Source organism: Lycium ferocissimum, chromosome 12 (genome assembly GCF_029784015.1).
Source record: "Lycium ferocissimum isolate CSIRO_LF1 chromosome 12, AGI_CSIRO_Lferr_CH_V1, whole genome shotgun sequence".
Classification (NCBI taxonomy): domain Eukaryota; kingdom Viridiplantae; phylum Streptophyta; class Magnoliopsida; order Solanales; family Solanaceae; genus Lycium; species Lycium ferocissimum.
The window spans coordinates 20241916-20307518 of record NC_081353.1 but is presented as its reverse complement, the minus strand read 5'-3'; the positions used below and the strand labels follow the sequence as shown (position 1 = coordinate 20307518).

Below are 65603 nucleotides of genomic sequence, written 5' to 3'. Positions count from 1 at the left end.
CCCAAATTTAACTACCCCGTCCTATTTTATCTACCCCCGGGGCTCAAACAAACAATTGGGGCGGGGGTTTGTGAAAAGATGCAAAGAGATTCAACTTCATAGATAACAATGAAGTTGGAAATCCTAATTCGTCACATGAAGCATCTCACTCAGGCAAATCAACTGCTACTTATTAACACTTCAAATAGAGAACATCCTAAAGGAGCTTTACAGTTCATCTTGTTAAAGTATGGATAGGAACTAAGAAAATAAATTTAACTCCTTCATGCTCAAGTTCTAACGAACAACCTTTAGGGAAAACAAACAGGGACTACCACCTTAACCTCATGCTCACCATATCAAACTAGTACTTCCTTGGATACTTAAGCACAAACCATTATTCTTACCACAGTACAAACTGGATATGTTTTCTCTATGTTACAATTCCAGCCCTCCATATTACTATGTCATTACTAAATTGCATTAAACAATCTTGTGTTATAATCAGGAGCAAACAGAAATCAATCACAGACTTAACCACTAGTCATGCCTGACCTAACAACAAACACTTAAACAAGCTCAAAATATCCTACTAACTAATTGTCCAGATTTATACGACGATATGCAACTTAAACCAACTAGCATGATTAACTCATACATTTGAAATAACTGAAGCCAATCTATCACACATAATATATGTAATTACGCAAGCGGAGCCAAACTCGATGCTTCAATCATCGCACAAGACTAATTAGGTTCGGATTAATATCAACATACCAACAGGCCCATCAAATTAATCTAACTAATCAACACATTCTAAACCTAACAAAGATTAAGAAAGCGTAGATTAAGTATAAATAAAAGGGAAAAAAGGAAATTACCTTCTTGGTCGCGAAGTGAGGCGCGGGCTTTCGATCTAACGAAACACCAAGCAAATCCGAATTTTATGCATTTCGGATTCGAACAAATATCAAGGACAAAATGACACGAGTTTAATATTTTTGACTCGATATTAAAACAAGATTGAGATTGCTAAAAAAGACTGATATTTTAGTGCATTCTAGGCGACTAAAACTTATATTTCTTAGGGGGGGGGGGGATTTTTATGGCTTCCGAACTCTCTTTTTTGGTGGGATTTCCTCGGCTAAAAACCCCCCGTTGACCACAATGACTATTTATAAGAATCGACTAGGGTTTTCTTAAGATTTGAAAATTTGGGCGGGATAAAAGTTTTGAAATCTAGTCAAACTGTCTGAAATTTGAACGTTGAAGGAGTTTTGGACGGACATGGTCAGATCTGTGCCCGAAGCAGAATTGAAGAATGGCAAAAAGGTCGAAAAACAAGAGAAAAGCGATGTGTTGCTATCCCTTCTAATGAAAAAAACCGAGCTTTTTCCCGAAATGAACATGCATTTTCTGACCTTGACTAAAGGAAGGGGAAGGGTTAATTGAAATGGAGAGGAGGAGAGAGGGCAGGGCGTATTGCATGAGAATGGGTCTGTTAGGTTCTGCCATGTTGAAAGGAGCCGTAGCAGCCGTATGAAAATGGAAAGGAGAAGATGATGAAGTGAAAGGGAGAGGAGAGAGCAGAAAGAAGGGCAAGGGAGAAAGGAAGGGGAGAAGGGAGAGAGAACAGGGGGGTGGGGCGGCGATCTGAAGAATAGAGTTTCATCCTTTGTTAAAAAGGAAATGGGCCAATCGGGTCGGGTATTATTTAAGTTGGGCTGGTCCGTTTGGGTAATTATTTGGGCTGAATTGGCTGAAAGTGTGGGTTGGGCGGATGAAAATATTGGGCTGGTTTTTTATGAATTGGTCCAAAAATAGTATGAATTGATTAGGCTACTACATTTAAATAAAAGACCTATTTAAACAACTCTATACTAAAGTGTGTTAAAATATAAAATGTACAATTATTAATGCTCAGATAATAAAATTATATGCCGTCGTAATAGCCGTGTAATAACATTTCGAAAATCCACAGTAAATAAACACTATTATTTAATTATGCGAAGATAAATGCGATGTGTGTGCATAAGCGGCAAAAATCCGAAATGATTATGATGCGGATTACGATAATACCGGTAATAATGATAAAATAATAATAATAGTAATAATGATGATAATAATAATAATAATAATAAAAACTGGTGAAAAATGGAGTAGTGAAACGCCGATATTAATAAAGGCTAATAATTATAGTAAAATATAATTAATTTTTTAAAATGTCAAAAATACTAGAAATGTAAATAAATATTTAGGGAAGGCGGGACAAAATTGGGTGTCAACAATATAGTATAGACATAGAGTCACTTTCTTCTTTGTGCATAAGGTGTTTTACTCATCAAATAACCCCGTACCTCTCATCATAACCTAATTAGTCACACATTACATATGATCGCTCATTACTTATGATACAATTCAAAACCTCAATCATCTCATAATAATATCTATTAACATTCTCGTATAGTACTAGAATATCCACAAGGTATGATGCTCTCTCATACTCTGCTCATCAGGTTACTATTACTAGTGGACGTTCTTTTTATTTGCCTCACTTCTACCTTTCCTTCTCTATCTTTAACATGTTCTTCTTTTTCTGATCATACACATCACACATACTGGACACTCGTCACTTGTCGTTCCTTTGTTTTGTTGATCAACCTTATCTCATTTCCATTATCATAACCTTGTTCTCCTCCTTTCCATACGTCTCGCTTTCCTTCATATCAATAATAGCAAACTCGTATTATGTAACCATTCTTGGTAATTAACCTGAGCTATAATGCAGAACGTAGCTATACTCATAAGTTCAACAACTACCAAGCAGAGGGCTTTAGTATACATATTACTTTCCATCTATAAGGTCTATAGGGCTAGCCCATAATAACTTAAAAACTCCCCTCCCCTTAATCATCGGGTGAAATCTAACTTGTCAATCTATATCGGTACTACAAACACATGCATATACGTATACATATCAAGTTCATCCCATAACTCCATCTTTTGAAGACATATAAGGGTTGGTCAACTTTTTTTTTGATTTGTAAACTTCTTCTGGGTACTTATCTCTTTAATTCTCTTCGATACACAAAATTTCTTTCAACTCCAAGCACATCATTTCCGCTTCACATTCTCGTATCCTATCCTCTCCCAACTACCATAGTATCTCATTATTCCCATTTTCGATCTAATGATTACCTATTAAACCTGTTCCATAACTGACTGTCAATTCCACCTCTAATTACTTCACTACTGTACCGTTTCTTTCTTCTCATAATAATCTCACTTAAAGGTTTCCACAATCTCCCTTAAATCCTCGAGAAATTTTGGCAGAGTTTCCTCTATAATTATAACAATTCCAAACCTACACACAACCCAGAAAATACATCTCATGCCTTAGAAGACTACATATAAAAACACATATTATAAACATCCCAACCACACTGGGCTGATTACTAATAAAGAATGCAATAGAATGAGGCTCATCTCGTAAATCGTATCTAAACACCCCCTTTCTAGAATTCCATTTGTCCCCACTAAACATTTTATCAATCAACTCCCTTCATGGAGGTTTACGTACTTGTAAATCATGTTTTCCCCTTATCTTCTTCGTTCTTTAACACCCTCGCCAAGTGAATGCGGATTTATTACTACAATTAATACTCATATTACATAACTTACCTGTAATATTCCAAAATGACTGAATGATAAACTTTACTTCCTTATATAAACACTGATGTCCTGAAGTACCAACAACGGAAACCCTTACCTTGGACCCACTCGAGAACTCTGATCCGGTACAATTCAGTCCAATAGGAGTTGGGGGAGTTCTTTATCTTGTTACTCTTTCATAGGTTGTTCTGTGACACCCACACCGTCTACAAATGTACCAATTATACTGACTCTCCTAGACGTACCACTGTTCTCATTTGACCCTCGTTCTGCGGACAACGTCACTCTGGGATTACATAAATGGTCATCTCCCAATACTTGTCTATCTTTTACCTGTTCAGTAGGTTCCTCCTGGATCTATGACGAATATTTATTTATGGAGGACGTGACTTTCGATGGATCTGTCTTGATAAAGGGCACATATTTCGATGGGTCGGTATCATAAGAATGGCTGACTCTTGAAGCCCTTGGATTATCAGCCTTCTTTCCCATAGAAGCCATCTCACAACTACAAAACTATCAAGGTTAGGGTTGGAAATATTATATTCGGTGACTTAGCTCTATCTCACAATCTAAGATAGAAAGGAAGGTAACCATCCTAAATGCCTTACAACCTCCTGTTTATAAGTCTGGCACGCAACACACCCATAAACAAGACCCTACTAGACATAGCTTGTAGACAACCCTAGGACAGAACTGCTCTGATACCACTTTTGTAACGACCCAAACTGGAAGGCCATGATGGGCACCTGACCGTACTAGTCAAGCATCATCTGACATACATCTGTGACATCAACATAAACATAGGTAGGCTAGTAGGGCTATCAGATGATACTTAATAGACTCATAAGGAAAACGTGTCTGTATTAAATTGTCTGAAAGACTCATCTATATGGATATGCCGAACATACTATATGAGCTAACAAAGCTATCATGATCATCTGTGTGGCAATATATGAAATGACAGGACTGAACATTATCTAACTGTACAAGCCTCTCTTCGGAAAACATAACATCGTGGCCGAGAAAACATAACATAACGTGGACTCCCCGAGACAAGGCAACAATCTTAACGCCGACACCTACTAGATAGATCACAATCATGCGGGCATGAAACGACCCCCCCCCCCCCCCCCACGGCATCTCCGATGAATAATGTACCGAGTATGTAAGGTATAAGAACATTAATACATAAGAAATATAAGAGACATTTGACATCTAATCTAAATATCTAAAGATAGATCACCAACTTGTCCGAAAGTGCCTCCGAGGGCGTATGATACGCATAGGTCATAATATGACACGTCGCTGCGGCATGAACGCACTTCCCCCCCCCCGAGGAACGTACGACCCAATCCCCCGAGGAACATACCCCCGATCCATATATCATCATCATCACCGTGTAGGCTTGATCATAGGTAATGCGGGAGTATCCCTTTCCTATACATCATATACATATAATATACACGTATATAACGCCTTGTAAGGTAAAAATAAGAACATAAATAAGATGAATACAGAAGAAATATAAAGAGACATTAGATAAATATCTTTGAGCTAACATCATCAACAGCTAATCTAAATATCTAGGAATAATCATCCGAACATCAAAGACTAGAACATCCGTAGTAATATCGAAGTCTATTCAACTCATTCGTTCAAATATGAGGATCATGCCAAAATGAAAAAGTGCCTCGGGGTCGCTCAACTACCAAGGGCGTATTTGCTCCATGATCTATATCTAACAACAATAGGTCATAATTATACAAACGATTCTCTTAATGTGGAACGAAAATTTAACTTATCCTCCATATCCGTTCTTCTCATTTTCCCAGGAACATATATCAACAAAAACCCAATCCATATATACATATAAGACACCATGCCGAGGAACATACGATTATCAAATACACTTCTCCAATTTGATCCTTTAAAATATATCATCATCATCAACAATTTACTTAAGTACTCCAACAATTTCTAGCCACAACATAATGGCCCCGCACAACAATGCGTATATAACGCAATGAATTTCGTATCCCTTCGGTTCTTTCCGGTTTTTCTCATACATCGGTTTGGCTATCGGTTCGGTACATATAATAAACACCGAACCAAACTATATAACGTTCTTTCGGTTTTCGGTTTTTTCATCGCTCGGTTTCGGTTTTTTCAATTGTGCATATGTAAAAATAAATGCAATGCATAAATAAGATGAATAACTAGAATTCTCGGATTTTTTAACAAAATACCATTTCAAGTCAAGTTTACCATAGATAAATATCTTTGAGTGTGCATTTTAACATCATCAACATACCTAATTTTAAACAACAACGATCGTGAATGCTCTTTAAAGAAGCAACAACCGAATAACACATTCAAAAAAAGATTATCCTAGAAAAAAAGAATCCATCAAAAAAGATTAGAGTAAGCCACAAATTGGCTCAAAATAAGAGTAGAGTAATATCGAATTCTTTGTCTCACAACATCATACGTTGATTTGTTCTCTTCATGAGGATCTATTGTAAAAATGAAAGATAACATACAACATGGATAGATCACTATCACATTGCTACACAGGGGTGTGTGTGTTTTCTGATATATACCAACTCAACCTCCTCCTATTTTTTTAACTAATTCAATACACTTCCTTTAGTATATATTTGCTCCAACTTTCCAATCAATATATATATATATATATATATATATATATATATATATAATTATACAAGACGTATTCTCTTAATCGTATAACGAAAATTGTTCTTAACTTATCTTTTCATTTGGCAATAAACTTGCAAAAAGATAGCAAAGACTCCGGATTCAAGAGTTTTCTCATTTCCCATGTGAAAGTTAACCATTTAATATCAACAAATTCACAACCACCCATTTAATTACAACAAATTCACAACCACCACATATCATACATCAATAACAAGACATCAACCAGTGTATCGAAGTCGAAAAAGTGAGAGAGACATTTCGCAACTTGGAAGAGAAGTCGCCGCCGAGCTTGGAAGAAAGCCGCCGAGCTTGGAACGATTATCAGCTTGGAAGACAAACTTCTCCAAGCTTTTTTTTTTTTTTTTTTTTTTTCTTTCCTTTAAAATACATATCAATGACAAAAGATGAAAAGAACAATTTATTTTCTTTGGGCTTAAATTAAGTTGACTATTAATAATCCAACAATTTTTAAACCGAAACAAAACCCGAATACTAAGCCTCGAACACCGAACCGAATCCCGAAATTTTGAAAAGTGAAACCGAACCCGAACCGAAAACGAAAACAACACCGAAAAACCGAATAACTTATCCGATTTCCGCAATGAATTTCGTAGTTCCCATCTCACAATTTAGCTATGATCGGGATGAATTTACAAATACCTAGGAGAGAATAGTTCTTACCTTATATGCCAAGAAATGATCTTCTTCCACCTTGCTTCCCTTCAAAGAAAGCCCGAATTCAACAACGCGGCAAAAGCGGAATAACGAGATCGAAGTAGTGAGCAAAACCTGAATATCTTTAATGAGACATACATGTCTTCCTTAAAATTTATCATCACCTTGCTCAATATTGACTTCATAAAATGTTGCTGCTTGCCAAATAAAAAGAACCCACGTTGCTATTTCCAAAATTATTTGCTATGTCCCTATAATTATCAAGAGAGAGGATACTCCGTAATACCTCTAATGCTCCGCGGAAAATGTCTTACTGTCCATTTCTTCTCTTTAAATTTCTAACATAAGTGAAAATTCCATAAGACTTCTCCTACTAATTTCGTGGGGTCCACTTATATAGATAACCATTTCTATAAGTGCTTTCAACAAAAAGGTGCCAGCATATGTAATAGAATGCATAGTCATAATATGCTATCTCCATTTTGGACACGTGGAAAGCCTCTTTGTGCCACTTATTCATTACTCCATAATTAACTTAATATTTTTTATCCCTACTACACTTAAATAATACCCATCTTTTAGCACACTTCATATACTCATCATCACAACCATGTAATATAACACTAGTCCATAGCCTCACTTTCCACACATAAAATATTATTTTCAATCATCGTCGTCACACTTTTTCGTCTTAAATCATTTCGAGACTTAATTCCTTATATACACCGAGTTTTTGATATTCATGCTTGAATATGACCAAATTCTCCAGGCTTGGGTAAATTTGCTTATGTTGGACGGTTCAATTTCCTAGTCCAAAATTTGCGATATTATAGCTTGGACCGCATTCAAATAAATTTCGAACCTCGACAAAACTTATTTTCTTAGATTTGTTTAACTTCTAATCCTTACGATACATCTATACCATCACTCTAACCACTCATAAGCTTGGGGGATAACATCGGTTCCGTTAATAATGTCATTTAATTTGCACACTTTCCAACACATGAACACAGGGATGTAACACACACACAAAGGAAAGAACGAGGGACAAGTTTGAGAGTCTGAGTCGTAGGTGTGCCTTCTTGGTATCCCTAAGGACAGAAGGGTTAGAGATTGTATGATTTAGAGAATGATGAATATTTAGTCCCAAGAGATGTGGACTTCTATGAGACTAAGTTTCCCTTTATTGTAGGATCAGGTAACTTGGTCGACAACATAAAAGTGATCCAGGACAAAACAGAGGAAGAAAGAAACCAACATAACTTCAAAAAAGATTAGACTGATAATGTGGCTACGAACGAAATTCAAATGGACGAAGTACGGACACAGGCTATTCAACCTACGGATCAGCCGGAGTTAGATTAGACAAAGTGGGTCTAGATAGAGAAAACATGGAGGAACTCTAAACGGAAGGTGTCCGGGCCAACGAAATGTCACTAGAAGAACAATTGCACCGGGTTAAACATCAGAAACATGAATCGATTCGGTTCTGCGACTAGGTCACTGAAACATTCTGGAAAGAAAGTCAATCAATGCGTCCTCCCGATCGACAACAACCCTCAGATGTGCCTTATCCTTTATATCACTATATATCTAGTGATAAATTTTCCTCGCAACACAAAAGCTTCCTTGCAGTAATCACCACAAGAACCAAGCCAAAAACCTTCTCGAAGGTAATGAAAAAAGAACATTGGAGAAAAGCCATGCATCAAGAGATCCACGCATAGGAGGGAAATGGAATGTGGACATAAGAAACATTGCCGCAGGATTAGAAAGCGCTCAGATATCGATGGGTGTAGTAGATCAATTAAAACTCTGACGGCACAATCGAGTGATATAAAACTCGGTTGGTCATTTTTTAAATAAACAATAGGAAGGAATTGACTACAATGAAACGTTTCCTTTGGTTGCTAAGGTAGTAATCGTTCGAACCTTCCTGGCAGTTGCGGCTTCGCGAAATTGGGAGTTGCATCAAATGGATGTTCCTAATGCCTTCTTGCACAATGACCTTACGGAGCAAGTTTATATGAAATTGCCACCGGGATTTCGTGTTCTTGGTCTTGGCCAAGTATGTCGCCTCCGAAAATATTTGTATGGTTTGAAACAAGCCCTATGGTGCGGGTTTGCGAATCTGTCAAGTGCTTTGATGAAATATGACTTCAAACAGTCATACTCAGATTATTCTCTCTTCACGATGCACCGAGGAGGTATGCAACTTAACTTCTTAGACTACGTGGATGACTTGATTATATCCGGAAATGACTATAGTAACATTGAACGGTTTATAGACTGTTTCTGTGCATGTTTTCACATGAAGGGTTTGGGCCCTCTGAAGTATTTTATAGGAGTTGAAGTTGCATGTGGACCAACTGGGTTATTTCTCTGTCAACAAAAATATGCCTTGGATATTATATCTAAGTCCGCATTACTGGGAGCTAAACTAATCAATACTCCCATGGAACAGTATCACTGTTTGGCATTGGCCGAAGGAGCCAATTTGGGAGATCCGGAACCATACCAACGTATTGTCGATAGATTGATACACCTCAGTTTTATGCAACGTGAGCTATTGTATTGCGTGCATGTTTTGTCCCAATTCATGCAGAACTCGAAGTAAACATACTGGAACGTAGCTCTCCATGTGATGCGCTACTTGAAGAAGAACCCAAAACAAGACATTGTGATAAGAAAATATTGTGATCTCCAGTTGTATGGATGGTGTGATTTGGACTGGGCTGGATGTTCATTGACTCGAAAATCACTTACAGTTGGTTTATCTCTCTCAGAAATTCGCATGCATTATGGAAAATGAAGAAGCAACACATTATCTTTCGCTCGTCGGCAGAGCCAGAATACCTATTAATGGAAATGAGAGTATGGCACAACCCAAACCGGAGGGCCGAAACGGGCACCCAGACCTTACTTACTGAGCACCACCATAATGTGCATTAATGACCATACTAATATACATAAGTGGGCCAGGAGGGCCTTAATAATAATAATCTAATGAATCCTCAGAAACAGCTCAACAATGAAAGACTCAAACTGATACATATATACAGCTACATATGAGGGTACGGGCCAACAAGGCCGTACAAAACATCTATATGCATGGCATCTGTCTATAAGCCTGTAAAGGGCACATAAATGTCAAAAGGTTGGGACAGGACCCCGTCATACCCATAAACATGCATACATACTCATACTGACCCAAAACGGCAACTCAGAGCAAGTGGAGTGCAACCACACTTTTTGCTGAGCTGGTAGCCTATTGGAAGGGCTATCAAGCTATCTATTAGGACCTGCAGGCATGAAACACAGCGTCCCTTGGAAAAAGGGACGTCAGTACGAATAATGTACAAAGTATGTAGGGCAGATAACAACATAAGAATAGACATCAATGTAATAGAGGAATAAAAAACTCAACCTTGGCTCTGTATTGTCACTGAGGGCCATAATGTGCATAAATATAATATATACGTGCATATAGTACCATCATTATATAATATATACACGCATATAGCACCATCAAGCCTCTGCGGGCATCATCATAATATCCACCTGATTAGGGGCGCGTCTATAGTGCCGTCGTACCATATATCTGCGTATATAATGCCATTGGAGCCACATATTGACTTATAATATCATAGTATATTATGAGCCATAAAGAAACATCATGAACTTATCGGCGTGATGTAAGGTCGTTGCACCTCTGATTAACAATATGTAACTAACATCATCAACATGTCTTGCATTTAAGGATTAATGAGCAGTATAACCAAAATCAATACCACTATATAGAGGACAAGAACATAAGCTTCTAGCATTTCTAAGAATGGAGTTGTTATGAATATTGATCCTTTACATTTCTTTTCGTTACGTATCATGCCAAAAAATAAAAGAAAATGCCTTAACATACTTTTATCGTTTACTTAACGATTAAATGTGTATCTTTCTGAAGACTTCAATCTATATTAAGACAAGAAACTTGTAGTTAATGCCATAGAAGGACTTACAAACATGTTTCTAAGCTAGTAGGTCACGTATAGAAAATCGGACATCATTTTCCCTATAGTTGTCACTTTCTCCAATTCCAAACAACAACAACAACAACCAGACAATACCAATAACAACATGGTTTAGCTACACTTATCAATAATTAGTATACAACATCATCAACAACACTTTTATTCAACCCGACGAGCGGCAAGCTCGGATTGGAACTCATTTAATACCCCACACCCTACTTTATCTTAACTTCAACATAACAACTCTTGAAACCTAATTTTTGACCTCCCACAATTTATTTTAATTACCCAGAGTCCTTGAATATTAAACGGAGTGAAATATGCATTTTCTACAAGTTAAAATAATTTTATAAAATTATTTAGATAATGTTTTGCCATTTCATTTGGCAAAATAGCTTCTATAATACTATAAATCATTTGGAAATTAATTTACATATTTTACAAAATTTATGAGATATTTGCTCAAATTAATCAAGGGAATAATTTAAAAACAATTATTTATTTAATTGTTTAAATTATTAGAAATCAATTAACAAGCATTTTACTCTGTTTAATTTAAAAAATCTGACTAATTAAATAGGATTTATCCCACTTCCCTAATCTTTTAATTTTTGCATGAAGTAGCTCTGTGTTTAATTGTAATTTTTCTCAAAGTGGCTATAATTGAAATGGGTCAAGTTATGACTTAAAGACAATTAATGCCATGATTGAAACTTTGCCAAAACTAGCCGTCTTTGTTTTTAACTTAGCTAATTAGACTAAATTAGTTTAATTTTGGCTATAATTGAAATGAAATTAATGACTTTTCTTTAAATTTTTTTATTTAATTCAAAATTGCATTTTCCCCGCTCATATACGTATATACGCGTGTATACATGTGTATATACAATACTACATGTATACACTTGTATACATGAGTAGGCCCAACTCCCTTTTAAATTTAAGTCGGCCGGGTCGTTGCCCAATGGCCATGACTCGGGCCAATGTCAAGACTAAAGGGGGTTATACCCCTCTTTTCCCATTCAGTTGATACCATTAGTGCAAAGAAAGGGTTTAGAGAAACCCTTAGCCATCGCTCCTCTATTCTCTCTCCTCGTGGTCATCAGCCTGAAAATGGCAAAGGGTCCAATTGCTTTCGCTTTATGTAGTTGTTGCTCGGCTATTTCGGGTAAAGCAATTAATGCTTTACCCTTTCTCCGTCGATACACTACCAAACGAGGTATTACTTTGCTTTTTTCTTTATTCTTTTACAAACTAATGGTCAAATAAGACCGGAACTAATGGTCAAATAAGACCGAACTCTTAATGGGTTTTGCTGTATTTGTTTTTGAATCCACGAATTTCATTGGATATGGGTGATTTGAGGGGAAACCAAGAGGGTTCCCCCCCCCCCCCCCAATTTGATTATCCCACATTAAGGAAAAGGTTTCAAATTTAGGATTATATATAAAGAACCCCACTCTTACCATTTAGACTGAGCTGGAAATCAAATACCATCATATATTCATAAAAAGTCTGAAAATACCTAGGTTTTAGCAATTTTCTTTGAAACCTTTAATTTTTTCAAAATAGTTAAGTTTTAAACTCATTTGTTTCTCATTTGTGGCTGAGCTTGAGGTGAAAGGAAGATAAAGAGGTCTCCAATTTCAAACTCGACCAAGACTGCGCGCAGAAAAGATGATTTTCTCTCCTTTTGTTTATTTTCTAGCATTTCTTATTTGCCTACATGTTTATGTGTTATTTGTGTTCTTAGTTTATTTTTAGTCTTGCATAGTTAGCTATGTATGTGCAGTTTTAGTACTTTCTTTAAACAGGTTAATATAGTTTAGATTAGTTCAGTATGATTAGCTAATCTGTGTTATTGTTTATCAAATAATATGCCTATATACTCTGTTTGACTCAGTTATCTTGCTTAATCATGTGGTTAGCTTAGATTTGAAGTTGTTAATCATGCTTGATTTTAGTTAACCACAGGATTAGTTCAGATTTGTAGTTGTCTATGATGCTTAATCTTACTTAGTCAATATGTAGTTTGCACAAACATGTTTTATATGCTTAATCCTGTTCATTCCAGTGGTAATGGAGGTCTTGTAACTACTTGATTATGATCCCCAACGTAAGTCATGTTAGTCTGATTTATAGATTTAGATATGTTTGTGTTTAGCTTTATATGTGTTAACTTAACATGTATTTAGACAACTTTGCAACCTCTGAAGTATGTTTAATTTAGCAGAGGACTTCCTCATGTTTTCAGTTTGTATTTCTAGATGTCATTACTCTATTTTGCTCAATCTTATGCCTTTGAAATATTGGTGTTAGTTTGGTTATGAATCTGTATCTCACTTGTTGGGTGGTTAGTATGCTCCTGTGGTTTGTTTGAAAATGTTTTCAGTGTCCCTAAGTCTATGTATGTTATAGCATTGGTTAAAAAAAAAAAATAGCTTCAAGTAACCTAAACTCAGTATGATCCCCTTTTGAATGCCCTGATTATCTGCTTATAGGATTTGTGATGGTTAATCTGTTTAATTAAAATTTGGACTCTGATGCCTTTGATTGGAGAAGCTGACATATCTGCTTGATCTGTATCAGATAGGCCATGATAAGATAATTACTTGTGCTTGAGTGTAGTATAATCCTTCTTGAATCTAAAGATACCTATTTGGTTTTCTAAGTGTCTGTTGCTACAGTGTCTGAGTAATCATGTGCTCTTATTTGTCTGACACTGCCATTAGTATGCTTAAAGTCTATTTAGACCCCGTTCTACTCAAAATGTTTAAAATATTCTTTCAATCCCTTGAGAGTTCATAGGAGGTTTTGACTTGATGAAAAATGTTGAAATAGGTTTCAAAATTATTTGGTTGAGGTTTACATGTAAAAAGAATTTGAAAAATGCTTTTGTTGGAATTGAACATGATTTCTCAAAACTTGTGTCTTATCTGTGTTAACATAGTAGCTGCTTCAAGTGGTTTAACATAGAGTTAACATGCCTGGGTCTCTCATTTGAACATCCTTTATTTTTTTTTTATAACTTGAAGCCTTCTATGTCTTATCATATACCAGTAATGGTCTGGGAGGTCTAGGTCAAGTTCATGCGTGCTTGGTATAAATTGTTTTGCACCTGTTAAGGATGTTTTCATAACCCACTTGAAGTGAAAAATGTGATTTATATGTAAAAATGATTTGTTGTGTTCTTTCTTTCCCTCTTTTGTGTGTCTATGTTTTCCCTGATATTGACCTAGGTATGTTGTTGTGTGCCATTATGATCAATTATGCCTACCTGTGTATGTGTCTATCAAGCTCAGTCTATTTGCTTGTTTTAAGGCCTTTTTCATGATAGTATATGCTCTGTTTATGTGGAGTTGATCTTATTTAAGGGAGTGCTCACATTTTGGTTTAAGAGAAAATAATGTAAAAGGGCATAGGAGTCTAAAATAGTGTCTTGTCTTCATTAGCATGTCATAACAAAGTTATATTCAACCTGTTTCACCCATGTGGTCATGTCAAAAGGTTAACATGTTGAACTGATCATTCAGTCTTAAACATAGGCCTGCTTGTCTAAAATGCTTGATCATTTGTCTATATGTGAGGTTTGTTGTATGGCTAAAATATGAGCATGCTATGTTTGAATCCTGTCTACGTATATTCTCCTCTAACATAACATATTTCATGATTACTTTAGTTTTTGCCTTAACTAGGGTTGTTTACATGATAATATACATGAGATATACAAGGTGTATATAGCCCGTATACACTCTGATGCATACAAGAATGTATACTTTGTATATCATTTAGGACTGATAGGTGCTTTGTGGCGTGTGCATTGTGATAAAACTTTGGGCTTATTCCTTTATTTGTTTGTCTTGATTGGGCCTTCGCTTGTATATGATTCTGAATTTGGGCCCTCAACTCTTGCTCGCCTATTTTGCTAAGTGTGTGCATATATGTCTACATAATGGGATTGTGTTCCTCATCAAGTTCTTGATAATTAATTTTCCAAGCCATAGATATTCTCTAATCCATTTCCTTTTCTCTTCCCCTTTGTGTGCATGGGACTTCATCTCGGGCCATTTGGGTTGTTGCATTTCTCACATAAACCTATTGGGCTGAGGCCTAACATCTCTTCTTCATCGAGTCCGAAAGCAATATATGAAAGGGGAAGCTAATATTGCATGAAGGCCCAGCTATGGATAAAAATAGATAATTGGTGGGCTCAGGTAGGCCTACCAGTCTAACTTTTCTCCTTTATTTCTTTTTCAAATCTTTATATGTATATATGTGCTTGTAAAGGCATGAAAAATATTGAAACCCCTTATGCATGTGTAGAACTTAGGAAAATGCGGTAGTATCATTAGGTAAGTAGCCTAAAACTATTTCCAATTTGACTAAATCCTAACTTTGCATGAAAACAAGTATTAAAACTTGGATTTTTCTCTCAAGTTCGAACCTATTTTATGTTGAGTAAATTAAGCAATTGTTAAAACTGGAATAGAATCTCAATTTTTGGGCCCTAAGCCCACAACTGACCTCTTTTCAAATCTCAAAGGATGAGGATGTATATTTTGGAATTTAATGAATATGAACTAAAAAATGGATTCAAAACTGTTTTGGATTGCAAAAAAATGAAGAAAACGTTTTTTTTTCCAGAATTTTGGGCTGGATTATGACTCAAAGAGATAAAAACTGAAAAATGTTCTGGACTCTCACTTGGCTAAATTTCGGAAATTTTTCGGAGTAGAAACCAAAGCATTTTTGGGCGATAAGCCCAACTTAAAGGACAAAAATCAAGGAAAAATATATTTGGACCAAGTTTGAAGTAAGATGGAATTTGGACTAGACTATGAGTTGGCCCATATGAGCTTCAGATAAATAGAATTTGGATTCAATAAAAACTAGCATTTTCTTATGTACATATATGTATAAAATAGGAGATATACTCTATATTTTCTTATATATATGTATAAAACCTATAAGGACTAAACTCATATCATTAGGACCAAAATAGTAGCGACTCTACTCAGGAGAAATCCGGCGGTGTGTCTTAGTCCGAAATTGAGGTGAGCTGGATGCTTATATGGATTTTTGAAACGTAAAACCCCCTTTTATAAGAGGACTTTTTGCCAAATTTTTCCTTGAAATTATGATATGAATGAAATGACATGTTTGTGGAAAACTAAACACTTTTAAGCAAATAAATGTTGTTAATCACACATTGAAGCTCGTAGGTCAACCGTATTCTATGGATCTTTAATACTAGGGTGCGTAAAACCTTTCCCTAGGGGAACACCAGAACTCTTACCTCGAATTTTGGTCCAAAAGATTTTTTTTCTTATTTGGAAAAAATCTTTAAATCCAGTTTTCCTAGTTTTCCATAAATAAATTAGGTGGCGACTCTGAAACAATACTAAAATCCAATTAGAGTACCAATAACCTCGTAGTAACTTTTATGCCTTAACCTGCTTAAAAGTGAACCGTAACAACATAACTAATAATATCAAAAAACCTATTCATATAATTTTCAGCCTTATATTTATCTTCAATAACAACATTAACAGCCCAACAAGAGCTAACAACATCCTGAACCCCGTTTTAGTGTTGTATGGCTTCCTTTTTTTTTAGCTTACAATACCATCAACTTAACCAATAAATAGATAATCATAACAACAATAACCAAAACACAATCAAGTTATTTTCCATCATTTCCAGCCACAAGAAGTCACATACATCACTCTAAAACAATCTAACAAGAGACAATAACATCTCATGCCATTTCCAATATTATCTTGTAGTGTTTCATCCAAACAACTTAACCAACATTAAATTAATCTTGAGCACAACCAACAAGATGATAAACTTACCTTGGTCAATAGATGCAACTTGAAATTCCACCTTGGTTCAGCTCACAACCACCCTTATTCACATCACAACACCATAGATGAAATATTCTTTACTAGTACTGGCTTTTGATGTTGAGAATGAATGTAATCTCTTGGGTTTCACCATAAACCCTTATGGAACTGTTAGGAAAGCTTGAGAGAGAGTGGAGTTGTATGGTCAAAAAATGACCAAAAATAAGTCCCAAAATGTATTTAAAACAAGTCCTAGTCAGCCACCGTCTCAAAGTTCGGCCAAGCATGTACAAGCCGTACTTTTCCATGTACGGTTCGTGTCTCTACCGTATCTCAGGTCTTCATTGCACCGCTTTCTTAAGAAGTACATAACTTTTGTGCATAGCTCTGATTGACGAACGGTTTAGGGCGTTGGAAACTAGACTCGATGAACTAAATTTAGATAGTTAATGCATCCCATAACTCCTCATTTACTTGGAGATACACCCATGGAAATTTGGGCCAAATTCTGTCGTTACTTCTAACCAATGCAGGATTTTGACGAAACTTAAACATCTAACCTCCACGAAACTTGCTTAACACTTGTTAAACATGGTTTAAGAACTTTTAATCTTAAAGACAATCTTGTTCTTCGAGCTTACATCAATTAACTTACGACACAACTTAGCGTTCGAAAGTACGAGGTGTAACATACTCCCCCTTAAGAACATTTGTCCTCGAATGTTAGGGCATATAGGGCATAACTATTCTTAGCGAGTCTTGGGAGAATTTCAACAGAGTCTCTCTTATAATTATGACTATCCAAAACCTGTTGGCAAGTATAAAAGTCCCAATCTTGCCTTATAAGGCTATATAACATAACATATCAAGTCATTTCATCTCATATAATAACAAGCATAATTACTTTGTCAAGAAACTTACCTCGATCGAAGATGATATCCCGAAAACTTGGGCCTCGTTTCTTCTTTTGCCTCCTACACAATCTTTTTCACGTTCTTGATACCATAGAACTCCTCCTTAATATTATACACTTATAGGTTGTTCATCGCTACTAGAATTTCCTCATACGACCGTCCCAATATTACTTGTATATCATCTAGTGTATTTCCTCATTATCGAAATGTTGCTACTGGGATCCTATTTTCGAGGATAATCTCCATTTAATCTCTTTTCTTCTGAGTGATTTGGTGTGGCTTGTATACATATATACACACACACACACCATGCTAAGCCCATAGAAACCCCAATTTGGAACATTAACACAGATGTAAGCATAAGGCATGAGAATGAATGCATAATACTCAACCATGGAATAAATCGACGAACCAGTTCAATTAGCATAGAGAGTCTATGACACCCTTTACTTCCAGATATAGCAAATACACCTTACAACTAAGTCTTGTGTCACGAAAGTGCTCCATTTTCTCACTAATCATTATAAGTACCAAATCATAATTCGATATCAATATACATGTGAAATGAGAATGTATGCCATCATAACTTTGTGTCCTTCATGCACACTATTCCTCAAGAAGACTTGCTTATTAACTCAAAGTCTTTCTTAAATCTCATTATCGTGTGTCGGTGCTTAGATCGTAATGCTGACTTTCCATAGTCTGATAAATTAATTCGGGTCTGCACAAACTATCCCGTGATCTTCATGATCTTTCTGCATGCATAGGTAGTACGAGAGTTTTAACTTGGTAGGCAATAAATGACCCTTTTCATGTCCTCGTGAGATCTGGGATTCCTACCGATCGTCCAGCATATACATTTTACTTAACCATCCATCTGAAAAGTTGTATTACAAGTAATCTGTTGCATACAAGTTTTCTTGAGAGGGTGGGGGGGGGGGGGTGGGGGGGTGGGGGGGGTCTCCGTAACTGGGAACTTTTAGTAGACGTAATTAAGGCAAAACATTATATATCTGAAGCGCTTTCAATATGTTATTATTTCGTACAACCTTTAGTAACTTGTCCAGTGTAATTAGGCGGGCTGTTGTTGAGCTATTTATAGCCACCTCTGTAGGATCGGACTTGCCACATTCATAACAATTTCCCATTCATCGATCCTTGCCTTTATATCGTGATCATTATATTCAACATCAATCTACCATTATCTTGATGCTTTACAACCTTCGTTTCTGTATCGTCTTATCAATATAATTCTTTGTTATCATGGTATATCTTTGACGTTCCGAGATGAAGGGAATAAAGTGAACAATGGATCTCTGTGCTATTCTTATCTCACCTTTTTTTTTCATACTTGAAACTCATTAACGACCCTGATATCTCTAAGACCTCTTCCTATTGAATTCAAGTTCGTAACTCTCCTTTTATCGAACACTCCTTCGATCGTTTCTTAAAATGGGATTTTTTGTCGGTATTCTTTTATCTCTAATTATAAGAAGTGATCCTGCTATATCCTGAGTTACCATACTCTTGTTTACTGAGCTTCTCCGGTAGATTTCTAGTTGAGCTTTCAGTAACCCTCCTTCCTGTCTGGGCTTGCTGGTTTGTCAATCAATTGCGACTTCTATGAGTAAATGAATTCACTATGATATCCACTCTATCTTATTCGCCTTAGTTTAAGACAATTGTCCACGTGCCGTCAAAAGCCAATGGTTGCTTACTTAGACTTACCCTATCATATTTTGCTTCCAACTCTTCAGTATTTCTTATACATGAATTCTGGTTATTGTCTTTTGACTTCTGCCTTCATATTACCATACGTGTTCATCACATACCGTCATAGATTATTCTGGGTTACAGAAGAACTGTCGTACATCATCCTACTTTTCTACTAACTCTTTCTACATCCATCCTTTTCTTATTGTCAATCCCAAATCTTTATCCTCAATGGTGACGTTGTTTCCATTTTGATGATTTTCTCTTCTTTAAGCTTTCCTTGAACTATGGTACTAACTCCTCATCATTGCTGCCATCTCGACTATCCCTCGAGGTTGTGATTTCATGGTGGTAAGACTAATTCGAAAGGACTACACCATTTGGGTATTCCTATAGTCTGTCTTTAATTTCAAGTGCAATCATTATTAGGTCCTTCTCCAGTTCTTCATTAATTGATCTATTATTTTGTCTTCATCTTTCAATCTCAAGCAATTTTCCTTTGGATTCATACCTCCCCGACTTTAGCCTATTATTCAGGTTGGCATTCCCCTGTATAAAGTGTCTGACCACACCTGTCATCAATTCGTCTCTTTTCATGTTCGTTGTACCCATGTGTTGCTTTAAAGTTGCTTCTAATCCCTTTATGCAACGGTCTTTCCATCCTTTTGTCGTTAAACAAGGTGCGTTTTTGACCTAGTACTTTATCATCTCATTTCCCCCCTTAGGGAAGTGGTTCAATGCTCCACGTTTAAAATTTTACTCGTCTTCCTGTTTTCCATAGGTCCATATTCTTGGTAGCTTACGATTGATCTAAGGGTATTCTTTCGTCTTCTGAGACAATCTATCAAGGTTCCTATACACACACACAGAGGGTCATATATCCTTACTGGCATACTGGTCCTTAATGACCTTAACTTTTCGTCAAAGAGATATTTGTAAATTTCTCCCAGGGTTCTCATTCTAATAATCATCTTCCTCCATCTACTCGTCCACTCATCCAATCACTATAATATAAGTTGGTGCAACAGTCCTTTAACTTTCTAGACGGTATCTTAGTTCAAGTTTATCCTAAGTCATCCTCCAATGTTGGTGTCTCTCGATTACATGATTAAATCAACCTTCTGGTAGTCTTCGTTAAGATCATTAATTCACCCTTGATGGAAAACGTAGCTTACATCACTTCGTAGCCTCAAACTTATTTCTTACCTCTTCTTACCTCCAAATCTTATTGCACTTCTATACTTTAACTTACGTTTTCTAATGATCTTCCCATTTCATACTTACCGTCTTACTCAGTTTTATCTCAACCCTTTGATCTTTATCTTGTTCAGAATTAACCTTTGCAAAACATCTTCTTGCTATTAACTTTCTTTACTCCAATCGGCCTTATCCTTTAATCGCTTGATATTGCGCAACTTATTTGTTGACCCCATGGTCGTAGAACTTCTTTGAAGATATCCTTCATATCCCGATCTTATCATCTACCTTCAATACCTTAACATATACTACAACTTATTCATAAGGATCGACAACTGTCCCTTTGAGCTTCCCCGCGCATTCAGCTCACATTCGGTCAATATTGTTAACCTAAGCATCATAAAAGGAAAACTAGACTGCATATCCCTTATAACATCGATAAAAGTTCATACCTTATTACCTAAATAATACATGAGTATAACCCTGAATATTATTCGAACAAAAAAAATTCTGCCTTGATCCTTATCTTACACTTGTAAATTATTTCCACTGGAATACCTTAACTCCTTGATAATGCAATAAAATTCAAACTCTCCAATTAAAATACCAGTAGTATAGAAAATGCAGCACTTATCACTAACTAATAAAATCAGGATATCATAAAAAAAGTATTTTACATAGCTGTACTAAAAAAGTAAATTCACATAGCACTAGAGCCGACGCTCCATCGTCACTCCTATCTTGGTGTAACACCCTGTAAATCTGAGTTAGGTGTGAATGTGTAAGAACTAGTATTGATATTATATTTTAGCTATATGAATCCATTCGGGATGAATTCGGGTGATAAACTATCGTTTTCAAGTCTAACCAAAAAGTGGAGTTCTTAAGGGCTTCTAAATTCGTCTAAATCTGAGACAGTCTGCACTTATGGCCAGTTTTGGGGTATTTATGTTGGTAATTTGAGAAAACTTATAAAATTAAAGTTGTAGGCCTCTGAAATACCTTTCGAACCATATAAAGTAGGGCTCAAACGGATCTACTTACAGGGATTTATGATCATTTTACTGAGCAAATGTCGATTGTCCGAAAAAAATGTGTTGGGCGCGTGTGGCGGACCCAACATGGAAAAACACAGCTGCAGACCAAAAAAAAAAAAAAAAAACATGATCAGGTGCTGAACCCGTGACGCGTACTCAGCACGGAGCGGGGAATATTTTCTGGTTACGAATTTTCTTTAAGTCCTACTTTGTTGTGTTATTTCCCACTTCGTTTCAAATCAATATTTCTGAGGAAAAGAACAATAGAAAAGGCTCTCTAACCCTAAGGTGAGTTCTCACTCAATATTGATCATTCCCACACCATATTCATCCGCTCTTGATAGCAAATCATCTCTCTAAAACCCTAAGTTCTTGTATTCTCAAGAAGAAAAAGATAGGGGCGTGTGGAATTCATCTAAGAGGTAAAGTTTTTGAATTTTCCTAGTATTAATAAAGTAATGGGCTAGATTAGAAGTTCTACAAGGTTGGAATCCGTTAGTGATTCATGAAAGGGTTTAAGAACCCGTTTATAAGGCTTACGAAAAAACCCTAGTTTTCAAAATTCCAAGAAAACTTCAAGAAACTATTCAAGTTCTAATCTTTATCATCTAAAACCATTGTAGTGCGATTATTGAATCTTGGAAAGTGCGTTTAAATGGGATTTGATGTATGTCTATATTTTAAAAATCGTCTTTTCAAGTATGTCTAGATTTTCCCAAAAATCTTTCTTGAAGTATGTCTACTTTTCAAAACCCTTCTTTGAAGTATTTTATCTTGCTTGAAACATGTGGATGATTGTTTGTGACTTGAAATATTCCTTTGGAATATGAAAATGATTACAACTCTTGTTTGGTGGAAGTTCTTTTGGAATAAAAGATGATTTGTTTTAGACAAAATGTCATGCGTGTGTGGGTCAATTGACCCACATCGAACCTTATACGAACTATACTACTTTGTGAAACTCATTTTTTTCCCATTATTGGATGATTGAACTCATTTTTCTAAAGGTTGGACCTTAAACTTGTTTTGTTGTTGAATGGATTTCTTGAACTTGAAAATTGAATAAGAGATTTGCATAAGATTCTAAATCAGCTATGACTTGAAATGCCTCTATTTTGAGATGATGACTTGAGAGGTGAGATTCGGCTCTAATCCATGATTTATGATTCGGTAATATGCCATGATTTATATTTTGTTGTGTTTGGGCCTGTATGGGCAAGCTGTGCTAGTCCAGAGGATGATTAGCCATTATGGATCCTAACGCATCGATACGAGTATTGTTGTGTCAGTCTAGAGGACGATTGACCTCCGTTGCTTCCTAGCCCGGAGTATCTATTGCTGTGTCAGTCCGTGACGATTGACCTCCGAGGCATGTCACCCGGTGTATTTGTTGTTGTGCTAGTCCAGAGGACGATTAGCCTCCATTGGAGTATCTATTGTTGTACTAGTCCAGAGGACGATTAGCCTCCGTGGTTTTCTAACCCGGAGTATCGATTGATTGATTTGCCTGCGAGTGGCTTATTTCATACTTTGATTAGCCAGTGAGTGGCTTGTTTCGTAGCTTGTTGCCTATGAGTGGCTTGTGGTGATATTGAATTCGTAAGTGAAATACTTGGCCTGGTAAATAGTAAGGAGTTAAGGTAATGTGTCCTTCGTTGTTGGATTCTCTGATGACTCTTTAATGTTACTGACTTACTTTATTCCTGGGTTTGAACTGTGATTTTCATTGATATCATTTTATTGATTTTATTCATCCTATCTTGTTTTGTTAACTATTGCCCCTTAGACACTCACTGAGTACTCAGTACTCTGGCATACCATTGTTATTTTTTATGGTATGTTAGGTAACGAAGAAGAGCAGGTTCTTGATACTCAAAATGCTTAGGAAGGACTTGTTGTTGCTGCTGACTTGGTGAGCCCACATGTTCATTCTTGGGACACCCCTTATCATATTTATTTACCATTCTAGTTTTTTCCGGGTTGCGTCCCGATATGTCAGACAATCACTCTTTTATTTTAGAAGCTCCGTAGTACACATTCTTGTGGGTAGTTGTTGAGTTTTGTTTAACTCTTGGGCGTTTGTCACTTTTTGATTAAGTTTTATAATATTAAAGACTTCCGTTGATTTAATCCATATATCATGATTTGATTGTATTCATTCTATAAGCGTTGGAATGGAGATGAATATTTGTGAGACTCAGTGTTATTATTACATCTTTTAGGTTCTTCCGATGTTGTTCATGACGTTGGATGCCGGTCACGTCTAGGGTGGGTTTTGGGGCGTGACACTTGGCCTTTACGTTTAAGCATTGGATAAGACCGCAACTTGTGGCTCTTCTTTGCCACACCAAAAGTAAACCCCATGCCTACACAACATTGGTCGGTATGCATCCGACCTCACTGAATGAGACACTGGCTAGGATAGTCCCACTCTACCTGTACTAACATGATACTGTCATACCGATGTCTGTGAATCTTGCCTCGGCCTCAGCCAAGAGCTCTCACCACTCGCATATTGTTGCATAAATCTAGTCTGCTGTAACCTACCACTGCCCGACAATCCTCTCGAATTGTTATCATCTCCTAAAAATATAAACAGCTCTCGCTCTGTTGATTCCTAGGTTGTGAACTGCTTGACCCTTCAAAGGTTCTATCACTATCAAGGGCACTAGGGTGACGCCTAGCTTGAGAGGCAACCAGCGCGTCGTACCTGTGCATCGCTCTCTCTCGCATCCCCGATCGGATAGGTACAGGGCCGGTGGTGGAACTGGGAGAGCTAATGATGCTGGAGATTCCCTCAGCTCCTCTAATACTGGTGGAACCGGGGCTATCTGAGGAAATGACTCACTCTGGGCCTTAGACGGATCTATCTCAATAGAGGGAGAATGTCTCATATCCTCCCCCACTCCTTCCTTAACATCCCGGCTAGCTGTATCTCTTCTGAACGAAGACATCTCTGCAGGACCTACATCAACGCATACGTTAGACTCGATTTTCTACTACTAAGCTCTATCGCATGATCTAGAAAATGAAAGAAAGCTAACCATCCTAAATGCCCCGCAGCCTCCTATTTATAAGTGTGACACGCAACACATCTATAAATAAGACTACCAAAATCGGCTTGTAGATATCCCTAGGAAAGACCTGCTCTGATACAAAGTTTGCCATGACCAAAACCAGAGGGCCGCAACGGCTACCCGGACCTTACTTGCCGAGCACCACCATAATGTACGTCAATAACCATTATAACATACATAAGTAGGACAAGAGGCCGTCATAATAATAATCTAATGAATCCTGAGAAATAACTCAACAATGAAAGACTCAAACCGATACATATACACATCTATACATGAGGGTACGGGCCGTACAAAACATCTATATGCATGACATCTGTCTACAAGCCTCTAAAGGGTAGATAAACGTCAAAAGGTCAGGTTAGGTCCCCGATACCCATACACATACATGCATACTCATATTGACCCAAAACGACAACTCCGGAGCAAGTGGAGTCCAACCACACTTTCTGCTGAGCTGGTAGCCTTTTGGAAGGACCGTCAACCTATCTATCAAGACCTGTGGGAATGAAACACATCATCTCTAGGAAAAAGGTACGTCAGTACAAATAATGTACCAAGTATGTAGGGCAGATAACAACATAAGAAGAGACATCAATGTAATAGAAATAAGAAACTCAGCTTTGGCTTTGTGTTGCCACTAAGGTCCATGATGTGCATGAATACAGTATATACGTGCATATAGCACCATCATTATATAATATATGCGCGCATATAGAGCTATCAAGCCTCTGTGGGCATCATCATCATAAAATCCACCTAATTAGGGGTGCGTCTATAGCGACGTCGTACCATATATATGTGTATATAATGCCATTGGAGTCACACATGGACTCATAATATATATATATATATATATGTATATGTGTATATATATGTGTGTGTGTGTGTGTGTGTGTGTGTGAGCCATAAAGAAATATCATGAACTTATCAAAGTGACGTAAGGTCATTGTACCTCCGATTAACATTATGGAACTAACATCATCAATATGTCTTGCATTTAAGAATCAATGAGCAGTTTAACCAGAATCAGTACCCTTTATATAGAGGACAAGAACATAACCTTCTAGCGTTTCTAAGAATAGAGCCATTATGAATATCGCTCGTTTACATTTCGTTTCGTTAGGAATCATGCCAAAAGAATAAAATAAAGTGCCTTAACATATCTTTGTTGTTTTCTTGACGATTCAACATATATATTCCCGAAGACTTCAATCTACATTAAGATAGCAAGACTTCAAACATGTTTCTAAGCTAGTAGGTCACTTATAGAAAATTGGACAGCATTTCCCCTATGACTGTCACTTTCTCCAATTCTAAACAACATTAACAACAACCAGACAATACCAATAACAAAATGCTTTAGCTACACTTATCAATAATCAGTATACAATATCATCAACACTTTTATTCAACACGACGAGCGGCAAGCTGGAATTGGAACCCATTTAAACCCCCACACCCTACTTTGTCTTAACTTCAACATAACTGTGGACACCTAATTTTTGACCTTCAATAATTTTATTTAATTGCACAGAGTTCTTGGGACTCAAACGGAGTGAAATATATATTTTATAAACAAAAATGATTTTTACAAAATTATTTCGATAATATTTTGCCATTTCATTTGGCAAAATGAGTGCGAGTATATATTGTAAGTCATTTAAAAGTAATTTACATATTTTTACTATTAATATAGAATATTTGTTAAGGTTAATCAGAAAAATAACTCAAAACAATTATTGAGTTAATTGTTTAAATTATCAAGTGTCAAATTGATAAATGTTTTACTCCTTTTAATTCACAAAATTTGGTTAATTAAATAAATTATCATTTTACCTCTCAATTTCAATTTTGCATAATCATAACTTGCATTTGCAATTTAAAATTAATCATGATTAATTAGGTGCTGAATTGTGGTTATGTTTGAAAATTGCCTTTTATTTGATTTGTTGCCGTTACAATTGAAATAATCAATTGTTAGTTAATTACGTTCATGATTGAAATAGCCAATTTCGTGGGTTTAAGTTAATTAAGTTTATATTTGCAATTTAAATTCTTTTACACATTTGGCCGTATCTCAGAAAATGATTAATTAATTAATTAATATTAAGTCTACTATAATTGAAAATTTTTAATTGTCATTGCTTCCAATTTGGACCATTTCATAAACTTGCGTTTTTTCCTCTCTATATATACACGTGTGTATACAGGGTGTACACATATATAGTCGTATACCGCATATACACATGTAAAATCGGTCCAAGCCCTCCTCCCCTTAAGTTTTCTGGCCATGCCCAGTCCAAAAGGAGCTTACCCAGCCCAATCACGCATATAAGCGTGAATTCAACCCAAACAGACCTCATTTGGTCTGATTATGGAAAAGGGTATGAAGCCCTAAGTAGCCACCACAATTTTCTCTTTGCTTCGATTAGCAAAGGCCAAGAATGGCAACAGATTCACACGCTTTTGCTTTGCGCAGACCTTGCATGGCCAAATGCAGTAACACATTAATTTAAACCACCTCTTTCGACTGTGTTTCAACCAAAACAAGGTAAAACCCTTCCCTTCTTCTACTTTTTCTGATTTCACGGTCAATGTGAGTACAAATCCATTACTCAACCAATTTGAATTCTTGGTTCCCATTGGTTCATCAAAACCAACGGGATTCACCAAGAACCCTTCAAATCCGACCCTTCATGTAGTTTTGTTATTTAAATCGTGACCATCGAGTGTTGATGGGAAGGGATTATTCCAATAATTCATTTAAGTCCCACATTGACTAAGTTGGGGTTTCATCTCAGTTTGGGATTCTATAAAAATAACCCCAATTCACAACACAGACAAGTCTCAATTCAAGAAAAACACCTAATTTAACTAGGAATTTAGCAGTTTGCTGAAACCTTTAACTAATTAGGTTCAAAGTCTAAAATTTATTTTCTTCTGTGGCTGAGCATCGATGGTGGAGGGATTAAGTCTTCCAAATCCATTTTCGACTACGGTGCGCGCAAATATGAGGTAAATACTTCTCTTTTATTTTTCCTTCTTTCTTATGTTTAGTATATTTATTAAGAAAGGTTAGGTGTTTATTTTAATTATATGTTTAGTATGTGCCTGCTGATATTTGTGCCTAATTAGTCTAGTTTGATTTTAGATTGTAGTTTAGTTTCAGTGTATTATGGTCTAGTTAATCTCCCATAGTATAAATCAGTAGCCCCTGTAGACTAATTTTTGTATGTGGAACATATCTAAGGTAGTTTTCCTCTATGTTTATGAAGTTTGACTGAAGTAAATGTGACATGAATCTTATTTGTCATGCATATATTGACTCACCTATGTGATTAAAAGGGTAACTGTACTTGTTTAGACTACATTTATGCACATAATCACATGTAATAGACCTGTTAACCCATTTTTTATATGTAGTGTGTGTCACTGTTGGATTTGGGGAGTGATATTGGCTTGTTTAAATGGAATACTTATTTGGTCATAAAATTTTGCTATTGTAAGCCTGCCTAGATCAATCATGCTTATCCAGTGTTTGGTTTTAGATGATTTCAGCCTAATCTGGTTTAAGTGTAGTCTGTTATGTCTGTCTATTTTTACTTCAATCATATGATGGTTCATGTACTCTCTAGTAGTTTTGTAATCCATGATTAAGTGTGTTTAGATTGACTATCTACAAAAAAATGGTTGTTTGAATGCACATGTATGTTTTGTTGAAGTCTTTGAGCATGTTGTTCAGATCCATATGGGATTTAGTCAAACATATAGGCTTGAACTCTTCTTTTAGAGGCTGTTTAGTCTAGTTTAGTTATTGTGTCAACTAAGCATATGCTAAGTCCATTCTTTGCGTTCTTTGGAATGATTACTGATCTTGTCTAGTCCCTATATTGTCTGACTTTTCATATAGGGATATTTGTTGGTCCAGTGCTGTGGTTAGAGTTTGTTTTATACTTAATCATGTTTATTCTTGTGGTTATGGATCTGTTTAACCTACCTGGGCCTATTATATACCTATCTTAACTTATTCCTATTTGACACGAGTTATAGTTGCATGCTTTGATATTTGTTTAGCTCAGTCCACACTCATTATATAATCACTTCAATTGATTTTACACTGGAATAACTTGGACATGATTTTGAAATGCCTTTCTAGTTTGTGTGTCCTATTAGTTGCCTGTCCCTAGGTCCACTTGGCTCCCCTATTCCTGAATGTCCATAAATTGTTGTTAGAGGGATTTAGTAAGGATGTTATGATGTTTAGGGTTAGCATGCCCCCAAGATCCTGTGTTGTCTGTTTATGTTTGAAAGCTGACCTGTATACTATATTGTGATCTCTGCCCTGACCATATGTGTCTTTCATTTATTTTGACTGATGTGTGTTTTGTTTTGAGTAGTCTTGTATGATTGAGTCTCGTGAGGGCTCAACCTACTTTGAATAGATGTTGAATGAATGACATGATTTAGACATGTTGACTAGTTGCCTCAACTGTTTGAGTCTTATACACCTGTGAAGGACATGCAAGTCCATTAACCTACTTGAATATCACTTTGTGCATAACTTAGAATGTTCATTACCTCCTAACATTATACCCCCATCCCCTTTTTGTTATTCCTCTCTGGTTTCTTTCTTATTGATTATATTGGATCAAATCATGTTAATCACGTTATGTAAACAGATGGCTTTTACTGCATTCATCTTAGGATAACATGAACATGCTAGTTGAGGTCTGGAACTACAAAATGTGTATAATGCTACTGAACATTAACCAAAAACTTGCTAGAGACATGCCATATATGAGAGGCTACTGTATGCCATTGCTATGTATGTAGAATAGTTTGAAATGCCTTTTTTCAACGAATATGTGGGTCAAATATATGACATACCCACCATGATATATACATGTCATTTGTATTTGGTGCAGTATTCCCTTGCTTTACCCTTCCCTTTTTCTTTATTCTATGCTACTGTTAATGTTGGTATATACAAGATATATGATAAGTTGATATTTTACCAACTTATCTCTTCTTTAAGCATAGACTTTTGCTATGTTTGATTGAGAAAATAGTGCATTTAATGTCGTTTACTCCTATTTTAAAGGTTTATGTGATTTAGAAGTGATCGGAAAAGAAATCAAGTGAAACAAATCAAAAGAGGCCAAATTGAAGAAAACAAAAAAAGTGGCTAAAAGTGCAAAAATGGTCAGATCTGTAAATCTGAAAAGCGGGGCTGTTTTGGACATATTTTTTATTGAAAAATTGTGCAACTATAAAAAGAAGACTTAGAAGTGAAATCATATTCATCTTTGGCCATTCTTTCAAGTGGGGGAACAAGAAACTACACCTAGGGTTTGAAGATTTAGAGCATTCAATGAGAATTTCTTAACTCATTTCTTCAACTCTTGCTTTTATTGTATATCTAAGTGTGTAGCATTTTATTTCATCACTTTAATCTTGTTTATGCGAACATTCATATGTTAAAGTTTGGATTGAATCTCTTGTTCTGCTTATGTATTAAACAATTTTTATTTCTAATGAAGTATGTTAATGTTTCTCTATTTACTCTTCAAGCTTTAATGTCATTTATTGGTTGCAAATATTAAGAGTGCCATTTTACCTTGGCTTTGCTTGGAAAAGAAAGTAAGGGTTAGGAAAAGAGTAAATAGCAAGAATTTGGGGCTCTAAACATCATCTAATAACTTGAGCTCAGAAGAGGATAGTTAACTTGAGGTTAAATTGATTGTGCTTAATATCACACTATAAGGCTTGGAAAAACTTAGAGTGAAATTCATTGATTTGGTTGGAAGACTTTCAATGAGCTTTTAGAAATCGTTATTTATTGACATAAACTCGCTTTTAGTTGTAAAATTGTAAAATACATTGGATCGTTACTTGAGAGTAATTTCTCTTGCTTTCCTTTGCTTGTGAGGCCATTGATCACTCTACCGGCTTTCTAGTTAGTTTTTAAATAAATAAAAAATCAAAAATTGGAAAAGTGTTTGGCTTAGCGTAGTTGGTGATAAATCTTTTACTTTCACAATCGCCTTTATATTGGTCGTTGTGGATTCGACCTCGACTAATAGTTGGGTAAATTATATTACGATGACCGTGTACACTTTCTCTTTGAAGAGTGGATTTGGACGTTATCCATATACAAGATATATACGGCCTGTATATACTTCAGTATATATAGGAGGGTATATCATGTATATCGATACGTTATTCGTTGTGATTTTGACTTAAGTATTTGCTGTGATGGTTTTTGGGCTTGTTTTCCCTTGTTTGTCCTTCCCTTATCACTAAAATGGGCCTATCTCCTTTAGACATTCTCAGATTGGGCTTGTTTCTTTATGACTCGTATTTGGGCTTGTTTTTCCTTAAACCCTTGTCTATTTTGGAACTTTGATTTTGTTTATTTATTTTGTTGAGTATGGTGAATGCATATGATATATGTATGCATGTTTCTATACACGGTAATATTTCCTCTTTGAGCTTGTTGTTATTATTCGTTAAGCATAGGTGCCATCTAACCACAATTTTCTTTTTCTGTTCTCCCCTTTGCATGGAACCATCGACGTGGGCTACTTGGGGCCGATCTCCTTTCGAAAACTCCGTTAGCCGCAGGCCCAACTTCTTCCCTTGATCTAGTGGGATGAGCCAAAAGTAGTTAAAGGCCCGTACCATGGGTGAAAATAGTCAACTGGTGAGCTTAGGTAGGCCCACCAGCCTAACCCCCTTTCATTTTGACTTCATACATGTTTGTATGTATTTGTGTGGATACTTGTAAATATTGAAAACCAAATGTGTTAGGAAATTAGGAAATTCGTATAGTTGCTAAAAAATTTCTCAAAATGACTTTCAAAAATTCCACGGCCTATTGTAATCACATGTAATTGGTAAATTTTAGACTTTTACGAAGTGTTTTAAGTGATGAAATCTGAAAACTAATAGCATAACAAGTTTGAGGGACTTGGACAAAAAATGAACGTTTTTGTGCCATAAGCCCCTTTTAAGGAAACAAAACGGTTTTTGTTGGACATGGACTCAAACAAATTTTTTGAGCTTTCATTCATTAGCAAACTTGGGCTGATTTGGACGAGAATAGGACAAAACAGATTTCTAAAAATATAAGTATAATATGGACTTTCAAACTTATAACTTAAAGGTTATTTTCAAACTTTTGGGCCAAAAGCTCAAACCTTATACAAATAAAAAAAGAGGAGATATATTTAGATCTTGGTTCAAAGTAAGATAGCTTTGGAAGAATATGGTTGACCATAAAATAGGCCAAAACAAAATAAATAAACTTTCTGTTTATAGGACTATATGAAACCTATTCTATTTTCACAAAGGGCTATATACCTCATTCATATTTCATATATATATATATATATATATATATATATAAGGACAAAAATTATGATATTGGACCAAGCTAGAGAGGGAACTCTACTTAAGAGAAAATCTTAAGTGTGTTTTGGTCCGAGAATGGAGTGATTTCAATCCTCTTACAACATTTTTGAAAAAGGGAAACCAACTCTTCTCCTAAAAAATATATATTCTGTCAAAGAGATGGAGTTATGATATTGACATGACAACTTTTTCAAGAAAGAAGACATTTTAGCAATTAATCACGAAGCTTGTAGGTCAATCCTATTCGACGAATCCTTAATACTAGGGAGCTTAAAACCTTCCCAAGGGGATCACCAGAACCCTTACCTCGAACTCTGGTTTAAAAAGGATTTTTCTCTTGTTTGATTAAACCCTTTTAACTTAGTTTTCCTAATTCCCCTTATAAATTAGGTGGCGACTCTAAAAAATATAAAATCCAAATAGGGTCCATAACCTCTTAGTAGCTTTTATGCCTCGCGTAAAAGTGAACTGTAATAGATGGCGCCTTTGCTAGGGACTTTCTAGGTTCTAACCGTTAGAGTTTCAATATAATGTGATTTAACTGTGATTATATGCTTACTTGTTTATTTTCTTGTAAATATAAATTGTCATGTGTTCATATCATAAACTCTGCCACCTTTGGCAAAATGCATGGTTTCAAAGGGGACATGCGGGCTTGCGGTCTAGCCTTCACTAAAAAATTGAAACACCATTTCTTTGGAACACATTGAACACGGAGTGGGTACGCGGTCGTCCAATAGCTGACAATGATTCACCCCGATAGTCCACTCAGTTTCCTGTCAATTTGAAAAAGCTTTCCCTAGCATTTGACTAGGATAAAGCCAAGCCAAATCCCGTAGACTAGCGCATGATGCCTAGAGGGATTTTGAATATTTTAGTCGTATCTAACACCCATTAAGGATACTATCGTGTGTCAAGACGGTCTGTAACCCGAAAGACATTGCATCCCACTATGTGCTAATTGAAAATACTTTGTGTACCTATGTGCTAAACCATTGTCCATAGGGGTGGGAAATTGACCGTGCTTTTGTTTTATAGATGAATACAAATTTGAAATTCGACATGGTTCTCGAGGCACCAGATGTTCTGAAAATTTGGTGGGGTTGGATGAATACCGAGGAACAAAATAAAGTGACCAAGTGTTTAGGAAACCTACCCTCTTTGTTAGTCATGGACTGGTGTAGAGTTGATCAAGCAATCACCAGTTATCGGGGACCGAGATAGAATGGTATTCAGATTCGGGGATTATATAGAGATGACCTCGACTTTGGATGAGCTTCGGTATGTGATATACAACGCTGAACTAGCCTAAGAAGAAGAAATAAACCCGACCAAAACCTCCTTATCCCATATAAGCCTACCCCTAATCAAATCCTAGAAATGTTGTCCTTATCCCATGCCAACTGAATATTTGGTCCAACCGCAGCCTTTTGAGAGTTACACAAATAGTTTGGGACCCAACAAGGATTTTTAGAACACCTACAGAGTTTAAATCCTTTGCCGAGTGGGAAGCCACCCAACCTTTGGCCTTTGCTATTTGCTTACTAGGACTCATGGTACTCCTCAAAGATAGAAATCAAATCATAGACACATGAGTCACTTCGATCACCCATGCTATCTTCCACGGCATAACCACAAATGGGAAAACCAAATACTTTGATCTAATCCTTATCATCCTTACCGACATGAATCGAGCCTTAAGAATATGCCGAAATCATTATCATTACTTCTAAGGGTGTAACCTACTCCTACAATGGTGGATCATTAAGCACTTGAGCTAGGTCGGGGGTACCCAATATTTGAGCAAGTAAACGGGGAAGAATGACCTTTATGCTCACTATCCAAACATAGGACAACAAAGAAAGGAAAGTTGGGAATTCTTCTTCTTTAGGCTCAAAGAGCGTAGCATACAATGGATGTTCGCTTATTTCATATCGGATTCAGCTGTCATCAAGGGGAAAAAGTGTCCATTCATACCACTTATGGGAATTCAAGAGATTCGCCCTTATGTGCCTGCCTGATTATTGAGACAGTTTGATAGGACCCAAATCATACCCCACGTAGGAAACATGGGGAAGTTCATAGTTAACTACGAAGAAGACAAAATCCAAAAGGGTAGAGACATAGTTCGAGAATGGAATGGTCGCATTTTGTGGAGTCCGGAGACTTTAGCTCAAGATAGGTTCAACCCGGGTTGTGATGAGAATTATAGAGATTGGTTGAGGGCCCACTTACAAGGCACCCTATCTCCCGGTCCTATCCTTTATCATTGCGTCCAAGACAGGTCTTCAAAAGTCGAAATCAAGGCCCGTTTGATCCAAAGGCGAGCCTATGATAGGGATGTAAAATACTTGGAGAAGATTGAGTATGATTAACCCATCATAGATAGCTTGAGACAAGAGTTAGACTTCAAACATGATTGCTTATTGGATCTTGATGATCGAATGAAGAAAACAATGGATGACACCGCATCGATGACCTTCACAGACAAGGGGTTTTCGATGGATGTCATGCTGACATCGACTCATCTCCACATCCAGACCTCCTTTCGAAGGGCCAAGAGGGCAAGGATCGAGAGAGCTTCGTCATCATCCACTGGAGGACATTTCTGCTAATTTTTACTTTATGCTTTATGATCCTTTATAATCCCTTAGGAGAAAATATTATTAATGAAATTATTATTTATGGGGCAATGGTTCAATGTAAATAGCACAGCACCCGGTGCTAACCCACCCGGGCACCTCTTATTGTACATTCATATTCACATCTAGGTGAGCCACATGGCCTACTCATGATTTCTATACATCAACAATACTAATCACATCGGGCAACGACACATTTATATCATCATCAACAACAATGCCCATATCCATATACACAAGCCGACGAGGCTAACAAAATAATATACAAAATATGAGCCGACAAGGCTACAAGACATCTAACCATACACAACTGTCTACGAGCCTCTAAGAGAGTATGTAACATCATATAGATGGGACAGGACCCCGCCATGCCCATATATATGTACACAAAAGAATAATACCAACAATTGAGCTCCTCTATGCAGTCCCTAAACAAGTAATCTATGGATCAAGTCGATCTCCCTGTCCACCTGCGGGCATGACGCAGCGTCCACAAATAAAAGGACGTCAGTACGAATAATGTACTAAGTATGTAAAGCACAATCAATAACATAATGAAAGCATAAGAAGTAACATAAGATAAATGAGTCATAAAATGGAAGAGCTATGTATACCTCTAGCGACGTTCGTCATATTTACTTACCCTCTTTCTAATGGGAAACTTCCATTTCATACATTCATACATTTAGAAGTATCATACCCGACCATAGAGGTTCGGTGTCTTACATACCCGACCATGATAAGGTTCGGTGTTATACATACCTGGCCCTACCAAGGCTCAGTGTTATCCGTACCCAACTGTAGTGGTGTGCGCGCGATAGGTATCATACCCGGCCATAGAAGCTCGGTGTTACATAATAGCCATACATACTTATACACGTATACATACTAGTCCATAAGTATCATCATCATCATCATCATCGTTTTCGTTACATCTTTCCTTAGAGGATCAACTATCATATAAAGGAGGCAACGACATCGTGAAAATATTGAGAATCATGTGCTTTAGTAATGCTAGGGATGGAGTCATTTGGAAAACATTTTGGAACCCATGAGAAGGTATATAGCAAAGGAATCATGCCTTAATGAAAGAAGGGTTAGCCTTACATACCTCGTCGTCTTCTTAACTATTTAACGTTCACCGTCGAAGCTTGAGAAATCTACATTTAGAAGGATTCATACCATAGTTAAGCCTTAATGATACTCTTAAACCCAAACTAGAATAATTCATGATCTAACGAAAATTGGGCAGCATTTCCCCTATTTCATCGACTTCCACTATATTACAATACAACTCCCAAACATCCATAATAACATCCACAATATCATAATCAAGTAATCACATTACATTAAGCGTTCAATATTCACTCTCATATTCAACTCATACTAGCAACTTCATACCAATTTTTGCACATTTTCATACAACGCTTCCTCATCACCATTATTACCTTTATAACAAGATTATATCCATATCATACTAAGAATCATGACTTAAGTTAGCTTACTACTCAAAACATCATAAAACTACATTTAGACTCATTTTCTACTTTCTCCTTCTACCCAAGTTTTTACAACCAATCATTCTTAATAACATGAAATAAGCATGAAAACTAACCTTTTTATCCCATAGGAACAAGATTTTGAGTAGCTATCAACTTGTGCAAAAACCCTGGCTTCATTACCCAAGAATTTCTTGAAATCTATCAACCCTAGGAAGCCTTCTAACACATGAACACTTCGATTCTTGATATTTGATCTTTGTAATCTCTTGGGTTTGAGTGAAATATGTTTGGAGAAGGGTTTTGGGAGCTTTGGAGACTTGGAGAGAAATGTGGGAAATGAAATAAAAGAACAAGGGTCGTCCTATGTATATAAAAAAAAATCTGACCCGACCCGATTATACGGCCAATTATACGGGCCGTATAATTTATACGGTCCATATAATTGGACCGTATAATCCCACCAGGGATCACCCCTTCTCTCGGAAGCAATCTACGGACCATTATACGGGCCGTATAAATTATACGGTCCGTACAAATGGTCGTACAACTGGGAATTTCCGAATTTCATTCTCGTCGACTCGTTTGACTTCCAATCCTCGTGGAACCTTCTTGGCACTTATATAACACTTCATTAACCATACAATAGGCCCTATAGCAGCCCTTCAAGATATTTCTAAATAAATATTAGCTCAATTATAGCGAAAACCTTTCCGAACACGACTTACATTTCACTTCCTTCAACAAACTAAACTTCACATATTCATATGACTTCAAAATCTTATAGTATGCACCTTAAGCTATCTAATACTTTCCTTAATCTCGTAAGGGTTTCATAATCACCTTAAGCTCATGTTAGCCTACTCACAAGGCAACAAATCTGAAATTTTCGAGATGTAACATTCTTCCCCCCTTAGGAACATTCGTCCTCGAATGTTAGGTTCTTGGGGATTCTATAAAAATTTCGCCAGAGTTTCCCCTGTAAAATGGCACTACCATCCTGTCACAGCAACCCAAAATACACCGCCTCACAGGGCTACAACAACAACATCAATAACCATGGCCACACACGACCAGGAAAACATCAAGGAAAGCACTACATACCTGAGGACAATGGCGTCTCTGCCTGAGTCTCCTCTGGAGGTGGAAATAAATGCGGGTACCGGAACTTCATGTCTTCTTCTGCTTCCCAAGTCATTTCCTCTCTATTATTATTTCTCCATAAAACTTTAACCGAAGCTACATCTTTGGTTCTGAGTCTCCATACTTGCCTATCTAGAATGGCAATGGGAACTTCTTCGTAGGATAATTGCTCGGTGACTTGAACATCATCTACCGGTACAACTCTAGAAGGATCTCCAATGCACTTACGAAGCATCGATACATGGAAAACTGGGTGAACTGACTCCAAATCAGGAGGTAGATCTAATTCGTAAGCCACTTGGCCTACCTTGCGTACAATCTCATAAGGTCCAATATACCGAGGACTAAGCTTGCCCTTTTTGCCAAATCTCATAACGCCCTTCATTGGCGACACCTTCAAGAATACCCAATCTTTCACTTGGAACTCTAAGTCCCTTCGACGATTATCTGCATAGGACTTCTGACGACTCTGAGCTGTTAATAATCGATCTTGTATAAGCTTGACTTTCTCTATAGCTTGCTGGACCAAGTCTGGCCCTATCAATTTGGTCTCTCCTACTTCGAACCACCCAATTGGAGATCTACACTTGCGCCCATATAAAGCCTCATACGGGCCATTTGGATGCTAGAATGATAATTGTTGTTGTAAGCAAATTCAATAAGCGGTAAGTGATCATCCCAACTACCTCCAAAATCCAATATACATGCCCGTAGCATATCCTCAAGGGTCTGAATGGTACGTTCAGCTTGTCCATCAGTCTGCGGGTGAAATGTTGTGCTAAGACTCACCTGAGTCCCCAAACCTTCTTGGAAAGTTTTCCAGAAATTGGCTGTGAATTGAGTCCCTCTATCGGAGATAATAGATACTGGAACACCGTGAAGTCGCACTATCTCTTTAACATAAAGCTTTGCATAATCTTCTACTACATATGTAGTTCTGACCGGTAAGAAATGAGCTGACTTCGTGAGTCTATCTACAATCACCCATATAGAATCATACTTACGTCGAGAACGGGGTAAGCCTGCAATGAAATCCATGTTAATTACTTCCCATTTCCAAGTCGGAATTTCTATAGCTTGTAACAATCCACCGGGCTTTTGGTGTTCAATTTTCACTTGTTGACAATTAGGACATTGGGCTACAAATTCCGCTATATCTTTCTTCATCCCATTCCACCAATATATAGATTTAAGATCATGATACATTTTCGTTGCTCCGGAGTGAACGGAATAACGGGAACAATGGGCTTCTTTCAAAATTTATTGACGTAACCCTGCAACATCGGGAACACACAACCTGCCTCGACATCGGAGAACTCCATCTCCCGAAATCTCAAAGGATGACTTCTTCTTCTGAGGGAGTGTATTTCTGTAATGAACTAGCATGGGATCCTCGTACTGGCGCTCTTTCACTTCAACCACTAGTGACGAGACCGCTGAATTCTGAATGGTAGCTCCCATATTGCCTGAGTCCACTACCCGAACTCCTAGGCTAGCTAATTGCTGGAGCTCACGAGCTAACTCTCTTTTCTCTGGCTGAACATCGCATAAACTTCCCATGGATCTACGACTAAGAGCATCAGCCACAACATTTGCTTTTCCGGGATGATATAGGATGTTAACATCATAATCTTTCAACAACTCCAACCATCGCCTTTGCCGTAAATTCAATTCCTTTTGCTTGAAAATATGGAGGCTCTTATGGTCTATATAAATGTCAACATGGACACCATACAAATAATGTCTCCACATCTTCAATGCATGAATCACCGCAGCAAATTCAAGATCATGGGTCGGATAATTTTTCTCATGTTTGCGCAACTGCCTTGAGGCGTAGGCAATCACCTTACCATGCTGCATCAATACACATCCTAATCCAACGCCCGAAGCATCACAATAGACAACATAGCCTTCTGGTCCTTCTGGAAGTGTCAGGACTGGGGCAGAAGTTAATCTATTCTTTAGCTCTTGGAAACTACGTTCACAAGCATCCGTCCATTGAAATTTAGCTGATTTCTGGGTCAACTTCGTGAGTGGTGCAGAGATAGAAGAAAAGCCTTCTACAAACCTCCTGTAATAACCTGCTAAGCCCAGAAAACTACGAACCTCCGTAGGTGTTGTAGGCCTTGGCCAAGTCTTCACGGCCTCAATCTTTTGGGTATCTACCCGAATACCATCGGCTGAAATAACATGCCCCAAAAAGGTCACCGAATTCAACAAAAATTCACACTTAGAAAATTTGCTGAATAACTCTCGAGTCTGGAGAACTTTAAGGACGGTGCGCAAATGATCCGAATGTTCTAATTCGGATCGAGAATATACTAGGATATCATCAATGAACACGATCACAAATAAATCTAGAAAAGGCCTGAACACATTGTTCATCAAATCCATAAATACTGCCGGCGCATTAGTTAGCCCAAATGACATTACCCAAAACTCAAAATGGTCATATCTTATTCTGAAAGTCGTCTTAGGAATATCCTTCTCCCTAACTCTCACCTGATGATACCCGGATCTCAAATCTATTTTTGAAAACCATTTGGCACCCTGCAATTGATCAAATAAATCGTCAATCCTTGGGAGCGGATATTTATTCTTGATTGTCACTTTATTCAGTTGCCTATAGTCAATGCACATTCGCAAGGAGCCATCTTTCTTCCTCACAAACAACACGGGTGCTCCCCACGGGGAAGAACTAGGCCTAATAAAACCTTTTTCAAGCAAGTCCTTCAATTGCTCCTTCAACTCTTTTAACTCTGCGGGAGCCATTCTATAAGGAGGAATGGATATGGGTTTTGTATCCGGTAGCACATCAATAGCAAAGTCAATCTCCCGCTCTGGGGGAAGGCTTGGGAGCTCATCCGGGAATACATCCGGAAACTCATTCACCACGGGGACAGACTGAAGAGTTGACGATTCGGCTTCTACATCTTGAACCCGAACTAGATGGTAAATACACCCTTTAGCAATCATTTTCCTTGCCTTGAGATAGGAAATAAACCTACCTCTCGGGGACGCTGTATTTCCCTTCCATTCTAAAACTGGTTCTCCCGAAAACTGAAAGCGAACCATTTTCATTCTACAATCAACATTGGCGTAGCAAGAAGCCAACCAATCCATGCCCATGATAACATCAAAGTCCACCATTTTTAACTCATGTAAATCAACCATAGTACGATGGTCACAAATCACAACTACACAATTTTTATATACTCGACTAGCTATTACCGGTTCACCAACGGGTGTCGATACCTCGAAAGGTTTGATTGACTCCGGTTTGACCCCAAATCGACCCGCAATATATGGAGTAACATATGACAGTGTGGAGCCCGGATCTATCAATGCATATACATCATGAGAAAGTACCGACAATATACCTGTGACGACATCAGGGGAAGACTCAAGATCCTGCCGTCCAGCCAAAGCATATATATAGTGCTGAGGACCACTAGAACTAGGAGCTCTCCCTTTACCTCTACCATGGCTGACTGGCGCCTGTGAACCTTGCCCCATAGGGCGTATAGATGATGAAGACCCGACTGCCGATCCTGAAGGCTGGACCCTACCCCTACCACCAATCGAGAGGCAATCACACATGATATGGCCTGGCCGACCACATGTATAGCAAACCTCTGAGCCTAGTCGACATTGGCCCCAATGTAACTTCCCGCACTGGGAACATCGTGGCACGGGTGGCCTTGCCTGACCCGAATCGCCTCTGAAATGAGAACCTGAAGCCCTAAAACTCTGACTCGGCCCGGAGTGAGTAGATCTATCAAATCTCTGGCCCGTAAACCGTGGAGGCGCACTAGTCATAGAATGGCCTGAATGCCTAGAAAACTGTTGTCTTTGCCCTCCTTTGAATTCACTAATCAGACCCGAAGATCTAGCCCTCTTGCTATACCCTCTGTCATGCTCACGCTCACTTTTTTGCTGTTGTTGGCTTTCCTCTAAATTCTGGGCATGGGCTTGAATGCGTGAAATATCCATGTTGTCCTGAAGGGATGCAGTCAAGCATTTATCCATCAAATGTGGCCCCAAGCCACTCACAAATCGGTGCACTCGATCACCCATATCCGCTACCATGGCCGGAGCATACCTAGCCAAAGAATTGAAGCGGAGACTATACTCTAAAGCACTCATGCTTCCTTGTTTTTTAATTCAAGAACTTATCGGCCCTAGCCCGGCGAACCTCTGTAGGCAAGTAATGTCGGAGGAAGGCATCCACAAATTCTTGCCATACCGGGGGAGGTGCATTGACTCCCCTTGAAGCCATCCAAACCGTATACCAATGAACCGCGACATCCCGCAACCTATAGGATGCTAACTCTACCAATTCAACGTCTAAAGCATGCATTAAACGAAGTGTCCTTAACATCCCATCAATAAAGCTCTGTGGGTCCTCATCCGACTTTGACCCGAAGAATTCTGGTGGGTTTAAGCAAATAAAATCACGGGCTCTTGCACTAACAACCCTATCACCTTGACCTGTACTTTGCCGCTGGGTCTGAGCGGCAACCAACTGAGTTAGTAAATGAATGGCCTCTTTCATATCTTGGCCCGAAGCATCTGTTGGAGGAGCTAGGGCTGAGGCTCATTCATGCTCCTCAGAAATAGGCAATGAGCGAGAGGGCTGAGATTGAGCCGCATTCTGGGACTCACCCTCCTCTATAACCGTTGGCGGTACTCTTTCGGCCCGCTTTTCTGCCACTGTCTTGCCCTTTTGGGCTGCCGTAGCTTTCCTCTTTACAGGCATTTCTGAAATACATAATACATGGTTAAGGAAAGAGAAATCCTTATATCATGGCTCTATCGCACGATCAAAGAAGAAAGAAGGTCATTCATTCCTAAAAATGCCCGCAGCCTCCTGTTTATAAGCGTGGCGCGCAACACACCCATAAACAAGACTCTACTGGACACGGCTCATAGACACACCCTAGGACAGAACTGCTCTAATACCACTTTTGTCACGACCTATATATATATATATATATATATATGTATATATACCCACCCGGGCACCTCTTATCGTACATTCATATTCACATATAGGTGAGCCACATGGCCTACTCATAATTTCTATACATCAACAATACTAATCACATCGGGCAACGACACATTTATATCATTATCGACAACAATGTCGTTATCCATATACACTAGCCGATGAGGCTAACAAAATAATATACAAAATATGGGCTGACAAGGCTACAAGACATCTAACCGTACACAACTGTCTACGAGCATCTAAGAAGAGTATGTAACATTATATAGACGGGACAGGACCCCGCCATGCCCATATGTATGTACACAAAACAATAATACAACAGCTGCAGCTCCGAATGAAATGGAGCTCCACTATGCAGTCCCTAAACAAGTAATCTATGAATCAAGTCGGTCTCCCTGTACACCTGCGGTCATGACGCAGCGTCCACAAACAAAAGGACGTCAGTGCGAATATTGTACTGAGTATGTAAAGCATAATCAATAACATAATAAAAGTATAAGAAGTAACATAAGATAGATCAGTCATGAAATGGAAGAGCTAGGTATACCTCTAGCGACGTTCGTCATATTTACTTACCCTCTTTCTAATGGGAAACACCCATTTCATACATTCATACATTTAGAAGTATCATACCCGATCATAGAGGTTCGGTGGCTTACATACCCGACCATGATAAGGTTCGGTGTTATACATACCTGGCCCTACCAAGGCTCAGTGTTATCCGTACCCAACTGCAGTGGTGTGCGCGCGATAGGTATCATACCCGGCCATAGAAGCTCGGTGTTACATAATAGCCATACATACTTATACATAATAGTACCTAAGTATCATCCACTACATCGTTTTCGTTACATCTTTCCTTAGAGGATCAACTGTCATAAAAAGGGGGGCAATGGCATCGTGAAAATATTGAGAGTCATGTACTTTAGTAATGCTAAGGATGGAGTCATTTGGAAACATTTTGGAACCCATGAGAAGGTATATAGCAAAGGAAGGATGCCTTAATGAAAGAAGGGTTAGCCTTACATACCTCGTCGTCTTCTTAACTATTTAACGTTCACCGTCGAGCTTGGGAAATCTACATTTAGAAGGATTCGTACCATAGTTAAGCCTTAAGGATACTCTTAAACCCAAACTAGAACAATTCATGATCTAACGAAAATTGGGCAGCATTTCCCCTATTTCATCGACTTCCACTATATTACAATACAACCCCCAAACATCCACAATATCATAATCAAGTAATCACATTACATTAAGCCTTTAATATTCACTCTCATATTCAACTCGTACTAGCAACTTCATACCAATTTTTGCACATTTTCATGCAATGCTTCCTCATCACCATTATTACCTTCCATAATAAGATTATATCCATATCATACTAAGAATCACAACTTAAGTTAGCTTACTATTCAAAAACATCATAAAAACTACATTTAGACTTCATTTTCTACTTTCTTCTTCTACCCAACTTTTGCTAGAACCAAGCATTCTTAATAACATGAAATAAGCATGAAAACTAAAAATTTTATCCCATAGGAACAAGCTTTGGAGCAGCTATCAACTCGTGCAAAAACCTTTGCTACAATGCCCAAGTATATCTTGAAATTTACCAACCCTAGAAAGCCTTCTAACACATGAACACTTTGTTTCTTGCTATTTAATCTTTGTAATCTCTTGGGTTTGGGTGAAATATGTTTGGAGAAGGGTTTTGGAGCTTTGGATAGCTTTGAAGAAATGTGGGAAATGGAAAAGGAGCAAGGGTCGGCCTTGTATATAAAAGAAAATCTGACCTGACCTGATTATACGGCCAATTATACGGGCCATATAATTTATACGGTCCGTATAAATGGGACCGTATAATCTCACCAGGGGACACCCTTCTCTGGAAGGAATCTACGGACCATTATACGGGCCGTATAATTTATATGGTTCGTACAAATGGCCGTACAACTGGGAAATCCGAATTTCATTCTCGTCGACTGGTTTGTCCCAATCCTCGTGGAACCTTCTTGGCACTTATATAACACTTCATTAACCATACAATAGGTCCTATAGCAGCCCTTCAAAATATTTCTAAATAAATACTAGCTCAATTATCGTGAAAACCATTCCGAACACGACTTATATTTCACTTCCTTCTACAAACTAAACTTCACTTATCTGTATGACTTCAAAATCTTATAGTATACACCTTAAGCTGTCTAATACTTTCCTTAATCTCATAAGGGTTTCATAATCACCTTAAGCTCACGTTAGCCTACTCACAAGGCAACAAATTCGAAATTTGTGAGATATAACAGGAATGTTATCAAGAGAGCCCGTCAGACAAGTCCAAAGGAGTGGAACAAATCTACGTGCCTTTGATGGTCAAAAAATCAAGACTCTCGAGGAAGAAGATGAGGATCCTAAGGACGAATTAGAGCTGCAAGAGCAAACCTGGCCATCTAAAGAGGCCATCACCGCCTCCTCTGCAGCCCAAGATGAGAACAACAACGTGACCCAAGGACTCATTCGTCCACCATCGCCTACTTGGTGGGCAATTGCTTTTAAAGCCATGTTCTTACCGTGTCGCGCCAAAGCATATGTGATGCGAAGAAATCTTCGAGAAGATGAAAATTATAGGTGCTACATGTGCTAGCTATGAGAAGCTACCACCTTGCGCTCCAATCTATGCGCACAAGAGGTGCCCGTTCCACAAAAATTAACCCTACCACACTGCAGACGAGTGCTTGGCCCTGAGAAGAAGGATTGTGAGAATGATTTATGACATGACAATCCACAAATTATGGGGACCGCAATCTTTATTGGTCCAGGACATAATCAATCCAATTGAAGGAATCACTTTGGACATCCACATTTGGCGTTACAATTTCACTATCTTTAAGGACTCGTATGCTAGCATCTTTCAGAAATTAGCAAGTACTGGGAAGGTCCGTCCGGTCAAGGCCACTTGGAAACCCTCATCGGGTGGGCTGAGTCAACGAAGGAACTATTTGTTCCATTCGGAAGCACCAGGTCATGATGTTAATGAAGGTGAAGCTTTCAAGTTTGAAGTAGAACACCTATTTCATACTGTGGGATATGGGTAGTATTCCCACCCTTTTATTAGGAAGTAGGTCCTTCAGCCAAACAGACGGCTGTAAGGACAATAGCCTATGCCAATCTCGAGAAGAGATCATCTTTTGGCTAGATTTAAGGGAGGGTCCCTTCTTGTAATTTTAAAGTTTGTCCTCCTACCCCTTTTATATGTAAAAGAAACTACGTCTGACATGATGTCCCAGAGAGGGAAACATAAGAAGCCCTTATCGGGCCTGGTCTAGGAAGCTTTTAGGTAGTATAGGTTTAGGAAACTATTTGTCTATGTAAATCGAACTATGGAGGGGCCTGATTTCCCGCGCAGAGATACATAAACAGTCTACGTGTGACTCGGTCCCTATATTATCTAAATATATATTTGCCCCTACTTATTTAGCGTACGTAGGCGCCAAGAAGATCGTCTAAAAGCAAATAAACCATAGACTATAATACCAAAATCCAAAGTGACTCAAAAGAGCTGAAGTACCCAAAAACCTCAGAACAGGGAATCAATCTGACGTTTAAATCGAATACATGAATATTGTGTGCTCTATGTGCTTATATGCCAACTACGTGCGATATCTTACTTTTCTATTCTTGTCTAACGCACTAACGTCACTTCCTTTTGAGTTGTTTTTCTCTTATAGAAAGGGTTGATCCGTGTTGTTCCACGCTGGCATACTTCACTAGATCCAAAGCTACAATAACATCCCTTTCCCAACAAGACAAAGGCAAAACCACAATGGATAGTACTTCGGAAAACGAGCACACTCAGAACGAACTCGTCATTAGGGTCTCTCCCCCGTTGAAACCGAAGGAAAAAGCTGTTGACCTTCAGGAGATGGTCACAAGAGCCGAAATAGTTAAAGAAACATTTGCTGAGGCAAAGAGGCCTCTGATACGCCCAAATTACACCTTTAATATCAGGAGTACGGGGTCGTTGTCAAATATAGAACCCAACAAGGTTGGGGTCGAATCCCACAGAGAATACAATGAAGAAATATACTTGCTAAGTGGAATGCTTGACTATTAATTTATATTTCAAGGGAGAGGGGAATATAATAGTAATTGGTTTGAAGTTTGTTCATTAATACTTGGTGTTGTTGTTATAAAATGTGAACTATTGGTAAAGGGACTAAGGTTGCGGTTCCAATGAAAACTAATGCGAATGGGTATCAATTCAATCTCTTCAAATGTCTAGATGCGATTAACCATGAGCTACATAATTTTATCAAAAGTCTTTCAACCAAATTGATAAATGTCGTTGCTAAACTTTCTCAAGCCTTAGAATGTGGAAAATGTCAACACCCATTATGCTACAAGTTAGCTTTCCTATCTCTAGCTCAAGCTATTAGATGGATTTAATGACCCAAATCCTTGCTATCTAATTCTTTTCCTAACTTTCACTTTCTTTCTCAAGCAAAGTAAAAGTACTTAGGCACAAATGATGTTTGCAACCATCAAGAGACATTAAAGCATGAAGAGTTGATAGAATGCATCATTAACATATAAATGAGGTTTAAATATGAAACTCAATCACATAACTAACACATTTGGTCCCACAACCTTAGCTAATGGGTTTAGCTACACATTTCCATTAAATAAAAGAGAAAAGTAGATATAATATTCATGAGTGCTTACAAAGTTATGGAAGAAGACAACAAACTAAAGTGGAAGATTCCCCTTTAAAGCTTCAACAACCAATAATAAATGTAGCCTCCACAAAAAGACAACAAAAAGTGTAGAATAACTTTTGCAAAACCCTGGGAGGTTATTTATAACCACCAAAAACGTGCATAAACTTTAGACAAAAATAACCCTGCAGACGCCACCTGCATCTCGCATGTTGTGTCATAAGACCAACATGCAAGATGCAAACCATGCTCAGCAGCCGGATGTTATGTTCCTGACTTTAGACATTCTAAATTTCGGACAAAGTTTGCGTTTGCATTGTTGTCTCTCAAATCTCACATGCGAGTCGCATGTTGAGCCTGCAAGCTGCGCAACCTTTCACCTCTACTCTTCAGTGGCCTGTCATGCTATGCAGTCGACTTGTGGCTTCGCATGTCATACATGCGGCTCGCATGTTGAGCTCGCACTTTTGCAACTTTTCATCTCTATTCTTCAATGGCCGTCATGCTAAGCGGTTGACTTGTGGATTCGCAGGCATGACATGCGGCTCGCATGTTGTGCAACATGTGTCCTTGGCCTATTTTGCTCCATTTTGCTCTGTTATGCTCTCCGAACAACTTATCCTACAAAATGACATAAACACACGAAAAGTAACACCAAAAGTGCTTGAAAAGTCGCAAAAGCCTAAGGAATTAGCATCAAATATGCCGTAATTTCACAGCACATCAACACCCCCAACTTGAACTTTTGCTTTAAAGCAACTAAAACACAACTAAGACACATGACAAGTGTTCCAGTATTTCAAAGGTAATAATGGCTACGATGGTGATAGTGATCAGTTACAAGCACGCATTCAAGATATGATTACCCCTCATTCTTCTTTTTGCAAAACATGTGCATTCTCTCAGAAGTTGAGCATCAACCAATCGCTTCACTTGGTGACACAATGTTGTTAGCTTTAAGGAGATGGCCTCGAGTGCTAAGTCAAGAAGCTATTATTTCATTAAGCTTTGTAAGCCACATGCCCTCACAAAAGACCAAAGAAAGTCCCAAAACACACATATTCACAACAAGAAATGGGACAAAAGGCGAAAGAGAAGAGAACAACTCACACTCACAAAGAATATGTACAAGTACACAAATACGATGCCATAAGCTTTCCCTTTAAGTATTTCTCCACTAATGTAAACACACCTCATTCAAAATTTGCGGGTTGTAATGAAGGCTTAAGGTCAAGGTAGGATTGATTTTGAATAAGAGTGACTTGAAACCTCCCTAAGCAATACCAAACACGCTTCCTTCACAAAATTTGCTTATTTCTCCATCTTTTCATACCACCCATTAGTCATCCCTTTAGTCACAACCATTATTTACAAAAAAAAAAGATTATTTATATACATAACATATGGATATATATATATATATATATATATATATATATATATATATATATATATATATATATATGTATTCTCACCTCTTAATCGCTTCCACCTTACCAATTGCCAACCGCTAGCCCCAAACTTAGGAGCTTTGGCTAATGTTTGCGTTTCCGAATCACTTAGGGAGATTGGGTGTCAAAAGATGAGTCAATATGAAAAAAGGGTAGGGTTTGTCATATTGTTGTCACAAAAAAAAAAGGGGCTAATGCTTAAAAAAAGGGTTGACTAGGGAAAAACATGCAATGGGTAGGAAATTTAAGGCATAGTAACGATCCAAGGAAAGCCGTATATCCTCTTTCAAACAAAGTGTAGTTTATGATTTCGCCTTGAGACACTTTCCGGCAAGTTCTAGATCACAATTATGTACAAGACAAAAATGACAACACTTCACGCACATGGCACATGGATTACTACACTATTTTCTAATTACTTCTCAACCAAGCCTTCGCGCCAAAGAGATACTTGTTAGCAAACAATATGTCACAAGTGAGTCATGTCAGCTATGCTATTACCCATTAAGTACTTAAGCACAATCAAAACAAAGTTTTTTTTAGAGGTATATTATCAACACAAAATGAACACATATATGCCATAAAACTGATCAAACCATGACCATATAAGTCAAGGTGCTTTGTAATACTCAAAACAAAAACTATACAATCCTAACTTTCAAAACCCAATAACGACAAAAGCATGAGCTAACCCAACCCCAACAAAAAATTATGCAATGTCCCCATGTGTATCTAATACATAAAATAAGGAGGTAAGGAGCTTCCTAGGACGCCTCAAGCGTCCGGACGAGCAGCATCTGAAGGAGGAATCATCTTCAATGGTGGTGTGAGGTCAGGCGAACCACTCAATGTCTTTAGAGGGGGAACTGAAGTCCCAATTCCACTGGACTGTGCAGGATCACCACCCTTGACTAGGGTCCCAAGCTGCTCCTCTATAGACCTCTGCACCCCCACCATGGTGTCTATTTCGTCTTTATCAACTCCAGCCGCCAAGGCCTCCTTCCGAGCTCTCTCCAATATCACGTCCTCATCATCATTATCAACCTCTTGCTCACTATCATTCTCTTCTTCCACCTCCTCTTCTTCTTTCTCAGATACAAGGTCATCCTGTGGCCCGGTGGGCTTTTTAGCGAAATACTCTGCCGCTGATGGTAAGATAGGTTCAATGTGGGGTGAGTTAAACTTCCGACTATCTACCCGAGCCTGTGCCAAATTAGCTCGATTGGAGGGCAGGTCCTCCTCACCACCACCTTCAACTCACTCCAATCGGAGCTCAATTGACTTCAAACGCTCATTGATTTTATTATGTTCCCTCTTCACTTCTTCAATTGCTACAATCTATGGTGCCAATGCCAACTCAATAGCATTCTTATAAATGCTAGCAGCTCAATCACAAGCTTGTTCGCTTTGGCATCTGCCAGTCGGATCAGTCGCATACCCTCCCTTGGGATATTGGACCCTGATGCTGGAGCTGAAGGGGTGGCCTCGGAGGTAGAGGGGGTTGTGTTTGTAGCTGCCACCGGAGCGACTGAAAGCTCGAGAGGTGGTAGCAGGAATAGTCGTGCTCTGACTCTGAGTGCCAATAATGTGTGGGTCAAGCTCTGCAACTGATCCCCGTGGTTGCTCAACATCCTTTCTCTTTTTGTCCCTCGGTTCAAACCTGGTGATGTCACTTGTTTGATCCGCTATTATAGGTATATCAATCCTCTCTACTCGGGGAAACCCAACTCTCTAAAAAAGAGCAGTAATCATGCAAAGAAAGGGCAATAAGGTATTTTTTTGTTGGGCCCATTCCTTGATATCGTGCTGGATAATCTCCCCACATTGATTAGATACCCTGACATGAGAGAAGCAATCAGGACAACCCTCTCAATGGAAATCCCTGTATCATTATTTGATGGCAGGATTCTTAAGGACACGATGGACAACCACAACTTAGCTTGAAGAGTGAGAGTACTTTTGTGGATGCCTACCGCTTGATCTATCCAATTCGGTGTCCCAGTATAAATAATTAAAGCTACCCACTCATGATATTCAGTTGGAACTTCCTTTCTTCGAGTATACTCAGAGTAAGCAGTTGGCCATCGCCCCCTCAATTTGTCTTCCCGGCGCCCACATATGTATAGATTTATGTCCTTATCGGAACAATCCACCTCAACATCCCTCACTGGCACCCAATTAATGTATTCAATTGATCTCTTGGGTTGACGACGCCCTCTTTTGCTATTCAACAGGGCACCATTTTGTTGTTGACGCCATCTGTGAGCACAACTTGTGGGACATCATATCATAACTTGCGTCTTTGCATGTAATGTCGCATGTTGTGTCGCAAGTTGTGACAAGAAAGGTTCACTTCTAGGTAGCCCCTGCCGCACTCCGCGAGCGCAACATACGTGACGCATAGCATGACTCCGTGCCTTGCATGTAATGTCGCGTAAGGGACAATCGTGACTCAAGATATTTGACATGCGAGTCACATGTTGCGCCGTAAGTTGTGACAAAAAAGGTTTACTTCTAGGTAGCCCCTGTCACATTTCGCAATACAAATGTGACTCATCATGTTTGACATGTGAGTCGCATGTTGTGCTGCAAAGTGTGACGACCAATTATGATCCCCCTCATGCAATACACATGACGTTTTCCCTTAAGAGGGTCTTCACACCGTCTATCATTGGGAGAAGTCACTAGTTCAATCGGAAAGATACAATTTTGAACACTTCTACTATTTCCTAAGCAAAATGGTCATTCGGGCATTTCATCGAGCATGTAGCAGGCGAACATCAATCCAAGTCAATGATAAATACAATGGGTACTCAGACTTTCCCAAATTTCACTACTACACAAGTATAAGAGCAATTCACTAAGGAATCACTTATTCTTGGCCCCCTTTTCCTCTTTTTTCTTTTCGAATTTTCCCCAATTTCATCAAGAACAAGACTTCTACCAGTGATTTCACATGATTACCAGGGTTATTCACATATTCTAAGAATTCATCACTAATTAATAGAAGGTTTAGTGCATGACCCCTTTTCTTACCATATACCATAAGAGTGAGAGAGTGCGTACCTGAGATTCACATAGGATGTGGGTCTTTGTAAAAATTACAATCTTTGGGAAACACCAACTTAGGATGATGTACGGTGGTGGAGAGACGAAGATCAAGTGTTTGGAAGAGAAAGGAGAGGGAACGGTGTGGTGTTTTGAAAAAAAATGAACAGTCGCATTTATTTAAGAATTTAAATGGAGTCGCGGGTCGGGTCAGGCCAGTTGACCCGCGCCTCAACTTACCTTTTAGCAAAACTTGCGGCACCAGATGCGGTATGCATATCGTGTTTGTATGAGTGCAGTAGAAATGCATACCTTGTCAGAGCACTGTAGGTGCCTTACTCTTGTGGCACCATCTGCGACTTCACATGAGTCTTCACAAGTTATGCCTGCGAGGCTGCAGTGTTACCGCATAGTGTGCCTGATTTGTTTAAATCCTTGACCATTGTTACCCTCCCAACACTTGGGCATATTCTCCTGTCATTCCTTATGCAACTCCAGTTAACTCCTACACACTGAAAGAAGCATCAAAACATCATAAAAATAAAAACACATACACAAAACAAAACAACAAAATAAAAGCTTGGGTTGCCTCCCAAGAAGCGCTTGATTTTTTCGTCGTGGCACAACGTTGTTACTTTTCTTTCATGGTTCATTAAGGTAGATCTCTTCAATACTCTTTGTCTCTAATTCAGCAAATATTGCTTGACCCGCTGCCCATTCACTTTGATACGATCTCCATTTGGACAAGCAATTTCAATTGCTCCATGTGGGAACACTTGCGTTACTTCAAAGGGACCGGACCACTTGGATTTCAACTTTCTGAGGAACAACCGAAGCCTTGAATTGAACAACAATACACGATCCCCAGGGCTAAATTCTCTTTGTAAGATCATGTTATCATGGAAGTGCTTCATCAGGGCCTTGTAGAGTGAAGAGCTAACATAATCTCTAAATTGAAATTCATCAAGCTTATTCAATTGTTCCATCCTCAAGGTTGAGGCATCACCCTAATCTAGATTCAAATTTTTCAAGGGCCATAATGCCTTGTGTTCAAGTTCCACCGGAAGATGACAAGCTTCGACAAACACCAATTGATAAGGAGACATGCTAATTGGTGTCTTGTAAGCCGTTCGGTAAGCGCATAGAGCATCATCCAATTTCTTTAACCAACTGGTCCGATTAGGATTCACTATTTTGGATAGTATGCTTTTGATCTCCCTATTTGAAACTTCAACTTGTCCACTTGTTTGGGAATGGTATGGGGTGGCAACTTTATGCTTGACTCCATACTTGTCAAGAAGAGTCTTGAATAACCGGTTGCAAAAATGAGAGCCCCCATCACTAATGATTGCCCTGGGAGTTTCAAACCTTGAGAAAATATACCTCTTCAAGAATGCGGTGACACGTCTTCCTTCATTATTAGGGAGCGCGATGGCTTTCACCCATTTAAACACCTAGTTCACCATCTCAAGAATGTATTTGTTATTGTAGGAACTCACAAATCGACCCATAAAATCAATTCCCCACACATCGAACAATTCAACTTTAAGAATCGGTATCACTGAGAGCTCATGCCTCCTTGAGATGCCCCCATGCCTTTAACATTGATCACAAGCTTTCAAAAAGTCATGTGCATCTTGATAGATTGTTCGCCAATAAAAGCCACTTTGAAGAACCTTGGCCGCCATCCTTAAGCTACTGTGGTGTCCACCAACGGGTGATGAGTGACACGCCTCAATGATGGACATCATTTCTACTTTGGGTATGAACCTCCTTATGATGTTGTCGGCACAAACCCGGAATAGATATGTCTCATCCCTATAGAATTTCCGAACGTCACTCAAGAACTTTTTCTTTTGGTGGAAGTTCAAATCCTCCGGCATGATGTCGCTAGCATGATAATTTGCAAAGTCGGCATACCATGGAATAATATCATATGACCCCGCCATCACTTGCTCGTCCGAGAATGATTCATTAATTTCTAGGCCATCCAATGGACGCTCACCCTCTTCAGGACGAGACAAATGATCCGCCACTTGATTTTCACAACCCTTTCTACCTTTGACTTCAAAGTCAAATTCTTGCAAGAGAAGGACCCAGCGTATCAACCTCGGTTTTGCATCTTTCTTTTTCATGAGGTAACTTAAAGTCATATGGTCGGTGTGAACAATCACATGGGTTCCCAATAAGTAAGCCCGGAACTTCTCGTAAGCAAACACAATAGCAAGTAACTCTTGCTCGGTGACCGTGTAATTCATTTGGGCACCATTTAGAGTCTTGCTTGCATAGTAGATTAGATGAAAGATCTTATCACACTTTTGGCCAAGAACGGGCCCCATGGCAAATCCACTTGCATCACACATCAACTCAAAGGGCTTAGACCAATCCGGGGCAATAATGATAGGAGTCGATGTGAGTCTCTCTTTCAAGCCCTCAAATGCCTTCAAGCAAGCATCATCAAATACAACTTCGACTCCTCCAACAACTTGCATAAAGGGTTGGTTATTTTTGAGAAATCTTTGATGAATCGTCTATAAAATCTGGCATTCCCAAGGAAGCTACGAACACTTTTTATGGAAATTGAGGGAGGAAGCTTGACAATAACTTCAATTTTAGCTTGATCAAACTCAAGCCCCTTTTCCAAAATCTTGTGTCCTAAGATGATTACTTCTTGAACCATGAAGTGACACTTCTCCCAATTGAGAACCAAATTCTTCTCTTCACATCTTTTCAATACTTGGGCTAGATTCCCCACGCACTCATTGAAAGAATCCCCAACCACGAAAAAGTCATCCATAAAGATTTCAATGGACTCCTCAATCATGTCGGAGAAAATGGACATCATGCAACGTTAAAGTGCATTACATAGCCTAGAGGGAATTCTCTTAAAAGCAAAGGTCCCATAAGGACAAGTGAAAGTGGTTTTCTCTTGGTTCTCGGGAGCAATAGTGATTTGGTTCTACCCGAAATAGCCATCAAGAAATCAATAATATCCCTTCCTGCAAGCCTATCAAGCATTTGATCCATAAATGGCATTGGGAAGTGATCATTTTTGTTCCATTTGTTCAATTTCCTATAGTCCATGCAAACCCACATCCGGTGACCGTGTGAGTGGGGATCAATTCATTTTTAGCATTTGCAACCACGGTGATTTCACCCTTTTTGGGAGCGCATTGAAGCGGACTAACCTAAGAGCTATCCAATATAGGATACACAACACCGACATCTAACCACTTAATGATCTCAGTCTACACAACTTCTTGCATAGGAGGATTCAACCTCCTTTGATGTTCAACACTAGGTTCACACTCTTCATCAAGTTAGATTTTATGAGTATAAATATTGGGCGGAATACCTTGGATATCTTCAATACACCAACCAATAGCTTTCTTGTATCTTCTCAAGATTACCAACATCCTTTCTCTTTGCTCATCCGTCAACCAGGCAGTAATAGTTACGGGCAATATGTTGTCAGGACCAAGGAATTCATACCTCAAGTGTTAAGGAAGAGGTTTTAGTTCCAAGGTAAGAGGCTCAATAATGGAAGGCTTTGCGGGAGAAGCTGCTCGATTTTCTAAATCAAGATCAAGTTTCTTTGGATTGTAGTGGTATGACCCTAACCAATTAATGCATTAACCGTCTCCTCAAATTCTTCTTTATTTTCGCCATCATAGTTCATTGTCACCACCGCCAACATATCACCCACATGTTCATGCTCAACAGTTGTCTACATGGCATTATCAATTGTATCAATAACTGACACAACACTCATATTCGCCGGTTGTTTCATTGACTTGCAAATATGGAAAGTGATCTCTTCATCATTCATTCTAAATTTTAGGTCACCCCTCTCCACATCGACAAGAGCACGCCCCATAGCCAAGAAAGGTCTTCCCAAGATTATGGGCTCCTCAAAATCAACTTCACAATCCAAGATCACAAAGTTGGCCGGAAAATGAACCGATCAACTCTCACAAGCACATCATAAAGGATACCAACGATTTCTTAACGGTTCTATCCGCCATTAGTGATACGCTCAATTTACACCTATTATTGGCGTAAAGCGGACGTTTTCAAATATAGTAACCCAAACAAGATTGGGATCGAATCCCACAGGGAATATGGAGAGAAAAAGACACTAATTATATATGTAACTAATCTCTAGAAACTTTAATTTTATTCCGAATAGTATAGAAGAGAGGTTTGGTTTGTATTTGCTATTTTGAAGTATTTGGAATTTGTTTGGATTGAAAGAACCAAAGTTGTGTCCCAGCTGTGATTAGATGTTATGCTATGGGTATCAATAAGATATATTTCTAATGGGTCGGGATTGTGTATGCACTTAATCTCTAATGCACTTCCTAATATTTTCCAATATTTAAAAAGTATTTCTTTCCATGATTTTCCCAAATATCGAAAAGTTGCAAGTAAGATCGATTAAATATGCCAAGTAGAACTCATCTTATCCCTAAGTGAGTTCATTAAATGAGGGTTAGCGCCTCGAGTCCTTGTTATATTATTTCAACTCACACCCTAGTTCATCTTTCCAAATAAACTAGGGTTTGTGCATAAACAAGTGTTTGCAACCACTAACTAACAATGAATATGAAAAATAATAAAACACATCACAACCCATTATATATATACACAATGTTAGACACCTATTACATAACACCCATCATTTGGGTCCACAACTTTGATTAAAGAAACTACTCACGCATAATGGTCTCAAAAGTAGTAAGCAATAAATGAGACATAAAGCTTACAAAGTGTGATAAAGATGATGGAAAATGGAATCTTAATGTCTTCACTAAGCTCCAAAAGTGGAGTAATCAATGCTCACCCACCAATGGAACTTTGTTCACGTGCACAATAAAATCTGGCTGCTAAAAAATAACCTAAAATGTTCTTTAAATAGGCTCCAAAAACGCACGAGCGACGATCGACAAAATTGCCCACGATAGCAAGATCGACGGACCATCGATGGTTCGACGATCCGTCGATTCCTCCGTCCTTTATTTCTTCAGCGATGTAATCCATTCGACGGTGCCTTCGACCAGTTTGACGCTCCGTCGAGTATTCCGTCTTTCTCTCTTCTTGTTGACAGATCTTGATTGACGACACAAACGACGAAGCGTCGATCAGTTCGACGCTTCGTCGATGGCTCCGTCCTTTGTTGTCTTCAACTAAGGCCATCACTGGAAAATTGAGCTTATCGACGCTTCGAAGGATGGTTCGTCGACTAATCGATGGGACGTCGATTATTCATCTCTGGCAAATTTTTCCTTTGTTCTTTGTTTTTGCTTTTGGACCATCGTCTTCCTAAAACACAACAAAAACATATTAACAAGAACCAGACTTACTTGAAAACAACCAAAATTTACAATAAAAAGGCGTCGAATGTGCCACAAATCTGCGGCACATCAACACCCCCAACTTAGGATCTTTGCTTGTCCTCAAGCAAGTCAGACAAAACAACTACAAAATAAAACTACAACTATACTAAAAATAAAGTAAAAGTGACTAAAATGGTGTTTGCTCATCATTACCGGCATGCACATTTTCAAATCAACTCCCGTTTCCTCATTCCCCGACAAGGTTCTTTTATAAAAACTTATTAGACTTGACCATGACGCTTCAATCAATGACATCACATTATCAGAAGCATCTATGCGTGCGAGTATTCACCATTATGCCCTTACTTAGATCAGAGAATGTCCCACACACAATTTTAAGATAAGAACCGGGACAAGGATGGATGAGAAAAGAAAGCACTCGCGCTCACAAAGAAGTTCATGATTTACAAGTGCAGATACCATATGCTTGCCCTTAATTTCAATGCCTAACATTTTGGATGGTTCAGTTGTGATCACTATAGGACTTGTTCTCGGGTTGTAATGTAGGCTCAGGGACGGGTAGGATACTCATTTGGGAATTAGTGACTCATCCTCCTTGACACTACACATTCTCACCTCACGCCCATTCTATTCATTCTTCAACTCATGACTAATATGTGATTTCATTCTTGCTAGACTTTACAATCTTTTTATGAGACAATATATATATATAGATTTTTTTTTCGCTTTTCTCAAATTTGATTCGCTATTACATCCAGTTCTCAACTATGTAACTCACACACCCCCAGTTTTAGGCTCTTGGCCTCTACTTCACACATATACCACTCCCAGCTTAGGCGATTTGCCTCTTTTCTCTAGTAGTGTCAAGGAGGGAACGGGTGTGATACGCTCAAATTACACCCATTAATGGTATAACGCGGACGTTGTCAAATATAGTAACCAACAAGGTTGGGTCGAAACAGAGAACAATATGTAGGCAATTTAAGCAGATCAGGAATTGTCACTAACAATAGCTAGACCGAACGCATCAATGGTGGTTTTTGATAAGGTTTTGATAAAATACGGAAATATAAATTCTAATCTAAAAAGCAAGTAAATTGATCAATGGCCACAAGAATGGAATAAAGGAAACTACTTCTCAAGTAACGATCCAATATATTTCACGAAGTATAACTAATAGCAAGCTTATGTTAATTAGCCTCGGATAATGACTCAAAATTAACTTCTCCCGAAGATTAACTAGACTACCCAATTGAAGATCCCTCAAGCAATTAGGAGCATTAAGAACACCCGAATATGGCTACAAGTGGTATCGCCTATTCCTAGGTCAATTTCCATTAGATGGGGTTAACGCCCTAAATTCATGTTAATTATTCTATCTCAACCCCGTTCTTCCTCTTCCGAATTTCAAACGAAGTAAATGGCGAGTCCTAGGGTTAGCTACTCCCTTGAGAAACGTTCAAGATCAAGAATAATTAAAATAACAAGAACTTACTTGATTAAGAGTAATGTCGATCAATAAATAAGCACAACAAGAGTTTCAATCTTAATTGTCACCGAGAAATTCCATAAACAAGGATTGAATAAAGAAAGAAAATATAGTAGGAACCCAGCCTCCAAACTTGTATTTTATGCCAAAGATAATTTTTACAATCTTCCCGAGTTGGCTTTTTAAATGAGCTGTAATAGAAAAAATCGTCAAAATCCAAGTTACGCTCGGACTGGCCGGAAAACCTTCGAGCGTGAACGCGCCGTGCTCGCGCGAACGCGCGGATGACGTCAGCATCACCCTTCTTACTTCAGCGCGAACGCGTGGACTGCGGGCGCAACGCGCGCGTGGGCGCGCGCGTGGGCGCGGCGCGTGGATTACTGCGCGAACGCGCGAGTAATTTTCCAACAAAATTTCCCGAGAATCTCCGGTTCTTTCCGGTGATCAACTTTTTTCCCCTTTTTTGCTTGTTTTCCACACTTAGGCTCTGGGGACCTCGTATTACTCGAAACATAATAAAAACCACGTAAAATCACATAGACTTGCTTAAAAACAAGTAAAACTTACAGCCGGAAAGTATCAATTGTGGCGTAAAATCACGCCACATCAACACCCCCAACTTAAAGTATTTGCTTGTCCTCAAGCAAGCCATACAACACAACGACTCAATATAACACCTAGATATCATAGAATAACAATGTCTACATTGGTTTTAACTCTGAACTACCGGCATGCATGTTTTTCTTCCAATGACCACCCCAATTTTCTGTTTTAAAACAACATACACAGCTCAAGAACGCTATGACTAACACTGAGGCTTCAATGCATGACATTACATTATCGAACATATTATGATGCGCACAAACGCTACTTTAGGCGGTCACTCTATTTTGCTCACTTCTCATCCTTATGCCCTCACATAGACCAAAAGAGTGTCCCAGCACACATATATACAACAGGAATGGGACGAAGACGAAAGAGACAAAAAAATACTCATACTCACAAAGAAATTCATATCTATACATGCAAACACCATAGGCTTTCCCTTATTTTCTATGTCTTCATCCTAGGCTCGCTCGGTTGTGATCTCATTAGGGCTTGTTTTGGCTTGTAATGTAGGCTTAGGGACGGGTAGGATACTTTTTTTAGATATTAGTGACTACCTCCTTGAACTTCTACGCATCTCTTCACCTTAATTCACCTCTTTCTTTCCAACCCTTTTTTTTTCCTTTCAAGTTTTCGACCTCGATGTGATTTTATTCCTAACCAACTTACAAATCTTTTTGTGTTACAATTTTCTTTTTTTTTTTCGATATATATGCAACTCCACTAGCAAATCTCCCACCACTTTTTGACTTATGTTTTTAACATCTACTTCACGGATTAATTCACCCCGCTTTAGGCATTTTGCCTTATCTTATCTAACGGTATCGGGAGAACGGGTGCGAAGATGGATTAATTGTACAAAGGGTAAGGTTTCATACTTGGCTAGCTGTTAAGAAAAAGTCAAAAGGCTCAAAAAGGAAACTAGTGATACTTTTACTTTTGGTAGGGCGTATTTAGGCAAAGTGACTTTTACGCAAGGAAAGCCTAAGATCATCTCACACCCAAACTAACCTTCGGATTTCAAACAAGACCAACCGGGCAAGTTCTAGATTAAACATGCATAAACGAGCTAAACTAACAACTCACACACACATTGGCATAAGGACAATTATTTTTACACTTGTGACCTCCTAAGTAGTCATTCCTCACACACAATACCCCAATAATCATAATGTCATATAAAGAATCAAATATGTCGACCAATAATGTTTGTCTTAAGTATGCATTTTTCAAATTTCGAGGGGTTCAAAATTTCCAACAAACCATAGCAACATGCCATCGATTCTGAGGTAACACCAAATAAGTCAAAGCTACTCTATTCAACCTAAGCAACATCCTAACCATACCGGTTTCAACAAAAATAACACCCTCGGAAAAGAACTCTGCAAAGAAAAGCAGGGGGTCCTAAACACATATTTACAATACAACAATACCGAGATAGCCACCCAATCAAAAATTTTGCGGTGTCCTCCGCATCACATAGCATACAAAAAAATCGAGGCATACACCTTGCTAGCACCGAGTGCTATAGTCATCTCTGCTCCTGAGTCAGGGCCGAGTGGGCTCTGGCGAGGACAAAATCTTCCTCCTCATTTTCCTCCTCTCATCTTTTCGTGACATGCAACACGCGTGAATACTCGTCATCTGTTCAAACTTGCTTTGCTTCTTGGCATGCTCTCTTGCCTTTTTCTCGCCCTCTATCTTACCACTCGTTTTTCCTTTATATGCTTCCAGCACCCTCCACCACACACGCTAATGTCGGACCATGTAACCGTAAGGAGTTGCAGACGTGCCCCTCTCATATGGGCAGGGAGACTAGTCACTAAGCCGGCCGAATCCGAGTGTCCATCCTACGGACACAGGTGAACATCTTGAAACGGCCTAGCGACCTCTTGCGGTGGTGGCAAAGTGGTATAGGCGGAAATGACGAGCGCTCCGTGATCGAAAATCGATGCAAGAGAGGTGAGCGCCCAAATGACGGGGCTGCTATGTCAATCTTCCTTTTCTTCTGCACATTACGGGGCCCTCTCTTCTTCAATGGATGAATCGGTCCACCGAACCCCTTTTTGTGTCACACGGCCTTATGGGCACCTCGTGATGGTGCACAAATAAGTGATCAACGATGGGAAAAATAGACTAGTCCTTTCCATCACCACCTCTCGTATTTCTTCGTAATAAGCTTCCCCGCGTCCACGAGATAGCACCCGTCCATCACGACAAATCACTTTAGCCCTCTCAAGGGCACCTCTAGAATCATGTTTGGAAGGCAACACCCTGGATGTCACAATATCTGTAAGTTTGGCCTTGCTGGTGCAGTGGAGTCAATCTTCCTTTGCGTTGTGGTAATTGACCACTTTGGTTGCTCCCCACCATGAAAGGTGGGTCACAAACCATTGTTGCTTCGTTTGTTCGTGCCTATGCGCCATCTCCGTTATCACCATCTGCCCGCAGATCGTAATAGGCATTGATTCGAGAAGCATTGCACGGACATCTACGCCTCGACTTTGACAATTGCCGATCCGTAATGTGCCTGCTGCCGGCGTTCGCATAGAATTCCCCGCTTGAGGCATAATTTGCCTTGTTGGTTTATCCCTGCAAAGCGTATCCATCGCTTGTTACCCGGCCTTTCGTAGAACTCGGGCATCTTTTCTTCCAAATTTTCTGTTACGATGCCCTTTTCTTCGATGAAGCTCTTTCCCAGCAATCTATCATAGAGCTTCGAACATTTTGCCGACTGAAAGGTGGTGGTATCGTAGTATTCAATCATGGGCACTTGGGCAACATTGGATGTTGTAGCCATCTTTCAAGCTTAAGTACCTACAAAACGAACACACGTATCGAACACACATATGAATACCTAAGACAATGTATAATGAGGCAATTAGGCCAAAGAAATGGGTCACCAAAGTTTCGAGCGGCTGCGTAGCATTACGTTTCTCGCACTAGCGGTTTTCCTTCGACGCGTTCGCGCCTCGGATGACGCGTTCGCGCCATTTGGCAATGTTATTTCTCGCGCGTTTGCGTGAAGGACGGCGCGATCGCACTTTGAATCGTGCCGCTTTCGGTGCATTTCCACAAAGCGGTTATGGGCATGATTTTTGGGGCTTCGATTTCATGAAGTTAACCACGTATTTTGCCCCAAATTTTGAAACACATCAACACCCAAATCTCAACTCACATCACTCAACAATCAATAATGATTTACATGACAAGAATTTCAACAATGTCATCAAATTTTAATGCTTAAATAAGTGAAAGTAAAACTTTTCTTTCACAAATTCTAACATGAAAAGATGATAACATCAACCCTATGAACAAGAGAATGATAGAATCACATACCTTGTGGTTGCAACTTGAAGAAATCTTTAAGATTTGAAGTTTGAGTTTGAGAGAAGGATGGGAGGAAAGGGAGGGAAATGGGGGTTGTACCCCCTTGGCTTCTGTTTTAATATTATTACCTGCGCACGCATTGGCGCGTTCGCGTGTCCTTCTTGCGCGTTCGCGCTGAACAACGTTTTTTTTTCTTTTCTTTGTGTTCAGCGCGTTAGCGTCGTAATGCTACGCGTTCGCGAGGTATATGACACCCCCCCGATTTTCAGATCGCTCGCTTTTTTTTTTTTTTTTTTTTTGTTACATATAGTGCAGTAGAAAAAAAAAATATATATATATAATGGAAGAAACTATTATAAAAATTTATAAACAATGGGTTGCCTCCACCAAGCGCTTGATTTAACGTCGCGGCATGACGGTTACCAACTTTACCCCTTTTCTCGCCATTTGGAGCTTATGAATTGGGCACCCAACATGGATTTAAATTTCTGACCACGAGCGACGGGGGGTGGTAAGTAAATGAACAAGCCAAGCATAATATCTTTCATCTTACACTTCTTGGAATTCAAGTGAGGAATGTCATTTTGCCTTCTTGAATTTTCAAATTGCAAAATATAAGTCTCTTGAACTTCTTGAATCACGACATCTCTTTTTCACCAGTTGGAGTCAACACCAACCATATTTTTCAAAACAATGGTCGACTCCAATTTATTTTTTTCTTCAGCATTCCCAATAAACTCGTCTTCATGATTTACCTTTTCATCTTGAGCATTGGGGAGTTCATAATGATTTGCCCATGGAGGATTTTCTTCGTTTGTCATCAAACCAAGTTGGAGACTAGTTTCCAAGTATTCTTCAAGGCTTTTGATTTTCATTACCCTCGCTCAGCGAGACACTCCATCATGAGTTTGAACTCGCGATTTGACGTACTCAATAAAAGTCACTACTAAACAAGTTTTCATGGAAAGATGCCATTTTTTTCTTTTCTAAAAATAAAATAAAACACGAGAAAACAACTATACAAAATATTCACGAGTTCGGTTCAAAGCAAGTTTAGCTTATTTCCTAAATTAGCAAAATACGCCAATTGTTCCCGGCAACGGCGCCAAAATTTGATACGCTCAAATTACACCCATTAATGGTATAACGCGGACGTTGTCAAATATAGTAACCCAACAAGGTTGGGGGTCGAATCGAGAGAACAATATGTAGGCAATTTAAGCGGATCGGGAATTGTCACTAACAATAGCTAGAGGCCGAACGCATCAATGGTGGTTTTTGATAAGGTTTTGATAAAATACGGAAATATAAATTCTAATCTAAAAAGCAAGTAAATTGATCAATGGCCACAAGAATGGAATAAAGGAAACTACTTCTCAATGTGATCAATATATTTCACGAAGTATAAATAATAGCAAGCTTATGTTAATTAGCCTCGGATAATGACTCTAAATTAACTTCTCAGAAGATTAACTAGACTACCCAATTGAAGATCCCTCGAAGCAATTAGGAGCATTAAGAACACCCGAATATGGCTACAAGTGGTATCGCCTATTCCTAGGTCAATTTCCATTAGATGGGGGTTAACGCCCCAAATTCATGTTAATTATTCTATCCCAACCCCATTCTTCCTCTTAGAATGTCAAACGAAGTAAATGGGCGAGTCCTAGGGTTAGCTACTCCATGAGAAACGTTCAAGATCAAGAATAATTAAAATAACAAGAACTTACTTGATTAAGAGTAATGTCGATCAATAAATAAGCACGAAAGAGTTTCAATCTTAATTATCATGAGAAATTCCCATAAACAAGGATTGAATAAAATAAAGAAAATATAGTAGGAACCCTAGCCTCCAAACTTGTGTTTTATGCCAAAGATAATTTTTACAATCTTCCCGGTAGGCTTTTTAAATGAGCGCCAATAGAAAAAATCGTCAAAATCAAGTTACCTCGGACGAGGGGCCGGAAAACCTTCGAGCGTGAACGCGCCGTGTTCTCGCGAGCGCGTGGATGATGTCGGCATCACCCTTCTTACTTCGGCGCGAACGCGTGGACTCGGAGCGAACGCGCGGCGTGGCGCGCGCGTGGGCGCGGCGCGTGGATTACTGCGTGAACGCGCGGTAATTTTCAACAAAATTTCCGAATCTCCGGTTCTTTCCGGTGATCAACTTTTTTTCCCCTTTTTTGCTTGTTTTCCACACTTAGGCTCTAGGGACCTCGTATTACAGAAACATAACAAAAACCACGTAAAATCACATAAACTTGCTTAAAAACAAGTAAAACTTACAGCCGGAAAGTATCAATTGTGGCGTAAAATCACGCCACATCAGGGTGCAAAGATGGAATGAATTCATCAAGCGGGAAAAAGGTTTGTTACGGCTAATCAAGAAAACAAGTCAAAGGCTCAAAATGGGAACTAATGATATTCATATAGAAAGGGTTTTGGGCTTTTTAAGGTTAACGTGATTATTTACAAAGGAAAGCCTATGATCACTTCCACAACCAACTATCCTAAGCAATATAGCACAACCTACCGGAGCAAGTTCTAGATCCGCATATGCTAACAATGAACACAAGAAGTTCTCGCGCGCACGGTGGCATAAGGATTTGAACACTCAGCTCATACACACTCACAATATCTATGATGTACAAAAGAATCATACATGTCAATTCATTACAACTTACAATATGCAATAAACTTTCGGAGGGTCAATCCATTTTCAAGTTCACAAATATCTTTTTCATTCAAAATTCATGCCATAAGTTCAAAATGCAACAACTTAACCATGAAAGTCTGATTACTTTAACAAGATTTAACACACATATATATACTACAAGATACATCGAGGTTATCCCTTTGATGCAAAAAAAAGGATCATTATCTGATACGTGAAAATCTATCGCCCATGATGGAGGGCCAGACTGAGATGCTGAAATCTAATTTGCTCTGTTGGTGTTTCCCTCCGCGTCGGTGCGAATGGAAACCCTCTCTCTGTGGCTCGGTGGACTCGAGGTGGAGGCGGCGGCCACAGCCCGGC

General features: G+C 38.6%; 2 protein-coding genes across 2 annotated transcripts; both read right to left on the bottom strand.

The window, feature by feature from the left end:
• Positions 1–36915: 36915 nt before the first annotated feature.
• On the bottom strand, positions 36916–38118 carry LOC132040996 (uncharacterized). Its single transcript, XM_059431717.1, has one exon. It carries the CDS (start codon positions 37942–37944, stop codon positions 37513–37515), a length of 432 nt encoding a protein of 143 aa, XP_059287700.1. The 5' UTR covers positions 37945–38118; the 3' UTR covers positions 36916–37512.
• A 14673-nt stretch (positions 38119–52791) lies between these two features.
• LOC132039101 (uncharacterized) lies at positions 52792–54276 on the bottom strand. Its single transcript, XM_059429642.1, has 2 exons — positions 53461–54276; positions 52792–53238 (listed from the first exon to the last, which is right to left on the bottom strand). Exons 1-2 carry the CDS (start codon positions 54274–54276, stop codon positions 52792–52794), a joined length of 1263 nt encoding a protein of 420 aa, XP_059285625.1.
• Positions 54277–65603: the final 11327 nt, after the last annotated feature.

Coding starts and splice junctions, on each gene's coding strand:
- LOC132040996 (XM_059431717.1), bottom strand. CDS start 37,944: ATGAAGGGCGTTATGAGATTTGGCAAAAAGGGCAAGCTTAGTCCTCGG.
- LOC132039101 (XM_059429642.1), bottom strand. CDS start 54,276: ATGCAAGTTGTTGGAGGAGTCGAAGTTGTATTTGATGATGCTTGCTTG. Junction 53,239..53,460: donor GCTTAAGGATGGCGGCCAAG/GTTCTTCAAAGT, acceptor ATGGTGAACTAG/GTGTTTAAATGGGTGAAAGC.